The 72,089-nt window shown below is 42.7% G+C and overlaps 2 protein-coding genes and 1 long non-coding RNA gene across 14 annotated transcripts in view; 1 reads left to right on the forward strand and 2 right to left on the reverse strand.

The window, feature by feature from the left end:
• Positions 1–520, reverse strand: part of lmx1bb (LIM homeobox transcription factor 1, beta b) — a 51,992-nt gene extending 51,472 nt beyond the window's left edge. For 2 of the 5 annotated variants that reach the window (XM_061818072.1, XM_061818076.1), the window contains exon 1: positions 1–519. This exon is cut by the window's left edge and continues 1,288 nt beyond it. The gene's annotated coding sequence lies outside the window, so the exon portion shown is untranslated. The other 3 variants (XM_061818073.1, XM_061818074.1, XM_061818075.1) reach the window with 3 other exon arrangements.
• Positions 521–11,837: 11,317 nt separating this feature from the next.
• On the reverse strand, positions 11,838–51,454 carry mvb12bb (multivesicular body subunit 12Bb). 6 transcript variants are annotated; one of them, XM_061818078.1, is made up of 11 exons: positions 51,388–51,454; positions 49,339–49,438; positions 43,342–43,437; positions 39,396–39,486; positions 38,315–38,444; positions 36,332–36,442; positions 31,859–31,920; positions 26,463–26,498; positions 19,919–19,974; positions 17,263–17,322; positions 11,838–12,050 (listed from the first exon to the last, which is right to left on the reverse strand). In XM_061818078.1, the coding sequence occupies exons 2-11, from the start codon at positions 49,429–49,431 to the stop codon at positions 12,009–12,011; spliced, it is 777 nt and encodes a 258-aa protein (XP_061674062.1). In that variant the 5' UTR covers positions 49,432–49,438; positions 51,388–51,454; the 3' UTR covers positions 11,838–12,008. The 6 variants fall into 6 exon arrangements, with proteins under 6 accessions (XP_061674062.1, XP_061674064.1, XP_061674066.1 ...); XM_061818080.1 differs by lacking the exon at positions 26,463–26,498; XM_061818082.1 differs by lacking the exon at positions 17,263–17,322.
• Positions 51,455–55,450: 3,996 nt separating this feature from the next.
• The window catches only part of LOC133499460 (uncharacterized), a 16,803-nt gene continuing 164 nt past the window's right edge, over positions 55,451–72,089 (forward strand). Inside the window, exons 1-3 of one of the 3 annotated variants that reach the window (XR_009794663.1) lie at positions 55,451–55,576; positions 67,556–67,807; positions 71,516–72,089. The exon at positions 71,516–72,089 is cut by the window's right edge and continues 164 nt beyond it. This is a non-coding gene — a long non-coding RNA (uncharacterized LOC133499460). Of the gene's footprint in view, positions 55,577–67,555; positions 67,858–68,203; positions 68,386–71,515 lie in introns of those variants that run through there. The other 2 variants (XR_009794662.1, XR_009794661.1) reach the window with 2 other exon arrangements.

Consider the following 72,089-nt stretch of genomic DNA (forward strand, 5'->3'; position numbering starts at 1 on the left):
GCCCGCAAGCAGAATTGCATCTGAAACGACTATTTTGCAATCACCTCACCCGAACGTGCGCGCGTCCATGATTTCATTGAAGGGCACAGATGGTTTCTCGAAATTGGGCACACCCGACAGTCCAGTGCAAGACCAGTTTCGTATTTCCGACACTGTTGTCACGAGGGGCTGCATTCCAATCTTCTATTAGAAGATGGATCAGCTAACAGAATCATGAGCTGAGCATTACCGATTCATTTCGATCGATACGCTTTAAAAAAAAGCACGTAGAACAAAACATCACAGCATCAGTGCAGCTTACTTGTGTGAATGACATCATCGGATCAATAAGTCAATCGGGCGACTGAAGCCGGGCGGCGGTGTTTTAATGAGGCCTGCCTGCTTGACCAGGCCACTCTCACTTCCGCAAGGCGGAAAAGGGAAGACGAAGAAGAGGAAAACAAAGCAACAACAAGTTGCAGCAGCAGGTGTGCAAGGGAACCCAACAACAACAACAACAACCAAAAAGTCCTGCCAGCAGTTTGTTGCAGCAGCCGGAAGGTAAGACAAAAAACACCAAAGCGAGCGTGTCGCCATCACTGCCGGTCAGGGAGAATTTCACTTCCGCATACGCGGCTCATTACTAAACCATGTTTATTATTGTGCATTGTTTAAAAAAAATATGATGATGAGAAACAAACAAATCCACGTTTAAACACATGTAATAGTTTAACACAAGACATCGGTTTGAAGAGTAACATCTGCTCAATGGGAATTGAAAATGTCTCACCGGAACATTTTCATTTCAACGTGTGAAGTGACGTATTTTACGCATGCATTTACCCAATTTTCGACGAGGCCGTTTAAGTCAAACGAACCAGTTGATGAAAATATATGTATTAAAAAATAAGTAAAAGTCAACAATGTAAGGGACCTCATTTATATTGTATTTATATCATCTTTCGGAAAACGCCTCGCTTGGAATCCCAAAGCCCAAGCCTAAAATGAAATGGCGGAAAGTGAACAACAAAGGAGCAAAGCAGACATTGTGCAACTTCTCGAGCAAGCTTCATTTCAATTTTTTAGAAACGCTTGCTTGTTTCAACTTGACGTTTTGAAAAGACTTAAAATCTTAAAACTCGAAGACATCCTTCAATTCTTTGACAAATTGCCCGTCAGCATTTTCGAAGCACATTTTATTCTCGTCCGAGATGTGGACATTACAATGGAAGCAGTGGACAATATTTTTAAATGTACACTGGGGATTAGGTATTTTTTAAATTTATAATGAAATGACTCCCGCCCAGTGTGCGCTGTTGGAGCTCAGCAATTTGTGACGAATCCGCTGATTTTGGAATCAAGATTCGACGCGCAACTCACATGACGTCCAATTTTAGCCATTTCAACTCCAGAAGGGGGAAAAAAAATGAGCACAAAAGGGGTTCTGGCAAACTGGGCCCAGTAGGGCACTCGGAACCTGTCTTCACTTCCCCTCGAGTCACATTGCAGGAGGATAGAATAATCATAAACTGTGAAGTCACGCTAAGGCAAAAAAAAAAAAAAAACAAACAATGCAGGTCGCTGTCCCCTCTCGCAGGTTTTTGTCTTCCCTCTCACAGGATATCACAAAAAACTGCGCCCCCCCCCCCATTCTTATATTTTGCATCCATTGATAAACCGCCAGACGAGAAGGCGGCTGGACGCGTGCAGTCATTCGGAGTCCAACACGATTCAGTGACATTCTGGAAGACGAGCTGCCAAATCTATTTCCAAGCCCATTTTCACAAACACGGACTTTAAAATCTTGTTCTTTTTCCCTCTCATACACATGAAACCAGACGGCCAATTATGGATTTGAAAAAAAAATAAAATGTCATCGTTAGGCTAAAAAAATAAAAACGTTTCTAAGATATGACGAAATCCATGTATTTTTGATTTGGTAATAATCGCACAACCAAATTATAGCAGATGGAAGTCTTGTCTATGGTCAAAAGATTGCAGTAAAATATGAATAATAAAATAAAAATATTGCTTGCAGTCATTATTTTATCGGAGAAGACATTCTGCTACATATTAGTGAAAATAATTGTTCTTATAAACGAAAAAAAAAAACGAGATACGGAGGTCAGGGTGTTTTTTTTTATTCTTATAAAATTACATACAATTTTTTTCACGGTTTAAAAAGACATTTTGGTAAAGTATTTCGACTGTGTGAGCTTGTGAGCAGATGACGGCGATTGCCTTCAATACTTTTTGTATTTCACAAGCTTATTTAAAGCCAACGACGTCTGGCGTCCGAATTGCAACACCGCCGCCTGCTGGCTCAAAGCCCCCAATACAACACATTCATCAAATATCACAAACTGGATCACTCGTTATTGTTAGAACTTCACATAAAATAAAAGCAAGACCAAAACTAAGTCACACCCGCATTATGGATTATTAATTTTCATATGTAGTTGGTTTCTTTTTTCCCCACAATGCACATGCATTTTTTTCTTTTTAGGACAAAACATTACAAGGACAAACAAAAAGTAAATAAAATTAATTTAATGTGAACTCCAAAGAGAAAAGTTTGAAAAATTAAAAAAAATGAACCAGTCCAATAATAACATTTCAAGGATTTAAATAGTTTAATTGTGATACCAACACACATTGAGACATGATAGAGTGAAAAAAAATATATATATTATATTACGTACTCAAGGTCCCAAATTAGGTCTCAAGACTTGTGAAATATAAATCAAATATGAAAATAAAGATACAAAGAAATTAAAAAAAAAACTTATTTGGAAGCATGAATGAGCGCAAAGGTACATAACGCCTGAAGGGTTTGGTTGCACCAAAAAGCTCAATTACTTAAGTTGTAGCATATACTGTGAATTGAAACAAGCAGAAAATATAGATAACCTTTGATTAATTTGAAATTAATAAATGAACACAGTTATTTAACAATATTTGTTGTTTAAACATCACAGCACAGATACAATTGGCACCAAATGGATGAATGAAACTTCCACAATACCACACGCACACACACACACACACCACACACACACACACACACGAGTCCGAGCGATAGCCAAGCAAGCTTCCGCGTGGACATTTAAGGAAAGATGTGAGGCCGGATCATTTGGGAGAAAATGGACCCACGGGCTCCAAATGTCTCCCGGTGACCCCCAGCCACGCGTACGTCGACTTTGACGAGTGGCCTTAGAATTTGAAATCATTTCACGGCACGAGAGGTGTTAAGTGGAAGGGCCACGTTGGAGCAAAGCGAGGGGCAACTACTTTGGAAAAACAATGGAAAAAAAAAAAAAAACCATCACCAGCACGAGCAAATTGCGCTCTCGGCGGTTCGTGTTTGTTTGGCTTTTCGGCCGCCCCGCACAGACCCAAAGGTTAACTTTGGAGGGAGTTTCAACTTCAGCGTCTCTCGGTTGCTCTCGTCACTTGAGCCGAGTGCAGTTCTAGAACTGCTCAGCGTGGAAAGTGCCTTGTGACAAATTCTATTGGGATACTTTTGATAAAGATTGTTTATTGATATCAGTAATGTTGTACCGCGACTTGCGAAATTAATTCGTTCCGAAAGTTGTTTCTTAACGTGAATTTTTTTTCACAAGTAGAAGCGCATTTTACATGTAAATAGCCTAATCTGTTCCAAGGCCCTGACCCCCTCCCGCTCCTCGGCAAAAATAAACATTCAAAGTACATCATGTAAAAAATAATAAAAGTTATGTTCATTTACCTTTGGCATTCGGGAGACTTTGCGAAGACAAGAGTGACAAGCAAAAGACATCATGGGGGATGGGCGAGGAGGCAAACGTTTGACAGCCGAATGGCCGCACGCTCACAACTTAATTCCACTAGAGTTTCTTTGGGCCCATGGTGAAAAAAGATGGATAAAATTGCAAAAAACACAAATGAAGAACTCACAAAAAAGTTGTACTTTACCCATGTGTGCTACCGTGTGATCGTGCTAGTGATTTGGTGACAGTCAAGTGTCCAAGGGAAACGAAAAGCATCATGGGTAAAGATTGACGTCCCTCCTAGCCAATGGGATGCCAGGAAGATGCTACAGTGATAGCCAATGGGAGAGCAGCTCTTTTGGGCCACACAAACCAAGATGCAGGATGTTTACGTTGGGTGGAATTTGGGGGCTGCAAATCCAGTGCCTATTTTTACCTTTCGTATCCTGAATTGCCTGCGAAACTAGAGGCAATATTTTCCCATGTAAGCATTTTGTAACCTGAATTTTTTTTTTTTTTTTTTGTTACTAGAGACATTCATAAGTTGAGGTATCAATGTAATATCAAAGCTGTCTCTCATAATAAACCAGCCACGCTTAAAGTCCCACTTTCAAAATGATATTGATGATTTTTTTAAATTGTTGGCATTCATAGAAAATGGAATCTCGATTGAGAGAACAAATTGTGGTCGCTTAATGAATTCAACTCCTTGCGTCACGTGAAAGACAAAAATGCATAACAGTAAGGACATAAAATGCTTCATAGAAATCGTGTCAGTCGCACAATTCTCATGTTTCCCATCAAACTCTCTGCATAAATACACACAAGCCCACAGTAAAATCATTTCATTCTCGTCTTAAAAGAAGACTTCTGCTATTGTGTCAATGCAAAATGGCCACCTCATCCTAGCACTTCAGCTCACAGATCCCTCTGGTGTATTGCAACAGCATAAGGCTATTTCCAACAATGAAATTTGCATCTTCAGAAAACATGTTGCAAAATTCATCTGAAACGCATAGCAATAAATTAAATTCTCAATTTAATGTTTGAAAAACACGACTTTAGAGTACTTTTTGTAACCATTTGAATGCTGAAAATTCCCAAAGGCTCAAATGAGCTGCATACGAGTGTGTCTTAAGAAAGTCGAAATGGTCCAGATGTTTGGCAGCTGCTTGTATCTGGTGCTGAAGATCTCGACAGCGTCTGTCACAGGCTCGGGCTATTTCTAATCTGTCCACAACATTAGACAGAGAGCACTAAAACCATCACGAGCCCAGAGAGCTCAGCTCACAAAGCGATCGGCGCTGCCACGCTCGGCTCGGCCCGGCTGCTTCGAGTAGAACAACCGGCGACTTGTGTGGAGATGAGCCTTCCACGTCGGGCTATTTGAAATGTAACATATCGATTTGAAACACACTCTAGTGGAGTGACTTTAGAAAGTGTGTGTGTGTGTGTGTGTCGGGGGGGGGGGGCACAGAAACAAAAAGAAAAAACACCAAAGACGAAGTGAAGTTATGAGGGCAGAGCGCCTCGGGCTGGAGACTGGAGCTTTGAACTCCAGCTTATTGAGGTCAAGATCTGGCAAACACCAAGCAGAACTCACATCGCTAGAATCTGGACAAAGACAAGATTTACAGGCACAGGTATGTTTATGAAATTACTCCTACTCGGTAAAAAGGAGTTATATACCGTATGTATCTGAACGTGGTCTCACGAGACATTGGAAGAATAAACTGTGTGCACAGGATTGGTGAATATTTGAACTGGGTCAGTGTGTAGCACGTTCTTGCTAACCCTAACGCCGAATCATAACAAAACACAACAAACACATATCGCTATATTACGGATAAAATCCAACAATTTTGCCACAAAATCAAACAATTACAAACAAGGCATTCATTTCCATCGTGCAGAAATGTTATTTTTTTTTCCCCAAATACTTTTTCCCCACAAAATGCTACTTATCGTGTTGAGATTGTTATCATTCACGAAAGCGATGAGAAGAAAACAGCATGCAGGAAGAAGCAAATCTCGGATTCCTATCTCGCCGTGGCCGCTGCCAAATTTCACGCGACACAGCGGTGACGCGACCGCACCTCTGAGATGTGTTTGGTTAACGTTCGAAGTTTAGGAATGTCTCTGGAGTCTTCCCTTCCTGGGTTCGTGCACCCAGTTACCAGCCGGTCAGCCCCGCGGCCCCGTGAACTGACCCTGTCCTCCCTCCGCGTTTTTGAAAGGAAAAGAAACCCAACTCTCGAGGAGAGCTCCGACTAACAAGAAAACTGCTGGCCCGAATCTCTCAGAAGTGCCGTGTTTTCCCACTGGACCACTTTCAGCTTCATAAACATCTTAACTAGCCAGAGGTCCCGCGGGAGCCGCTGGGAAGTCCTGTGGGCAGCCAGAGCTCGGGAGCTGGGCCTTTATTGCATCCAGGTGGCTGTTAAAAAAAAATGCTGGCCCGCCATTAATGTCAAATAAAATGCAAGTGGCACCTTCGAGGGTGGACAGGGTCAGTGCACCTGTCTATGGAGGAAAACTACACTTGCAACCCCCCCAGACCCACGTCCAAACAGTTCAATATCACAAGTCTTGCTCTGCTTTTGGGGTACCGAGTCTGAGTACTCTGTGCAGGCCTCATCGCCACATTTTCTTTTTGTGTCCGGCAATCAAGGGATGCTTGTTGAAATGGTTCCCCATTAGGGCGCTTCCGGTTTGGTTCTGGCCACTCTCGTCCGACCGCATGCGCACGGTGGCAGATCCCAGACCGGAGCGAAGAGGGCTAATTGTCCTGCAGGTTGTGGAAAGATCTGCGTGGTGATCAGGCGCTTTGATCAGACTTGAAAGGAGTTAATTGATTTCTGTGTTACAGGCGGCAGAGGCGGGGGCAAAAGAAGCTTGCCGGTCATTTGGCGAATATCTTCGAGGGGGACGCGGGGCGGGTCGGAGAGAGAGATCACCTCACACCCGACTGCATCTCAGCTCAATTATGATAATTTGACTCACATGTGCTGGCCGCAGCGTGGCAGGGCAAGCGCGGAGGCTGCGTTGAGCGGGGGGGGGGATCCCTGCTCTGGGAGATCACTCACGTAACCTCACATTTGAAGTCCCGCTGGAGTGCAGCCAGGACGCTTGTCGAGGTGGCGGTGGAGCCACGAGCACGCGGCTAACCTCTCGGTCCGAGTCTCTGTGGGACCCGCTGACGTTCCATGATGTCAGAATACAAATGGTGAAGCAAGAATCTGCTGGCAATAACTCGGGGACACAAAAGGGCTCGCAGGCTATTGTCTGAGTGCATCGTGACCATGTTTACAGTTGAAAGTAGATATTAACATACGCTACTTAAGCCCCCCCCAACCCCCCAATTGTCTTACACGAATCAGACTAAATATTTCCTGTAGTTGGTCAGTTAGGGTAACCGAAATTTGTTCTAGTTGCTATTTTCTATGAGCGACAGATTTATTTTAGACCACTTTTCATGACTTTCTTCAAAACCATCCAGCAAGATTATGACTCCTTCAAACGTCAGAGGATGATGTCATGACTTTGGACGCTTCCCATAGATTTATTGAGAACAGAGTTCATTAGAGACACAACTGTGAAGGTACTTGAATAAGGCACATCTCAAACACTGCTTCTTTGTGTAAAATCATGAGAATTTCAAAAGAAACGGGCCAAGATATATATAAGTATGGAGTTTCATGTCTGCTTCATCCTTGGGTACAATTTCCAGATGCCTTACAGAGCCACGTTCATTTGTTCAAATAATGATAAGCAAGTATAAACATCATGGAAATGTCCAGTCATCATACAACTGAGAAAGGAGATATGTTTTCTGTCCTAGAAATGGACATGCACTGGTCGCAAATGTGCATATTCACACAAGTAAAGAGGCAAAAGATCTGTGAAGATGCTGCCATCCATTTTCTTAGCTGGTTATCCTCACAAGGGTCGCGAGAATGGTGGAGCCTATCCTAGTTGCCAACGGGCAGGAGGCAGGGTACCCCCTGAACTGGTTGCCAGGCAGTCGCAAGGCAAATAGAGACCGACAACAATCTCCATCACGTTCTCACCAAGGGGCAATTTAAAGTGTCCTATGTTGCCCATTTTTGAGATGTGGGAGGAAACCGGGGTGCCCATAGAAAACCCACACAGGCACGGGAAGAACATGCAAACTCCACAATGGCGGTGCCAGGATATGAATCCCGGACCTCAGAACTGGGAGGCAGATGCTTTAACCCAGGGGTGTCAAACTCATTTTTGTCGCAAGCCACATTTTACTTACAGTTCTCCTCGGAGGGCCGATATGACTGTGAAACCATATTAATCTTTAACCGCCTCATCAAATTTATGAACTCGTTTTGGAATCAGAAATCGAGAGTAATGGGTTTTTCAACTATTGTTGTTCGGTAACACAAAAACGCTTGTAATATCGCAACGTTATCATTTATGATATAACAATTTAAAATTTTGGTACAGATTTGAACAAAAATCATGAAAGTTGATGCGTATGATTTACCTTCGCGGGCCACATGAAATCACGCGGTGGGCCGGATCTGGCCTCCGGGCCTTGAGTTTGTCATCCACAGTGCCACCCATTTTGTATTTAAGTTTTCCAAAATGTTTCTGGATTTGGATTACACAACGGTGACTCACATTTTAGCTAATTATATTTTGTAGTTGATCCTGTCGTCGATCAGCAAACACCAAGCTCAGACAAAAACAAGCTCATTAGTTGTGATCTTCAGTGGCATCCGTGTGATTTTTTTTTTTTTTTTTTTTTTTTTGTGCCGCATCACCTGCTGGTGAGTTTGTTGTCTGTGGGTTGAGGTCTGGTCTGGACAAGTTTTGACAGGCGTTCCGCTTTTGACTCCTTCACCTCGATCCGTCTCTGGTCACCCAAGCGCAGGGGAAACAGGGCTGTCAGAGGGAGAGTGGCAAGCTAAGCCCGTCTTAACACAGCCCCCTCAAAGCACCTCATAAATACGGGCTTCCTTTTCCAATTTCCAAGCAGCCCGTCCGCTCCTGTCTACATGCTTACACGCCGCTGGGTGTCATGCGCTCGGGTGTGAGTGTAAAAATGACCGCGGGCCATCTGGCTAAGTCCCAGAGGGCGGAGCTGTGATGTGCCGCTCACCAGTTCAGCTCGGCCTCAGTGGGGCAGAACCGCTGCGACACAACGAGTCCTGGTTAGGACAGAGATAGCCAAGAACTTGAAAGGACGCCCGAGAACACATCTGTCGCATGTGAAATACACAACAGCCTTAAATTAATATTTGGGGCCTTTCAATTTCTGCTCACAATGATCACTCACATCACACAAACACGTCTATTTTAATGGGTGGTCTAAAAGTAATCATTTGCCTTATCACAAAGGCGTGACTAGAAAATGGAAACCATCTGTGGCAGCTTTTTTTTTTTTTTTTTTTTTTTTTTAAAGGGGTGATTCTGGGCATGCATTACTATAAAAACCAAAAAACTGTGGGCCCATCTGTATATTCTACAGCCTTGCTTCCACCAGGCAGAATGCTTCCTTGTCCAACCTGTACTGCCACAATTTTCCAGCGGCAGGCCTTGCCTTTGATATTTCGGGACTTACCAGACTTAATCCATTATTTGTGGTGGCGCGCTTATTAGTGCCACCATCTTAAAATACAAGAAATTGATGAGACAACGAGGCACATCTGAATATGACACGAGTGGCTAGGTGGATCTGATTGGTGGATTCCTGCAACACGGCCAACGAAAACAGGTAAAGAAAGAAACCCAATGCGCACGCAAGGAAACGAGACGATAATGCCGAGCAAAACAAAGTCAACCGAAACACTGCTCACGACACACTTCCTGGCGTTGAAATGACATATTTGTGGTGCCTTGAACTGACATGAACCAAGATAATTTATCGACGGTCTGTTTGTGCTTACGGAAAATGTGCATCCTTGTCACTTGTTAGTTCTAAAGCGGACTTAGTTAATGTCAACATTGAGTGTCGTTTTATGTTCATTTTTTTGTTTTGAAGGTACTTTTAGTAGTAGTCAGGTATTCTCTGTGATAGAGATGTGTCAGTACCGTAATTCCCGGCCTACAGAGCGCACCTGGTTACAAGCCTCACCGAGTACATTTGTAAAGAAAATACCATTTGGTACAGACATATACCGCAGCTGTGTAAAAGCCGCAAGTTGCCACATTGAAACACAGAGATATTTACAAAGACAGTACACAGAAAGAGTTTAACACTAGCGCCGTGCTAACGCTAATGCAAACGCTAGTGCTAACACTTACAGGGCCTATTAAAATAAAACTTACCGGTAAATATCACTGAGACGCACCAGTAACACAGAAGGAACATGCTAGCACAGCGTTAACGCTAGCGCAGGGCTAACAGGGCCGGTAAAAGTCACTTCCTTGGCACGTACATTTCACCGGTCTCATTTTTACCTTTTCCACTCGAGTGCTCCCTTGCGGCCGTTAGAAAAAATGTAGAAATTAGCCGCATCACCGCATAAACCGCGAGGTTGAAAGTGTGTGAAAAATGTCATAGCTTGTAGGCCGGAAATTACGATAGATTTTGTGCTATAGTGATTGACGCAACGTCAGTTTGAAATAATGTTCAAAGCATTTTCACTGAGTGCTGAATGAATCTTTTTTTTTTTTTTAATTTAATTTTATTTTTTTTTAGCTTTTACTGCAACACTTGTACAATGATGTTTACCCCATGCGGGATGCGGCCATGTACTTATTGCATTTTAATACCACAGTGTCCCAGGGTCCCAGTCTGTTCTGAATTACTGTATTTCCAGTTTGCACAAGAGAGGGAAGGAAGGGCTAAGTAAATATTTATATTATAAATCTGTTTAGAGCTCTTCAGTTTTTCTGTACACTACTGGCGGAATGTACTACAACGCTCAGCGTCTGCAAACGGATGAGCATGCATTTATCATGCGGCATAAGCACCGTATGGAGATCAGGAAGGAAAAGCCTCAGGCCTGCCCGTGCGCTCTCGGCCATCGCTGAAACCAACTTCACTTCAATACGAAAGACTGAAAATGGTTCCTTCTGCAGAAGAAGAATCCCCAGATTGTTACTCCCCCTCCAGCAGAACTTTGGCGGTAAACCTTGTCAAAAAGTTGAACCGAGGCATCTGCGCTCTTCTTGTTTGGCCGGGTTGCGTTGATTCAACTGGTTTGAATCATCGTGACTTGGATGACTGAAACTCGGTACAGACACTCATCATCTAACGTGCGCTTCACTAAAGTCATTGTGGATTCTGGTTAGGAAAAAAAAAAAAAAAAAGGAAACTTAGTCCTTTAGACTACATGTCTGGAAAAAGAGCCTACCGTAATTCCCGGCCAACAGAACGCACCTGGTTATTAGTATTAGCACTAGCGTTAGCGCGGCGCGAGCGTTAAACTCTTTCTGTGTACCGAGGCTTATGACCAGGTGCGCTCACGCTAGTGCTGCATCACCGCATAAACCGCAGGGTTGAAAGCATGTGAAAATAGTCGCGGATTATAGGCCGGAAATTACGGTACTCATTTGGACTTCTCTTAATCACTGCCAGTCCTCCATGTTGACATGGATATTTGAATTCAACAGCCGTCGACGGCTGTGGATGAATTAACACATTCCTTCCGCCAATAAAGTAAAAGTAATCAGGAAAAACATCCATCCATTTTCTGAGCCGCTTATCCTCACAAGGGGTGTGGGAGTGCCGGAGCCTATCCCACCTAACAACTGGCAGGAGGCAGGGTACACCCTGAACTGTTTGCCAGCCAATCGCAGGTCAAGTAAAAACACTTAAAATGAATAAGTTTAATATTCGCCTGATCAGTTTATCTTTTTTGGGGATGAAGAATTCATCTTATGTTGATTTATTAATGTTTTTGTACTGCTGAAAGTACAGCCTCAGGGGATACATTTCAGCTAGAAGATACACATCAGTCTTTGAGTTTGTTGTGACTTTTGTGCTCCCTCAGTGGCAATCAAGTGATCCTTGACAAACTTTAAAGTACACACCTCAATTAGACAATAATTGAATTTATTTTTCAGCATTTCACAATATTCTGAACTAAAAAAAAAAAAATTCTTTTTTTTTTAACAAAGTCCCATTTAGCAAATGGAATTGATTCCGAACTGTTTTTTTCCCCACAGTGTACAAAGCCATGCTTTTGCCACCCCTCCAAAAAAAATCATTAATCTTCTATGTTTTCTGTCTTCATCTGATTACAAATGTCTGCATTTGTCCACCCGTGGTTCATCACGTTGAAGGAATTCAGAGGAATGTTATGCAACGATGCTTCGCTCTGTGCTGAAGTTGTAGTGAAACTGCAGGAGGAGGAAAAACACTGAGTGAACACACATTGCACAAAGTGAACACTTGAATACGCGTTTGCCCCAAAACATCACAAAATACTTTTTACAGCTGAAAATTGTCTTGACTGAATATCATGAACCTTTCTTCCAGATATGTTTTAGCTAAATTGAGGTAACAAGTAAAAATGCGAGCGGCACGGTGGGTCAGCTGGTAAAGCGTTGGCCTCACAGTTCTGAGGTCCCAGGTTCAATGCCGGACCCGCCTGTGTAGAGTTTGTATGTTCTTCCCGTGCTTGCGTGGGTTTTCTCCGGGTACTCCGGTTTCCTCCCACATCCCAAAAACATGCAACATTAATTGGACACTCTAAATTGCCCCTTGGTGTGATTGTGAGTACAGCTGTTTGTCTCTCCAAAGGCTAACAAATTGTCACTTTAAAAAAAAAAACCCAAAAACTCGTTGTACTGCCCTCTCCTGGTGATTACATCACTGAGTGTAGAGTCCCTACAGGAGTCTTCATAATTTCTTCTGATGAATAATTGGCAACAGACGGATGGATACATATGTTTGTTGTACATTCTGCCATTTAATGGAAGCACATTTCATAGTTCTGTATGTCAAAAAAATATATATATTTGTAATATCCATCCAACCATTTTCTAAGCTGCTTATCTTCACAAGGGTCGCGGGACTGAATCCCAGCTGTCAACGGGCAGTAGGCGGGGTACACCCCGAATTGGTTTTCCAGCCAATCGTAGAACACACAGAAACAAAGAGGTGCAGTGACTCACAATCACACCGAGGGGCAATTTAGAGACTCCATTTAATGCATGTTTTGGAGATGTGGGAGGAAACCGGAGTGCCCAGAGAAAAGCCATGCAGGCACGGGGAGAACATGCAAAATCCACACAGGTGGGGCCGGGATTTGAACCCAGAACCTCAGAACTGTGAGGCCGACACTCTAACCAGTTGTACCACCCTTTAAAAATCAACAATTTATATACTACAAATAAACTATTATTAATTCATCCATCCATCCATCCATCTTCTCAGCCGTTTATCCTCACAAGGGTCGCGGGGAGTGCCGGAGCCTATCCCAGTTGTCAACGGGCAGCCTGAACTTGTTGCCAGCCAATCGCAGGGCACATGGAGAGAGACAACATTCGCACTCACAATCACACCTAGGGGCAATTTAGTGTCCATTTAATGTTGCATGTTTTTTGGGATGTGGGAGGAAACCGGCGTGCCTGGAGAAAACCCACGCGGGCACGGAGAGGACATGCAAAAATCACCACAGGCGGGTCTGGGATTGAACCCTGGACCTCAGAGCTGTGAGGCCAAAGCTTTCCACCTGATCCACCGTACCCCCCTATTATTAATTTATTTATTTTTAATAATATCTTGTATACACTTAAATATGGAAAGACGAAAAAGCACACGAAATGGTAACACGTGACATGGTGGAACGTTGTGCCAATTTTCCAAACAATTGTATTACAGTAACAAAACACCAGAGGGAGCTGAAACATCGCTGAAGTAAATGTCGCCTCCGTCCACCAAAAGCCAACGTGCAAGCAATCACCCTGTGGCAATTTCCTCGCCATCAAAACACCTCCAGCTGCCATTTGCATCAGCTTGATGCCGCACGGCTGATCGCAACCCTGTCGCGGGGACAACCCAGGGCCCCACCGCACACCATCAATTCACTTTCAACAGCTGCCCATGCAGCAAATAATACTTCCAGTACGTGCAGCATACTGTATGTGGGCCTATGCATGTACTGTATGTAGCCCCGTGTATTCCAAAGTGGGTGAGTGTGCGAGTGCGGATGATGGATGGCGGAACGGGGCGTTATCGGGGCGAGCATGTATCAATGTCTGCCAGTTTTACACACAGGCTGACAGGACAGTGACACACTCGAGCACGGGGCGGCAGTCGCCCAGACGAGCCCGGGCTTCATTTCCTGTTCCTGCTCCACTGCCAAAAATATGTGACATGTTGTCTTCATTAATTCCACCTCTATTTGGAGCTCTCGCTCTCACACCACGCGCACACTGTGTACCTCGGCGCCTCTTTGCAACCCGGCACACAAACGCCGCACGGAACGCAGGCGAGCTCCCAAAGCAACGTTGAAGTGCCATCATGCATAGGTGCTAATGAAAATGCTGTCATGTGTGCACACACACACACACAATTCATCCTCACATACTCCCAAAACTAAAATCACGAAGCCGACGTCTCTCAGCACAGCAAAGCACATAAAGACGTCACTTTAAATCGTGTACTAATTAACGCTTAAAAAGACACAAATTAGATATGCGTGGCTAAAAGCAATTATAATATCCGCAAGTTTTGCGAGTCATTTGGGAAATGAAAAGAATGCCTAATTGCTGGAACCAACATCATTGCAGGCAACGCTTAAATGATGCCTGTTAGGAAGCGGTCGCGTCTCCGATTGCGTTTTTCTACGTCGAGTCGAGCACAGAACTTTCCAGCATCCAAATTTTCAATGGCGGTAAAAATCAGCCAATTAGCTAAAACGACGTGACATTTGTTTTGAGAGCCGTAACACGCACTCTCGGCGACTTCTGGACCACCATTTAAAACTAAACCTGCCTGTATTTGCTACACTTGGGTCAAATTCTTCAAAACTTTAATTTTGACTACCATTGCTACGTAGATGGCACGCAGTTATATTTAGCGGTCTCCAGATGACTACAGTTCAATCGAGGTATTGTGCCACTGTCTAAATCAGATAAATAACTGGATGAGCCAAAATTTTCTTCAACTAAATCACAACAAAACTGTTTTTGGCACTAAAGAAAAGAGAATTGCTGTTAGTCAACACCTAGACTCTCTATCTTTAGAAACCAAAGACCAAGCCCGAAACAATGGTGTTCTGATTGATTCCGACCTTTCAACCTATCATATCAAATCAATCACAAAAACTGCCTTCTACCATCTGAAGAACATATCTCGAGTGAAGTCTTGTATTTGTCAAGCAGACCAGGAAAAAGCTCATCCATGCTTTTATCTCAAGTAGACTTGACTACTGTAATGGTCTTCTGATTGGACTCCCCCCAAAAAGAGTATCAAACAAATGCAGCTCATTCAGAACCCTGCAGCTCGCGTTCTGACCAAAACAAAGCGGTCAGAGCACATAAGGCCAATCCTAAAGTCTTTGCACTGGCTTCCAGTCAGCTTTAGAATAGATTTTAAAGTTCTGCTACTGATTTAGGGCCTGAATCCATGAAAGAAATGCTTACGGAATACAAACCCAGTAGAGCTCTGAGATCGACTGACTCAGATCAAATAGTGGAGTGCAGAGTCCAAAGCAAATGTGGTGTAGCAGAATTTAGCTATTATGCTGCACAAAAAATGGAAGAAGTTGCCAACACAGGTGAGGTCAGCCCCAAGTGTGAATGTTTTTAAATCCAGCTTGAAAACTCTTCTTTTTTTCTCATGCTTTTTAGAATATATCCACTTTTTAATCATATTACTTGCACTGTATGTGGTTTAAATTTTTTTAATATTGTGTTTGTCATTTTTATTGTTTTTATCCCGTTTTAAATGTTTTATCTCTTTGTTTTCAAATGCCTTTAATCGTGTAAAGCACATTGAGTTACCACGTGTATGTAATGCGCTATGCAAATAAATTTGCTTTGCTTTGCTAAACATTCTGAAAGCAGGAGTAGCAGTTATTCAATCAAATATTGGATGTTTTTTTTTTCATAAATTCCCAAAAACAGGCCTAACAGATCATGAGCTAACAGCTTTCTGGACACAAAAGAAACAAGTGAAAATTAAGCAAATATGCATTAGCATTGGATAATTAACACAATTACCTCCACCAAGAGCTTTCTTTGATGCTATTTGTCCGAATGCAGATTTATCCAAAATAATATTTAGTCCACTTTTGTAAAACTTGTTGGACAGCTTGAGGGAAATGGGTCAAGGGATACAACTGCTGAATGTTGATCTGATTGTTTCCAATTAGAGCATTTTTTTCAATATTTTACTTCCCTCTGAGTAATGGATGCACATTATTGAAAAAAAGGCAAATAAAAGAGATTTGCGGGATTGTTTGGCCTTGGCGGAGGTCCGCGCCCTCCTGATGCGATTCCAGTTTCCTATGAAACGGCAGCTCTCGTGTTACGTTTGTAAAAAAGACTCACTAATTATATTTCTCCGCTGCTTGCGTAGATATCATCCCGGGATAATAAGAAGAGGAGCGAGAAGTAAAAATAACACAATTGTGAGGGATGCTTCCACTTGGAAACTAATTATCAAGCTAAGCTGCGACTTCATCCTCATCAGCCCCGGCCGCGCCATTAATCTTGTGCTGTCGTCCACTTCACTAAATCCAGCGTGTTACACTATCTCACGTTTACTTCATCAGCTCCGGCGCGGCTGTAATTAATGATTTCTCGTGGCCTTCCCTTCCCCGGCTCAGCTCGCCATGTGGCCCCCTGCTAATCACGCCGGCTGAGAAAGAGAAAGGACGGGGCGAGGGAGCGGAGATGCGAGAGCAGCCCGGATGAGCGTCCAGGTTGGGCTCATTCACACACACGCACGGCTTTGACAGTGAGCTTCAATCAGATAAGCATATGACAGCGCGGCGATGGCGTGATTGGGATGCTTTGTGACAGAAGACAGAGGCAGAGTGCAGAACAGACACCTGGTTTGATGAGGGAGTGTTTGCTCCGCAACACATCTCAAATCCAACGGCACCTGTTCTTTTACAGTGCTCTGTCACTTTCTGGCACTTCAGATCGCACGGAACCGTGCTAATGAGAGCGAGGTGGTGGTGGTGGTGGTTGGGGGGGGGGGGGGATTGTCCCTCCGTTTAAAGCACACCCATATAGCGTTCGGCACACACGCGGGTTTTAATTCCAGCAGGCTACAGTGTAGCGAGGAAATTGAGCGCGTTTCCCCGGCTGCTGATTAGAAGATGAAAACCTCGGGAACCTCCAACGTTCTGAGTGCTCCTTGATTGAACTGTTTTGGAGAAGAATTGGGGAATAAAAGTCAAGGGCTTTGGAACAGGAGACAAAGCTTTTAAGAGGCGATGGCTGCCTAGCCAGGGCATGCTTTTATTCAATTGGGGCTTAGTGGAGCCAACAGGGTCTCGCTGTCTCAGACACTTAATTACAAGCCCGAGACTGTTTGCTTTGCATTCCGGGCCAGCGGCGGCAGCTGCAGCCGAGCGTTGCGGCCTCTACTCACTTCCTCCTCGATCTCTGCCAGGGATTTGATCGTAATGCCCATTAAATTGACTTGCTGCATCTGAAATCAAAAGCATGGAGAGGAGGGAGAAGGGAAGAGGGAAGGAAAAAAAACACACACACACAAGGAACATGGCGGTTAGGCTCACGGCTAAGTAAGCATGCTTAAAATCTTTAATCCTCTCGCTCTGTGTCAATATGAACCGGCGATGGTGACAACCGCCGCCAGCCAGCCAAATGGACTGCATTGAGCCAGCCCTGCCTGAGTGCATGCATTCATCACTCAAGCGGAGGGAAAGGAAAGGAAAGAAATGCAGAACAAAGGGATGCGGATGAGAAGAATTGAAAGGACAGCTGAGGAATAGGGGAGTGAAGAAGGAAGTCAAGAAGAGAGAAAAATAGAAGGGGGGGGGGGAAATAAAAGCTTTGGTGAGCGGGAAAAGGCAGGAATTGAAAGCCTGAGAAGTGGAGTGGTGTGATAAAGAAGTTCAGTCAAAAAGACGAAAAGTAAAGAAAAAGAGTTTCGCAGTGAGTGGACGAAAAGGAATCAGACGCATCATTTCAGGAAAAGTCACAGTCCAGCATCACTCCCGTCAGGGGTCCACAGAAGGACCCCAACATGATTATCTCCCTCAGTGACAGACCTTTACTATTGCGTGGATGGACTCTATTTTTGTAGATTGCGCAAGATGCGCCAAAGCGCAAATGGTGGCAGAATGTATTTATTTCTTTATTTCTTTATTTATTTTAAGATAATGCAGCTCAATTAACAAAAAAGCATTCATGGAAATATTAACGCAGTGGATAAATGTCATCCATTGTCCGAAAGTAGCTATCATAAAAGACAAAGGTGGCAGAAAAAGACAATACACCAGACGACAAATGGACCGAATGTACAAATAGTACACAAAAATTGGTCACTGTTCACATAAAAGTTCAAACTTTATCCATCCCTTTTTTGAGCTGCTTCTCTTCACACAGGTCGCGGGAACGCTGGAGCCTATCCCAGTTATATTTGGGCGAAAGGCGGGCGGGTCACACCCTGAACTGGTTGCCTGCCAATCCCAGGGCACATAGAATCAAACAACCCCTCACACCTATGGGCAATTGTGAGTCTTCAATTAATACATGCTTTTGTGATGAGGGCGGAAACCGGAGCGCTCGGAGAAAAGCCACACAGGCACTGGGAGAACATGCCGATGCAACTGGGGTGTGATTTGAACCCCAGTCCTGAGAGCTGCGAGGCAGATGCACTAACCAGTTGACCACCTAAACTTCACTGATAAAACAGAAAGGAAGAATTATTTAGTTTACCCGTTAGCGCATGCCAGGTTTGTTTTGATTGATTGGTGGCATTATTAGACTTTGGCGAAGGTGCAAGGCTCGCTGACGTGTTTGTCACCTTGGCAGACGGGCCTCCGCCGAGGTGCGACGCAGTCGGGGTGTCTCTTTTGGCATCTGCCTGGTGCATGTGACAAACCGGTGACTGAAAGCGGTTCTAAGCGTTCGCCTGCTCACACCACGTCCAAATTATTGCGCAAGATAGACAGGTGGTGTAACACGATTTTGCAACACATATTAAATGGAGGTGCAGGCAGAGGAATATGCGAGCTCTGCAGTCGTGCCTCAGACATCTTTCGTTCATCAATACTGGAGGAGCGTGGCCACAGCGGATAGCTGGTGGGGGACGATGTCCAAGTGCCCACTTCGCGACGCGGATATTTGTGATCTCTGCCCAAGCCAACATTACATCAACCACCCGTGAAGGTCCGCTTGAGGCTCCTTATAATCATACTTTGGACATGTACGTATCAACGTAAGTTTCCTCCCTAGGAAAGTTTGTTTGTCTTTGCTCTGCCGTATCAAGTTTGTTGGTGCGCAACGAATGAGCCACACTTAACAACATCCAAAGAGGACGACTTGATTGCAGTCAGCTGTGTTCACGCCCACGTGACACAAACCTGGTTTTAATCTTGTAACCTTGGCGCCCGTCTAGGAAATCACCAACATTCGGTCCTAGCGGCCTTCTCACAATGTTACGCTAAGCACAAGGCTGGATTTGCGCTACTGATGAAAATAGAGCCTTATATGCTAGACAAGTGATGTGTTTGAATGAACAGACACACAGTTGCACGATTAGCATAATTTCTTGAGTATAGTGCGTCCTGAAGTATAATGCACACCCCCAAAGTTGACCTAAAAACTCGGGAAAAACCCTTCTACCAATGTACAATGCGCACCACCAATTTGCCGCTACCCATGTGCAATGCAAGTTCCCCGAGGAGGTCATAGAGTTCAGGTGGGGCGTACCTTACCGTAATAAATATAAATGTGTAACATAAGTCATTAAATATCATATCGAAATGTATATGTCTACATTTTTACCACGTTATGTACCTTTACACGACTATACAATGTGGTTGTATTTTTTATTTTTCATTCATACATAAATATAATGCGCTCTATTAATGTTTTGAAAATATTTTTGGAAAAAATTGTGCATTATTTTTGAGAAATTACGGTACTTAATATCAGCTGCAAATTATCGAAATTCCCAAATCAGATATCACGGCATAGGCGTCGCATTGGCAACAACTGTGGTTATGATATCCGTGATGTGCACTAGAATGATTTTGAAGTATTTGGTGTGATTTTACCTCTTTTGGTGTATCATAAAAACGTTGAGCGATGCCAAAGGGTACATCATCCATGGCTGTAGAAAAAGACAAAAAAAACAGAAAAGATTTTTGAAATGCGCCTTTTTATAAAATCACATTTTAGTCTTGATTTTGAGAGTTTGAACAAAAGTGCATGCGGCATAAAGAAGCAACAAAGCTATCAAGATCCCCACGCTCCCCGACAGCTCCCCTCCCAGCCATCTACGGAGACAAGATGAAAGCCTTTTCTTATTCTTTGCTTCTCTCCTCCAACCCTCTTCCTCTTTAATTACTCTTGATTATTCCTGATTTTGTCTTGTCAGAAGTATGTTCGGCTCGCAAACAAAGCCACACTTACACCCGGCGCAGAAAAATTGAAAGATGAAAGACAAAACGTTCGCCGGATATCAAATTTGCATGAAAATAAGCCACATCGTTCAGCCCACAAAAAAGGTAGATTGAAATGAGGACTTGCCAAAAGCACGGCGGTATAATTATCATTTGACCAAACAAACGAGCTTCAACAGAGCTATAATTAAGCAGGCCTGTAATTAAGTGTATGCCCTTTATCATAATGATCGTGGTTAAAATGGTGCGATGGCTGCCAGTCGATTATTAATGGTGTAACCCGGGTGCTGCCTGCATCCTGCACTGGAATCAAGGTGTCACCAGTGTCAGGCTAGAGTGCAGCTCTTTATTTAAAAAAAAAAAATAGGGCTCAAATTAACATGAGGTGACAAGAGATAAAAAGCCTCTTGTTTCCCGGCTGTAGGGAAAACTGCAGCTGCTTGGCTTCGTTTAAGAAAAGAAAAAACTGAAAAATGTGGAACTCCGACACTTGGCTCAATGCGCTTCGACACAGGCCCAAGTATCACCAAGACGAGCTCCTAACTGGTGTTCTTCAGGCGGCTGCCGCTGGAAAAGGGACGTACTAAACTCAAGCCATAACTGAACTGTTTTGAGTGTTTACTTCAAGGACTAGGTCCCGATATAACGCCACGGTGGCGTCATCTTAGCTAAAAGAGCAGATTTTTCTACAGTTAAGCTACACTAACCCTGAGCAAAATAACAAATCGGGAAAATTCCTAGCCCACCAACTTCAGCGTGATAAAGAAAAGTCATTAACATAATTACAGCTATTCAAGACTCAAACAGCAACTGTACACAGTCCCTTTGAGCAATAAATGAATTATTTTACAAATTTAATAGAGGCTTATACAGACACACTCCCTGAGAAGGGTTGCGTCAGGAAGGGCATCCGTCGTAAAAATTGTGCCAAACATATGTGTGCGTTCATCTGAGATGACACACTGTGGCGACCCCGAAAGGGACAAGCCGAAAGAAACTTACTAATAGAGGCTTATACACATCATCGAACAACCCAGATCAAAAAAGTAATTGAGACTTTTATTCGTGAATTAAATATAGAAGTTAGAGACAGCCTTGATGCTACTTCATCCATCGCAGGATTATATAACACACTTAAAAAAATATGCAATCAGGACAGGCCACTAGCCCAAACGGAGTTCCTGTTGAATTCATACAATATCTTTGACCAAAACTTGCCCCTTGTTTTTTTTTTTTTTTTTTTTTAAACACCCAAGGAGATAAATGACAAAGGTCAAATTAGCAGCCACAGGAATACAGCTTCAATTAATTTATTACTAAACAAGGTAAAGACTCCATTCTTCTGGCTAATTATCTTCTCTTATCATTGATTAATGTGGGTATCAAGATTATCTTGAAAGCGAGACTTGAAAAGGTCCTCCCATCGATAATTCACTAAGACCAGACGGGCTTCATTAAAGGTAGAAATTCCACAAATAATGTCAGACGTTTGCTAAATTTGATGCGCATTTCACAGCATAAAAAAACTAGATGCAGTTGTTGTGTCACTTGACGCAGAGAATGCTTTCGAGAGTCAACTGGGGTTTTCTGTTTGGAGTTCTTCACAAATTTGGCATTGGAGATGAATTCAGTCATCGGATGGCAACATTATACAGTTTGCCGAAAGCAACAATCACCACAAACGAGCTTCACATTACAAAAAGGAACCAGACAAGGACGTCCACACTCACCAATGCAGTTGGCAATATTCATCGAACCTCTTATCATCAGAATGTTAACAGTAAAGGTATCGTAACTCGTGGCAGAATACAAAATCAATCTATATACTGATAATATTTTTCTTAACCTACAAGAACCCAAGCAATGTCTTCATTTCTACAACTATCCGACTATATAAATTGGACACATTCAGCAATACTCCCAATAACACCAAACTCCCCCCGAAAAGGAGTACCACCACTCCAGACCACCCTCGAAGTACCGAAGTTTGTTGAGAAAATAGCAAAGCTTCTCCCGCAAAGTAAAAGAAATCTCCCAATAGGTTGTAAATTAATTTCATGTACTAAATCAATGCACCTACCCATCACCAAATGGGAAGACATTTCAATGTCTCCTGAACTGGATACAGATGTGTAAAAATTCATTTAGAATGACAAAAAATACAAATATACAGCTCATACAATATCAAGTGTTCCATAGTACAATGCACTAAAAATACCCCACACAACTATTTTCATGTTTTTGTTGAATGTATGCAAATTCAATGCTTTTGGTCTTCGGTTATACAAAAACCTTCTCATATTTTTAATTTTAGGATTCCACTTTCCCTGAGCCTGTGCATACCTGGCGACTTAAGCACAATCAACTTTCCTAATAAATATATACGATCTTTATTCGTCGCATTAACTACTGCTAAGAAAACAATAAAAAAAAAGCCATTCAAATAAAATAGTGCATAAATCTCATCATACTATATTTTGCTTTAGAAAAATTATCAGAAGAATGGAAAAAAATCAATTAAATGTATTCATAGGTAACTGATTACCTTTCCTCCACGTGCTAAATCTAGACTCTTGATTTATCTGCCTGGGGGCTGGGGGGTGGGGAGGTTGCCTTCTGACAATACCAACAATACTTTGCTAAGTGGGAAAATAAACTTTGACTTCTGCATTCCTTGTTGTTGTCAGATTACTTAGTTATTTAACGTAATCTAGATTTCAACGCCACGAAAATGGATTTATGTAAATGGGAAATTTCTGCCTCAGAAGGTTAAAGAAGAAAATGAGATATATTTTTGATCTTCACAAGTTTCATTTGTATTAATTTCTTTTTCTTTTTTTAGAATTCATTACAACATATACCACATTTGCTACAAATGGCCACTATTTATCACATGACTTGTGTGTAATAATATTTTCACTGAAACCGTTTTCACTTAGAAATAATCCGCACTGCTTCAAAAACCAGTGTCGATGGAATTGCCTTCAATTGCACAGAAAAAGTATTGGTATCACATCCGATCCACAAAGTGTGGTTTTGCCCATTGCTAGTAGGTACAATGCCTTGTTTAAGTTATTAAAAAACAAAACCAAAGCATGCAATACTTCTACCACTGTGAGGAACGAGTGAAAGGAAATACATTTGAATCCATCGGCAGCCGCGGAGTGGCGAGATTGCGGCGGCTGATGGATCTGTGCGGCGTGGACCGACGGGTGCACGGTACCGAAGGCCAGCGACTTTCCTGACTGCATTCAAACCAGGTCTCACTTTGTATTCCACCAACCTCCATTTTGCGAGGCTATCTTACATCCAGATGAATGGAAAGGTGCTGAAGATGACTTGGTGTTAAGAAATGGGTACCGGCCCCACGATCAAATTGAACGCTAAGGGCAAAAGGAATGTAAATAAAATCTGCTGGACAGGAAGTCCATTATCAAGCATGTTGGAAGCTGCTCAAATGGCCAGGCTACGGTTCATTACCTCATGTGTATCGCACTATGGAGCGCTCGGGTAGCTACTTGGCACGTGCCGTATGGGCGAGCAGTCAACAGGAAAACGTCACCTCGGATTTTTGGCGAGGTGACCGCAATCATGATCATTGGGGTGGCGTCGGGTAAGGAGGAACCCGCGGCTTGAGGGATTGTAGTGTAAAGAACGGAGTCAGCGCAGGCCCCGTGCGGATCATGGCCTTATTAATGGCTGCGTCAGGTACCGTGAGCAATGGCTGCATTGTCATCTCCAGTCCCTGGGCACAGATGAATGGCTGTTTCAGGGCGGGAAGGGCTGCCTCGCGCGCCAGCCAGAGCGCTAATCCCTCACCCTTCCCTTGCTGGATGCACTGTCACCCAGGACTTTTAGCGACGCCATACATTGCCTTTCCGCGGCTGCAGTAGACACAGCCACGCACGCATGCAAGCGTGCACGTACTTCATAGTGTTGCGGCCAGGCGCTGACTGATGGGAAAATATTTTGTGCTTGATGGAGCGTCACCCAAATTACCTGAACCGCATCTTACGGGGGAAAGCTTTCGGAATGTTGATGAACTTTTATTTTACACTCCACTAATCCAGCGCGAGTACATTGATCTCCGTCTAGTCGCATTTCCAGAGTGATGCCGAGTTGCTCCTGAATTAGATGAAAAAAAAAAAAAAAATCAAAGCTCTAGTCTAAACAAAATGTGCCTGTGGGTATTGTTAGGTAAAAATAAAATATATACAGGATTTTACAAAGCTTTCAAAAATGGTTTACAAGAACAGAGTAAAACCACAACAAAATAAATCATGAAAAAAGGAGGTAAACCACACGTAAAGATGATTTACAAAAAAAAAAAAAAAACAGAGGGATCCAGAAATAGTGCAAGCAAATTGAGTGAAACATGGCTGGGTAATGAAAACAGATTGGAACAAATGCATTTTGAGGAGTGATTTAAATGATGAGAATTGGGCCAGCGACGGAGAAAGTTTGGTCTCCCGGGTTTTGTGTTTACTTTGGGGTGTGGACAGTTGGTTTATGTGCCAGGCCACCATTTCTAGGTAACGACACTGCCACAAAGATGCTAATTGTGTCCCCTGTGGTGTTTCCCATTATAAATGAGCACTAAGCTAGCAGAGGCTACATAGTTGTAGTTTTCTTTGCTTTTCTGTTTAGTTTGACAGCAACATAAAAGTTTTGGGGAAAGTCCCACAAGTTGAGAAAAAAAAAAAAGTTTCAAAAATAACAGTGACTGTCCTCTAAAGTGTTGACATCACATGCATGTTACATGAGATGCATATACAAATAAAGCTGCTCAGAAAAACACATTATATTTTTTATTCAAACAACGTGACGCGGGCTTCTCTCCATGTGTAGCACGGCCAGACAATGCTCTCGCGCTCATGTCAGTGCGACTCTCAAATTGAGGGAGAGCCCATGGAAATGCTATTCTCGTTGCAGAAGCGTCTCTCTTGTCACCTGTGCGGGTAATGGTGAGTAGACGCAAAGAACCCCGGAAGAGGACCCCGCTATGCCCACTCACAGCCCTTAGCCGCAAACTCTGACATGAGAAATCGTGTCCAGGCATGACAGCATCTCAGAGACATATTGTCGTTTATTTTGTCGCCCGGACGTGCCATCTGTGCCATTCCGATGGAGGGTGTGCGCTCAGGCTGCCGAAAGAGGGAGCGGGTGCCAGGCTGCGGGTCCCTCGGTGGCGCCGCAGCCACGGCAGCTCATTAGTCAAATTGCCTAATGAGCGAGAATACAAATGGCCCCCTATCCTGACAGGAGGAATTTTGGAGATGTCAGAGCTCCTGACCCATGCTACCAGAACAGATGATAGCTATATGCTATTTTCAGATTCTTTTAATGACCGTGGCTCGATGAAATCCATTATTTTTTATTTCAGCGTTCCACTGTTTTACAGTCTAGACCAGAATAGAGGAGCATTCAAAAGTGGAAGCATAGTTTACTATACTATACTATTTCTTTTAGTTAATATTGGTTGTTTATTGGCACATCAGATGGCACTGGAAAATGCATATTGCCACTCTCCAATTCATGGCCTTTTTTTTCTAAAAAAAAACCAAAATTAAAATACGTATTTTTTTTCTGTGCGGACAATCTGATTTTGCCTTTATGCGATGGCTGCATACGTGTCTATGCTTGGCTTTCAACTGGAGAAAATGTGTTGGGTAGAAACGATATATATATATATAATATATATATATATATATATATATATATTTTTTTTTTTACATAACTACATATTATTCTATGGAATTCATTGGACTTATCATGATGGCAAAGTGTTATGTGCAAAAAGCTAGCAACATATATCTTTTACAATTTTATTAACACGCAGCACTTTATGTAAAAATCAAACTCCCTAAATTAAACTGCAACTTGCTACCAGAGGGACCCAACGAAGACTCTTATGTAGAATGACCCACTTACCTCACCATCTGAGACACACGGTTCCAAAAATCAGAATGCAGGAAGGGAGCCAAGAGGCAGTCCCAGTTGGACTCTGGTCCATCAATCTTCCAGAAAGTGGGCAGAGCCAGCAACACCATTGCTGAGTTTAATGCTCAATGCTCAGAGGATATGGTAAGTTGGGAAGCTCAAAAAGTGCAGTACTAATCATGTTGGAATGGAAAAAAAAACGGAGAGAAAGTACGTTCATTTTAAAAGACCAAAAAAAGAACAAAGTCCTTCTCACCATTCCTCTGCTGGGTGATCCCTTGTCCCTGGCCCACTGTTGAGAAATTAAACGGACGATCAGACTTTAATCGGCAATCAGCAACGCTGCATCTTTTTCCGACACTGCTGTGGCACTGCACCGATCCCCAGCTGGTGGCTGCCGGTAAATGTGCAGCCGAATGTCTGTCGAAACGGCCGGCGCCACTCTGGACAAGTGTAAAAGCTGGCAGAGGGCTGACAGTAAATTGCACGTGCCGGATGGGACGCAGCAGAAGGCACAATTACAAAAAAAAAAAAAAAATCCCCTCTTAATTAGCAGTTCGCTAACCCATAATGATGCGAGGACGGTGGCGAGCCGCAGAACGGCTAATGAGAAAGGCCGATGCGGAACACTTGGCCATGTGCTTGTGGTTCCCCTGAATGAGTGACCGACGGGCGAGTCGTTTGGCTCTGCGGCGATACCCGGGTTGGCCTGGTCTCCGCAACCCAGAGCCCCCAGTCAGCATCTTGTCCTCCGTATCGCGTTATTAAGTTGTCCGTGCTCACGGTCCCAGGCAATGTAAAGTGGCACCTCATGCAGTGAGTAATGAACGGCGCCAGAGCGGAAGCAGGAGGGATGACAGCCAATGAGGCCTCCTTGGCAGCCGCTAACCTGGGCATGCATCAGTTTAGCATCCCTTAGAACGCGTCCACCAATGCGCTCCTACCGTTTGTCGTTAATTATGCAAATGAGAACATGATTTTTCTCCACAATAAACGGGCGACACTTATTAGTATCATGATATACAATGAGTTTTTCTGAGCGCATTGTTCATTGAAAATTCTCAAATCTAAAGCCAAATATTATACTGTGCACTATTGCGCTCATTGCTATGCCTGAAGATATAAAGTTGTGCTTGCACTTCTTCACAGCAGAGTTTTATGCCACGGCAAGAACATTTCAGCGTCCAGTCACGTCTGAGAAGCTCCATTGCACTTTTTCCACAGCGGCTTCGTCCTAGCGCTCTGCGTGCTCCCAAAATCGCACCAGAATATGTATTAGAAAATCACTCATGACCAATTTAATAAGTTAGCAAAGCCATTTATGGCAAGTTTGATCATAAATCTCCGTAAACTATATTTAATTACTGGAATTTGTGAAATATTTTGATCAGGTTCTAATTTGATGTGTGATAACAAGGCCTGCTGTCCGAGAGGCAAAGGAAGGCGTCGTGACAGGCCCATCCATCCGGGCTGCCCAATTCTGGACATTGGAACTGATGGAGCTCTGCTTCTATCTCGGGGACAGATGGAAAGCGATGAGCGATGACGCTCCGCTGTCCAGTCAGGCCCGCAAAGCTTACATGCCTGTAAAAGTCTCTGATCGGACTGTTTAAGTGGGTCCAAATGCTTGAGGCTCTGGTCCATTACTCAACAACAAAAAAAAAAAAAACAAAAACATTAAAGCAAAGTTGAGTTAAAACTTATGGAGACTGTTGCAAAATATTTTTCAATATTGAGGTCTCAACTGAGGTGTCGGGTTATGGTGCATTTGGGTGAATGAATGCATGAATGAATGAATGAATGAAGCAGCACGGTGGCTCAACTGGTAAAGCTTTGGCCTCACAGTTCTGCCACAGCGTTCGAACTATGTCATGTGTTGTTCTTTCCATATTTGAGTTAAGTGTATACAAGATATACATTAAATTAAATTAATTAATCAATTAATAATAGGTGGGCACGGTGGATCAGATGGAAAGCTTTGGCCTCACAGCTCTGAGGTCCCAGGTTCAATCCCAGACCCGCCTGTGTAAAGTTTGCATTACTTGGACACTCTAAATTGCCCCTAAGTGTGCTTGCGAATGTGGCTGTATGTCTCGATGTGCCCTGCGATTGGCTGGCGTCTAGTTCAGGGTGTTCCCTGCCTCCTGCCCGTTGACAGTTGAGATAGGCTCCAGCACTCCCTGCGACCCTCGTGAGGATAAGCGGCGAAGAAAATGGATGGATGGATGAATGAATAAATGTGGTCGGATGCTTGGCGGTGGCCGAAGAGACCGCAGGCGCAGAATGGCAGAATGGAATGATTGAATAATGTATGACACTCTAAAGCGTCTTTGACTATCGTGAAAAGTGGCAGTTCTGAGATTCTAAATAAAGGAGACGCTATTGTTCTTATGACAAAGTTTGGAAATGACATTTTAATAACGTTTGACCTTTGTAATATATGAAGATTCAAGCAATATTCATGAACGCTGTTGTCCTCCCGACTGACTCTCTGCTTTGCCGTTTGCTGTGCAGCGAGATTAAGAGGCAAAGTTTGAATTTTTTCAGACTGTTCTGTTCATGTCTTGATGTAAACTCTGGCATTACTTCAGACAACAAGATTGGTTTGATAGAAACCGCATTCCATCTAAAGGAAAAGCGCGGCAGTAAATCTGCCCCGTACCTCCCCCATAACACTTCCATAAATGATTCATTCGGTTCGCTTTAACTGATGCAAAACAGAATCTCGGTGAGCTGCGCCGGCTCGAGTCCAGTCGCGAGTGGGGGGGAAGAGATGAGAACAGACACACAAGAGAATCACTTTAACTAATAATACGCTTTGTGTCACTAGCCAGAGGTTGTGTTTTTAATCCCTTAGACTAAGTAGGTGTGCTATTTGAAAATATTGGCCCGGCAGTGCAGAAACTGTTGAAATCCATCACAGAGTGAGATAAGGACTCAAATGACAGCCCCCTCCCGGGACCCCACCACCCCCACCAACCCCTGCCTCAGAACTACACGGCAAAAAATAAGATGGAACTTTTGTTTGAAACCTATTGAGAAACCTCTTAGCGAAAGTGCTACGCCAAAATAATCTTTTTTTTTCTCCGAGTTAGTCAATCAGGCAATTCTGTAGTTTGGGGGGGAACGAAGAGAAAGGAAGTCATTTTGCTTAATCAGTGAGCACCATCTGGAACAATTAACCAAATTCCACAGAACTCCAAGGATCAGTCATATGGACTTATTAAAGATCCAGAATTATACAAGTTATAAATCCTTGGAAAAACCAAGCGCACGCCTGCCTGTCACGACTATTTTAACTTCAAATACAGCGGAATACTTGATAAGGCTGGAAAGAGGAGATTAATATATGCAAATTATGTTGAGCATTTAAAAGCACCCCCAACAACTGTCTGGCGTTTTTTCCCGTCTCTTATTGCGCGCGTTATGTTTTATTCATGCACCAACTTACCTGTCATTTCATAAGCTATATTATTACGAGGGTATTATTAAATGGCGTAAAGTGGAGCTTTAATTGGAAAGCACCGTTGCATCTTCCAATTATTTGCTGCAAATTAAACGAAGATGCACACAATTTAATAAGATTTGGAAAATTGTTTCCTGAGAGTCAAAAATCACTGTCATCCTGTCAAGATATTTTGCAAACCCAAGTTAATTTTCAGCTTTCTATTTTTTTTCCACCTCCTCTTCCTTTCGAAAGATGAATTGTCTTACATCTTTTAATTGAACTTCCTCTAATGGATCGGGAAATAATTGCACTCCATATTACTCTAGATGAGTGCCAATGTCAGGATTTTTTTTTTTGATTAATGGGACAGATATGCAAATTGTATGACTTTTTATTGGATGAACAGGTGGATGTTTGCTGAACGCCGCGTGCGGGGGGACTTGCTTTCTTTGCTATCCCAGTTTTATATGTTTGATTTCCACTGAATGCATTATTCTTTGACATATTTCAAGAATGCAGCTTGGGTTCTTTCATTATATATAATTTTCCATCACAACAGACCTAATTGGGAAGGCACGGATCAAAGTGATGGTAGCGAGCGTGAGATAACTATGAAAACTTGATAACTGCTCAAATGAACTTGAACTGTCAAGTGAAAGCGGGATAGGGGAAAAAAAACTGAATGTGAATAGGTTTTAATATTCGGGTAATAAATGTCAGAGCGCCTGCACATCACATCTGTACATAATGTGACTGCTGATGACACGTTTCCCAGACATGTTACCTCTCCTCCCCTCGCCGCACTCGAGCTTTTTGTTTCGTCGGGAAGTGACGGAGGGTTTAATCACGGAAGCAGGCAATTCATCAATCCTAAAGAAGGCGCCGGTACGAGGCTGACAGAGCGCACATGGTTTTAGAGCAACTCCAACCTGGCCAGCTGTCAGCCCGCACACACAGACTCCCACGCACACACGCGCGCACACTAACCATTCGCAATTAAATTGCTTGTTGTCTCCAAGGTCACGCCAGGTCGCATTGTTAATGAACCGGAGTCGGGGTTTTTTTTTCTTTCGAACCTGAGAAACAAACAAAAGATGGGCTTCCTGTTTTTGTCCAAAGATGAATGAGGACTGTGGCAAGCGTATGCGCACTTTGTGCTAGTTCTTCACAGTCGCTCACATACATCCCGTTTACAACTGGCAATATTTCTTCTCATTCTAGGGCCACATATTATAGTCCCAAACAGGCATGTTTTATGACAATAGTTCATCTTTTTTTTTTTAACGATCAGTTAAAGCAGATTTTGTCTTTGTGTCCAGAATGTTTGTCAGCTGGGATGGGCCGTAAACATAATGATATGTGTCCAAAAAAAAAAAAAAAAAAAAAAAAAAGATGAATGTGCGGCTTTTATTTCCTGAAACAAATTCTTCTGTTGCTTGATTTCTTGTTTCTGACCATATTTGGATGAGCTTTAGTAAAGGGACCCCAAGCTCGTGTGTGCTGAGCAGCGGGAGGATGATGCTCACCACATGGTGTCTCTCTCCAGCTAGATAAAAAATTCGCCTGCTCCATGTCGTCACACAAACAGATTCCGTTTGGAGCTTCCCGGGTAGCTCAAATTCTGCCTCGAAAATTGAATTGCCTTTCACCTCCGCCTACGTCAAAATGTCTCTTTGGCCATAATATGGAATGCAGGCTAAATAATAAGGAAGTTTCTCAGCTGCAGATGGAGCAGAGAAGAAGTCAGCGTTATTGTGTAAATGCAGGGCTGTTTGTTGCCGTTGAGGTTCCTGACTTAGAATCCGGAAAGAGTTTCTGATGTGGGCTATCTTAATAAATTCTTGAAAAAAAAACAAAGTTTCATTCTTTGGTGGTAACCTTAATTAGCTCACAGTGGCCATGATCATTATTAGTAGTTAAAATTATGTTTTTGCTCAGTCAGATGACCAAAAATGCTCAAAACTGTGCACATTGTTTTGTGACATTTTCATCAGGTTACATCCTGCGTAAAATGTGAGACAGTGTCACATTCCCTTCTCTTTTCAAATGCACTGGGAAATACTCTTATTCCCACAACCCCCCCCCAAAAAAAAAAAAAAAACCCTACATTTTCAATTTTCTTGTTTAACGCCAATCAGAGTTTTCATCAAAATGCCATTGGTGACTTCGCTGACAGTCAAATATTTACATATTTCAGGTTCTACCTGCCACTGTGGAGCCGCCGCTGCTGCTCTGGCGCTCACACTCCGGCCTGCTGCTGGTCCTCCTATGGCAGACGGAAAGAAATAATAGTGTCAGTCAACCAATACTGTACTTCATGTGTTGAAAACCCAACCTCCCCCCCACCCTCCACTCGCGAACATTATTCCCTAGAAATCAACAAAAACATGAACAACAACAGCTGGTTGAACTTAATAATGAAAAGTTTTCATGACAGTTAATGGTTGCCCCCCCCCTCCCCATCCCCCAGTTTGATAACCACTGCCATATTGTATTCTCATAGCTTTTATTGGCACACGTTTACATGTAGCAGAGGCTCGGAAAGTCTCCGGAAATATTTAAGCGCCTCAGTCCAAAAGACAGACCGGAGCTGCGAAATCAAAGTTTGAGTCTAAACGGGGAAAATAAGGCAAAAGTTAAACCCGTCTCAATCGCCTGTGGGCTCGCGCAGACCTTCAACGGGGCTTTAGAGCAGGATCTTGTTAAGTCTGGAGGAGCCACGGGGTTCCATTATTCAAGGGAAGTCTGCTTTCGCCGTTTCATGGCCTTGTATTACAGAAAACAGCACTGAATGCACTTTGTGGGCAGCCGAAGTTAACAAACCATATAAGATTGAAATCCTCATCAATCAAGCTATCACAAATTACACCCCCTGCTTCACCCCTGCGGATCGATAAATCCACGGCTAGTGAGGGGGGGGGGGTTGTGGGGGTGCTTCAAGAGAGCTGCAAAACGTGACGTGCCTTGGAGGTAGCGAAAGAATACGGCGGCTATAAAACAAACGATCTCATAACAATGACGCAAAGTAGTCAGTAATATCATTAAATGGGAATTGCTATGATTAGAACACACACATTCAATGTTATACAAGACCGTGCAGGTTAGTCGGATTCTGGAGAAGTCACTGCTGTGCTATAAAAGCAAAAACAAGCAAACAAACAAACAAACAAGCAGCTTGTGGAGGCAAGAAAGCGCCCAATGATGAGTGCTTTGTTTTTTTTTTTTTCATTTTATTTTATTTTTATTGGTCTTCTATATATGTTCCAGGCGTATACTACATGCTGTAAGCTCGACGTGTGGATAGCAGTAGTTGGGAGGGATATAAAACGGAAACGCTCCAGCTAAAAGGAAGAGGCCGTACGCAAATTGCCCCTTTGGAAGACTTAGCTCATCGAAGGAGAAAAATAAATACCATCATTTCTATCAAGTGCAATAAAACAAGACTGCTGACTGGCTGGCTGCGTTTATTCATGAGCTGAAGCCCGCAACTCACATTTCCTTGCAATGAAAGGCTTGACTTCTTTTTTTTTTGCGCTCATTTACATTAGCATTTGGCCGTGCTGAATGCAGACCAATGGTGAATTTTTAAAAGGTTGGCATCAATCTTGCAGGGACGATTGCCATATTGGTTGCAGACTTCTTTTACCTCGCAAAGGTTGATTCCGCAGCTGAAAGGGAAAGCTGCGCATCTGTCAAATCACGCAGACATCCAGCACAACTGGCCAAAGGGTTTAAATGTCTTTTTCTTTTTTTTTTAGGAGCCGGGATTTGTTTTTGTCAATCAATACCACAGAAACACCATCAGAAACTCAAAGAGATGTGGGAAAAGTATGTCGTCGTCTTGATATTTCTACAGGAAGCTCCCGAAACGCTCACCATGGAAACGTTCCTGCGCGTCGCGTACGACGCTTTGCTAAAGTAAACCTCGAGGGCCGCTTTTGCCATCTGCTCTCATCCCAAGGCCGTCTCTCTCCAAATTGGCCTTTCCAAATACAATTTCAGGTGCTTTGCGGAGGCCGACATATGGCAAATCAATTAGACAACTAATGCCCAAAACAAAAACATGGCAAGTACATTTGCTAATCAACGGCGGTGTCGGGACTTGCATTACCGGAGCCGTCGGAGTTTTGGTGACAATTAATCCTCATTTCAGTCAAGGAGAGCCATATTGACATTTTCTTGAGTCATTTGAATATTCAATTACAGTGTGTAGTTGTTCATCACATGAAAGTAAAACAGCCTGGAAGATTTACACAATTATTGCACAGATGAAGATATTTTTGTTCCCATGAAATATGTCTATTTTCAGATTCATATTGGTCCCACAAAGCAAATCACAGCTGTTCACTTCACGTCACAGTGTTTTTGAAAACAACGTTCAAATCTGACACCGGCGTTCTTCATTTTGGGACGTTGTCTATGTCAGATAGAAGAGAGTGAGAGTGAGTGAGAATTGATTGTGCCCACAGAAGTGACGATGACGAAGAAAGTGAAAATCCCGAAAATTCATCTGTTGACATACACGTCTAGCCTCCCCCGCGACAAGACTTCCACACCTTCCTCCGTTGCTGACGCTGCTGCTTCTTGGGTGCCATCATTCTCCTCCTCCTCCTCCAAGCTCAGTGTCAGAATTTGGTGGCAAAACGCCGAAAGGATTTTCAGCCCGTCAAATCCTGGCCAATCATTCAATCATCTCTGGCATTGTTCAGGAGCCACTGAGCCAATTCTTGCTACTTTTCAGAATGAAAGAATAAGTAAGAAGGGATTTGTACACCTTTGATGGATGATCGTCTGTCAGGAATCAGACGCACAGTCAGGGTGTCTTTTTCTCTCGACAGAAAAGTGTCGGAGGAAGTCTTGTCCAACCAGCCTGCGACGCAGGCTGCTCGGATCTCCCGCAGAGGTGCTTTTGCCACGAGTGTCACAGCCAGTAGGTGGCCTGATCCACAATGTATTGAGATGCCAATTCTCACACGGACAACTCTTAAGGTGTCACGTACACCAAAGTCAGCTTTGCAACGGAAACAAAGGGACAAGTAATTTTAAGACACTTGCGCACACTCACACGAAACTAATTGCTTGTCCATTTGTTTAGCAGTCAGCAACAGATTTGCATCTAAACGTTTTAGTGACTCAATATGCTGCGACAGCCTGAGCTATTAAGAACTAACTATTGCGATTTATTCTTCATTTTACTTGATCTACCTCTACTAATTGGCGAAATATAAAATATCACTTCAAAACAGAACTACCCTGCATTTGTCTGTCTGGCAAAGCTAGGCATTGTTAAAACTTAACTGATATCGTCAATCAATTCCAAAAATTTGACCACGGGCAGCGGGAAAATAATACCATCGATTTTCTTTTGCCGCTAATCCTCACGAGGGTCGCGGGGAGTGCTGGAGCCTATCCCAGCTGTCTACGGGCAGGAGGCGGGGTACACCCGGAACTGGTTGCCAGACAATCGCAGGGCACATTGCGACAAACAGCCACACCCACGATCACACCTAGGGGCAATTTAGAGTGTCCAATTAATGTTGCATGTTTTTGGGGTGTGGGAGGAAACCGGAGTGGACGGAGAAAACCCACGCAGGCACGGGGAGAACATGTAAACTCCACACAGGTGGGGGTAGGATCGATCCCGGGTCCTCAGAAATGTGAGGCCAACGCTTTACCAGCTGCTCCCACCGTGCCACTGGAAAATAATATTCAAAAGTAATAATCACAGCTTTTAGAGTTACCCTGAAAATTAAAAAAACGGATGATTGGTGACTGCATTTAAAACATTTTGTGCTGATTGTTGAGAGCACTCAATGAAGACTAAATACCAATGCAGTATTGTACATGGGACAAGGTTACGAAGAGTTACCTTGTACTTCAGCAATCACTGAGTCATAAATCATTTTGGGTATTTTTACTCTGTGAAAAATACAAAAGCGGCATCGGCAGCGAGCCGCTCGGAGGTGCAATCCATCCCAAAGTCGGATCCTCATCAAACTTGAAAGCGGGATTCAAAAGAGAAGAGAATGACAAGTAAGTGCTGCGAAGGCACACACAGGCCTGCTCACCGCCTCTGAATTTTTGATTTAGTGCCGTTTTAACGTATGACCGTGTGATGGCTCTCTGACACTGCGCAGCTTTTATGTGGCTTTCGCTCAGGTCAGCAAATGACAGCCAAGCCAAACCGAAAGCCACATGCTCTGGCGAAGGAGCCAGGGTCCCGTGCCAAACTCACCGTGACAGCGTTTCAGCTGTTTATTTGCGATTTGCAGGGGAAATCCCAGGCTCTTCATTGGCATAAATAATTGATCTTATCTGCGAGGATACAGCAGAAGGCTGAGCGGAGAGCGGACACGCACGCACACTTCAGCAGGCCAAAGATCTTGGAGCTCTCCTCCCTTCCTGTGCAGCTGTTGCTCCACCCCCTGGGCTACTTGGCCTCTCCGTTTGCATGCGCCGCATTGCTGTGGTTGAAGTCCCAACATACACTAACTGGCCCGTCTTTGCCTTCTGGGAACGCTGCACACGTTTAGCCCACATTGATCCGTGGACTAGCTCAGGTCAGAATACTTGATTGCGTATTGTGCCGTAAAATATATGGTAAAGTGACAAAAACAAACATGATCGTGAAATAAGAAACAAAGACGAAGGCAAATACTGCTGTGAAAAAATATTACCTTTCAATATCGGAGGGGACATCACTTGGAACTCTGCTGAATCTCTCCTGAGATGACGGCAGATGAGGAACCTCCCCCTTCCGATACCATATCCCCATGTTATTGATCTCTCTGCGGGACATTTTTTTTAAAAATTATACGCTGAGAAAGTGATCAGAGCCCAAACATTGCTGTCTTATGAAATTAACACAAGCCACACAAACACACATGCAATTCTCCTGCTGTAACAGCAGTATTGTTGCATTATCACTTCCTTCCCACGTCAGGTTGTTGTCATGGTGACGGGTGAGCCAAAATTTTGAATTTGGGGGAAAAAAGACAATGTGAACAAGTGACTGGGTTGAATGGTGTAATTTTTTTTCTTTTTTTTTTAATGAGCCAGGTTCTTAAACATTTGGCTGTTCGCACGAGCACAGCACAACTCCACTGAAGTCCCACAAAGAGATTTTTTACCTGAAGATAAGGTGAGGGGGTGAGTTTTAGGGTCTGACACTGCTTGATAACTGTCGCAGTTTCTTCTTTCCTCATCGCTCCTGGCCACCGTTCAAACACTACGATGGATGATTTATTTCTCCACGATATATACATTGAAGATGAGCAAACTTGTAGAATTGTAGGATCTCTTGATTAGACGAGCTAATTTTATTTTCTCTACACAAGGCAATATGGGTAACCACAGAGGTCACCAAGACTAACAAGTGGCTAACAACTCTAGAGACTGTAAAGATGATTGTGGACTTCAGGAGCCACAACCCTGGCCCTGACGCTGTCCAACTGCCTTGTATCAACCGTCGAGACCTACAAGTTCTTGGGAATTACAGTCTCAAAGGACCTGAAGTGGGAGATGAACATCAACTCCATCCTCAAAAAAGCCCAGCAAAGAATGTACTTCTTGCAGCTTTGGAGGAAGCGCGGCCTATCACGTGAGCTGCTGAGTCGGTTCTACGCAGCGGCCATCCAATCAGTACTGTGTACCTCCGTCACAATCTGGTTTGGAGCCGCCACAAAAAAGGACAAACTCCGACTCCAACGGGCAATCAAGACAGCTAAATTGATTATCGGAACGACTCTACCCACTATTGAGCACTTACATGCAACACAAACTCGATCCAGAGCAGGCAGGATCCTTTCGGACCCTCCACATCCTGGCCACCAGCTCTTCCAGCCCTTCCATCGGGTAAGCACTACAGATCAACGCAAGCCAAAGCTAGCAGGTACTCAAACAGTTTTTTCCCCTCTGGCAATTCAGTCATTAAATTCTTAATCAGCAAATTTGCTATTTTCTGCCTTGTGCTATTGTTGGGATACTCACTCACATCCTGCTGGTCCAATCAATATTAGTAATTAGTAATATATTTTGTAGACTATCACACGATTCGTCACTATAAACTGCTCCCTTTACACAACTGTCATTTCACTATAACGGGAATCTCGAATGGGTAAAGGGACTCTGCACAAGCTTTACACAATGTGGGACGTTGACACGCTTCTCTCTTACCTGTTCTAAATGAAAAAGATTTTACATCTTGCGTGACTCTCATAAGGAATAGTTCCTATAAATAGAAATGTCTCTTGTTATTTGTTGTTGTTGCTTTGTTGTTCTTGTTCTGTTTGTCGTACCAGGGCAGCACCGACTGCCAGAGAAAAAAATCCCCGTGTGTTTTCACACACTTGGCCAAAAAATCTGATTCTGATTCTGAAGTGAAGGTACGTTCATTTCAAGATGGTTGCACCCCAAAAAGCAGACATAGCTCTATAAACATGTCAACTGTGCAGGGCATTTCAGCAACTGTATAACAAAAGTAACAATTGAAACGTTTTCACCCCTTGTGGAAAAGTTAAGCTGTATTCATTCGAAACGGTGCTTTCAGCTATATGCTATTTATTATTATATATATATTTTTTTATTTTTATATTGGGTCTTATTATTAAGATTTATGTATATTTTTATACTCCTGTTACTCGCGGCGGTTAGCAACTTACCCCATGCAGGTGTAGTTGAGAAGATGAAACTTGGATTTGCCAAGCACCCGGATGTCAAAGACGGCCGTGTGCGCAACTGCACGCGGGCTGATTTTCACACAAAGCCTCCTCTTCCTCATGGCGGCCTCGTCTGATCAGGCAGATGGCAAATGGCACCATGTATTCCTTTTTTTTTTTTTTTTTTTTTTTTTTCCCCAAGCCCAAAACAACTCAAGATATTTCCTCTTGTGGTAAAAAGCTGACTCGCTTTTGGCCAACAGTTGTTGGCAGACAAAGGCTTGATAAAACCTAAGTCAGAATTTCACATTGATACCCCCGTAAATACATTCCAGTATTAGCTTGCGTGCAAAAACAAAACACAACTAAACAAATATGCTGTCATAATTTTTAGAAATATTTCTGATGAAAGAAGCAACAGAATCCTATTTCGACATTAGTGCAGGATAGCGGATTAAACTGGTTCCGGAACAGAAACCCGCGCATTACACCACACGTAGAGTACATTAAACACAGACCCACATAATGTAATTAAATATTTAATTTCTTTTGTGAAACAAAAGAGAATGTCTTTTCTTCTTTCTCACAAAAAAAACATGCAATCCTTTTGTATATTGCTTCCGTGCTTTTCTCATTTATTTTTCCAGAAACATTGTGAGTGCAGCATAAATGGAATGATAATAAAAATAATAAATAAGCTGTCCTTGCTCCACACACCAAAATATTATTACATTTCCGAGGCATGGAGAGTGAAGGGGAAATACATAGCACTCAAAAAGCACTAAAGCATTGGGGAATGCATTTCATTAATATTAGATAACCCCTATCCACTCTGCCTCTTCCCAAATAAATACATAAATAAATAAGACCCTCATAAAGAAAAGCACAGCTCCAGCTTAGATAAACAATGACTCATGATTCGCTTCTTTTATACCTCTGGGGCAAAATGTTTATTTTATTCCCGCAGTTGACCATAAACTAAGCTAACCTGGACCCATAAAACAGTGAGCGTCTTAAGCAAACCTGCCGGTTAAGAGTGCGCGAATGTGAGCCGGGCAACGGCGGCCATCGTCCGTTTGCTTACTTGTGTCCAACGTTTCTTGCACTGCGACGAAGCCCTCGGGCAGTGCATCCTTAATGTCCGTCAGCTTCACATCCTCGACAACGTCAGGGCCCTAACGGACAGAATCAGAGCCCATTGACGCAAATAAAAATGTCGTTTTACTTTGGAGAGAGTATGGCAAGTAGTCAATTGATAACCAATATAAGTCTTTTAACATGGGTGGAAAAAGTAGCTGAAATAATTACCAGAGATGTCAAAAAATACATTTTTACAATTCAGCTAGTCTACGTTTCCATTGTATTGGTCAGATTCAAGAATGATATTTGGCCCATTTAGAATGATACAATTCACTTTGAGGGTAACGAATCAATGCCGTATGCTTTTCCTTCGTATTTTTCTTGTTGTCGCTACAAACTGAGTTAATACTCCAACTGAGGCTCAAGGGAGTATAAAAGTTACGTTCACGATGTGCCGTTAGCATTCGTAGGTCAATCCTATCGGGGTTTTTTTCAGTCGCTAACGTGACAAAAAAGAAAAGCGACTTCTATTAAGAAAGGGAATGCATCTGCAAAGTCGCAGGAATGCGCTTGCGCACCACTCGTGGGGCCAAGTGTTTTTATCGAAGTGAATAGAACCCTTACAAATGACGCATTTGTCAACTTTTTTCTTCTATCTAGCAGTTGTAAAGCATCTTCTTTTCACCACTGATTCTTTACTGGTCCTTCGTCCATCGTTGCTTTCGTCGTGTGTCTCCTCTGTCCAACAATTGAGATCTTTGCTTTCTTTGGATAGCGTTTCAGTCACTGTGATTTGACGAGCCCGTACGCGACAGCAAGCCATCGTACTCAGAAATCGGCACAGTCAAGCCCGAAAAATCACGCGCGTAAAATTTGTTAAGAGTACAAATACATAGATATGGAAAGACGTCGCTTATTTTGTTGTAGTCTTGACGAATGTTCCCTCTAAGCTGCACCACTGCGCAATTGTGCACTTGTCGTACACTCTCAGCGCACATGAAAACCGATCCAGCGCAGTGCACCACAGCCTCACGTTTTTTTTGGGGGGGGTTTGTTTTAACACGGAAGCACATGGTCACAATGAGCTGCTGCTCAGCCTATTTCTACTTTCTAGTTTACCTGACACCGCCCCCCCCACCCTCTCCGCTCTTAAAGGGGTACAGTCATAATTACAAACAGAACACACACCGTAACTTTATATCTGCGGGCATGACTGAGCACACCTGTACTTTTTTCAAATGCGAGTGACTGGCGTTTAAGTCTTATGAGCCCAACCTGAAGGACTGGATTTCACTTGCGTCCGATATATATCCGATTTAACCTAACCTCATATATGATAGAGGCCTGTTTAGAATATGAAAACAATGGAACTGTAATATTTAAAAAAAAATCATGCATCAATTAGTAGGTAAATTTTTGCACTCTTAGTAATGAGACTTTTCTAAAAAGATAAATCTACCTTGGTCATTGTGTCGCCAAGGAAAGGATGCAGTTTTTTGTTTGTTTGTGTTTTTTTCATTCGGTGACTGCGTCGTCCGACATTTTCAAGCGTGACTCTTCCATGACTTCTTTACATTTTCATTTTCGGCCATAATAAATTGCAATAATACACAGCCGGAGAAGAAAGTGGGCTGAACCAGGCGTGACTTGATGGGCGGATTCTTCTACTGTAGTTGCCTGACAGTCGTTGCCATTAGAGAGATTTCTTATTCATAGTTTTTACACGGATTTAAGGAGCAATATGGATGTATGTTATTACTATGCATGGGAGCTTTTTCGTTTTGTATTTGCCTCTTTTACTGGGGATTTCCCCTCCTCCCCCATTAGAAAGTGACAAGGGGGGTTCATCTAGTTCAACCGGAGTATGATAAATCGCAAACTATTTACTTCCCACCCATATAATTCAAGGGATAATTTTACAGAATGTGTTTTTGTCATAGACAATTACAGTGCGAGCTCCTTTGACTGGCAGACAAAATAGCCTTTCTTGATAGCTCTGTCGTGTTTTATTTGTGTCAAAGTCTTTCAAACAATGCGGACAGACGTTTTAAGAGAATAAAGAGGAACAAGGGCAGGGCTATTTGTGTGCCCTCCACTAGCCAGCAGTCCAGATTGAACTCGGGCACGAGGCAGCTGCTCCCGCGTTGTCTGGACGTTAGAGGACATTTTGTAAATGTAATCTTGTAATCTTGTCAAAACAGTAAATATGCAGATTTTCTTGAACGTGCTTCGGACTTTGCATGTTCGGTGGACACTTCTTTAGCTAAACCTGTATCATAGAACCCAATCCCAGTCTCCTCTCAAATTTACCAATTATAGATACTTACAAAAATACCAACATGAGTCAGACAGGTTTGTGAGCTTCGTCATAAAAGATGGCTTTCTATTGTTTTTGAACCAAATACAGAACACAAACTGACATAACAGAATTGAATAACTTGAAATCCGTATATGATTACACAATGGACCTTTCCGACCTGTCAATCACTCGTACAATCTTAACCCCTGCCTTGACCTCTAACCTCTTGTCGTCATGTCCCACAAGCAATGCTGGTTATCGGTCGCGTGCGCTTTGAAAAGTTAATGCTACGAAGAAAATGGTCCTCGGATGCGCTTGGGGAACGTGCAATCCTGATGAAAGATATCCTGCTCGGTTACAAGGGTTCTGCTTGATTCATTTTCCAAAGCCTAAAACACAGTTGAGGAAGTGTCTACGATGGAGTAAGGCTCGCGGAAGAGCGCACGTACAACTCAATGTGGACAATATCAACAAACACAAAGCTGTATGACCGAAAATAAGGGAGAAGTAACTTCTCTGAGTTTGATTGAATTCTTATCAGTGCTTTATACATTGCAGGAGAACAACTTTCACTTTGTTAGTGTATCACTGACCTGCTGAATGAAGTGTGTCATGTCGGGTTAGTGATACGTAAATGCGCGAAGTCATGCAAGAGAAATGTCTGTTGGCCCATTTGTATCACATCTAACTTTTATGACAGAGCACTGGGTTCCATTACGAGCCAAGTCAAATGAATACGCCCACTCACTTCGAAAGACTACAATGATATTGCTCGTGATCTTGCCAAGTGAAAAGTACTCACCCTGCTTTACATGCACTGTACGATTCCACTATTTTATCCTGTTGGATTTCAATATGAAGTTTGTGAGGCGTCAAACTTTTTTGCATCGATCGCCAAAGTTTTGCTCTAACTCTGACACTGCGTCCTGCTCTGTCCAAAATCTTAATTCCGTGTACATATCCTTGCGTGAAATATTTGAGACCTCTATGTGGAACTCTCTTGGACAAGTCTGACGCATTTGGCAAAAAACATACCACAATATTATCTGTAATACGCGATAGAGAATCCAGTTCACACCTGTTATGTTCAGTCGCCATTTTGGAAGATTTTGGGGCATGGCAACTGTAGCGAAGGGGGGCGGAGCTGAAGATCGCCAGTCGGAAAGCTCCATTGTAAGCATTTCAATGATAGAAAAACTGCTGATGAAATTAAACATCAACCTTGTCTAACGTCTAACATCTCGCTTAATAAAATGAATGCTTTCATGTACAGTCATCATAATCTTCCTTTTCTCAACCGATACACTTTGATTAAATGATGATAACTAGTTAAAATACAGCTCATTGTTGTGTCGGAAATAAACAAATAATCTCAGGGGGACCAATGGCGAGAAAAAATATTGCAATGAGGTAATACACATTTTCATTATGCATGGAATCCATTATATGTAAAAAACAACAAACAAACAAATAAAACATCAAAACTGCACTGCCAGTGCTGCCCTTTTTAAAATCGGATTAATCAGAGCACGAAGCACGTGAAAACATTCTGGGTGTATAATTCTCCAAAACAGGCAGACGGGCAAAAAACATGCCACAGATTGATTGCAGAACGCTCAAGGAAAGTGATACTTTGCTTTCCGCCACTTACAGGTTTTCTGCTGAAACAGAGGTAGCGGGTGACCTTGGATTTGAATAAGCCGTCCTTCCACAGGTCAGCGTCGGAGCCATCTGTTGTTTGTGCTACCTACATCAGAAAAGAAACATAAAAAAAAAAAAAAAACAAGTGGGATAAAGTTAATGTATGTATGCCATGGGCGTGTTGCCATTGTCTCTTCTTCCTTGCATACTCGCTTTAATTAATGCTTGCCTACACGAGGGCTCCATCTCATTAGAGCTCTGCTTGGGTAAAGGAGTCTTAGCCTCTAAAAAGCTGGCTAAAAATATCTTCCCTCGGGAGAAGGCTGATTAAAGCTGCCCCGACAACAGTCCGCTCTAATAAGGAAACCATACGTACCGTGGCAAAATAATATATATATACTTAAAAAAAAAAAAAAAAAAAAAAAAAGCACTACCCCCCCCCCCCCCCCCGCCCACATAGCCAAGTACAGGTAGGACAAGAATACAGCAGCTTGAAGTTTGACTGCTGTGCACCCTTTGTGGACCCATCCTAGTATTTAATGAGACAAATGTTCTCACGGTAAACTGCTGAGCACAGAATGCAATTTAACCAGTGCGCAAAAATGAGGCTACGCCCCAATAAAGGAGCGCCTCGTCCTTGTATAATAAGCTCATTCATAGTTATAAAAGATTGACGCGCACGGTAAGAATAATAGATTGCGTCATATTGACAACGCCGGGGCGCCGCGAGTCGAGCTCAAGGTCCTAAACAACATTGCGGCGTGCGGTGCGGAATAAAATATAACCTGCAGACTCGTCTGTCGCTGGAGCAAATGCGCTCGGTTGTGGCGTCATGTTCCATTGGCCCCAATGGGAGAATCACCTAAATAACTGCCAGGGTTATTTTCTAAAGGGATCCTTTACAAAGAAGAGTCAATCTAATGAGGTTCATTCAAATGAAGAAGTCATAGATCTCTGCACCCACCCACGCGCATTCCCCCCCCTTGACAATAATGATGAATGACCCCAGTGACTGGGTAAGGGGGGGGGTGGACTTGGCACAGGGAGATTCATGCAAAACCACAACAGACAAGATGGAATTAGGGTGGGGGCCAACTTGACGCAGGGAGCAGAGATTGCGAGGCCAAAAAGACGGAGTGAGCGTTAGATGAGCGGCGTCGCCAACAGCACTTCAACTCAAAGTCCCGCAAGGAGATCGTACATCACAGAGCGTGCGGCTCCTTTACAAGACAAGCCGTCTCTGATGCTTTTTCCAGGTCAGTAGTCGCAGCATTCTGTCAGCATAAGCAAAGGTCCGGTATTGTGAAACCCAAAGTCAAGTTGAAGAGTAATGAGGACACGGTCTTCTTAGGAGGGACCGCAGGCACGGACAGTCCTGCCGCGGGCGGGGGGCGGCTCCACAACGACGCAGTTTGAATGTCAAAGGCCGACGACTTCGCCGTGGCGCCGACAATCTGTAGCGCTGCTCTGCGTACTTCACAAAGAGGTCCTGCGCCGGATGCGCGAGCGCCAACAGATGTCAAAGCTCTGAATGCCACGGGAGTGTCTCGATTTAGAAAAGACACAAATGACCGACTCAACAGCTACATCCCAAAAATCTTGACAACACGAATGAGAGTATTGGAAGAAAGTGCTCAGAAGATGGATAAAGAGGAGCAAAGCTGGACAGAAAACGGCAAAGAGGCAAAATCCGAAAACCGATTCATGTCCCGATTGTTTACATAGGGCGCAGAAGACTGAAAATTGCCATTTCAATCCCTGGCATATTGCATATTGCACAGTACTCCATGTGTCTGGATTCTGATCTGAAAATTGAGCCGTACTTTGGGTACTTTACAAGTAATTTGTGATTTCCAAACACTGTTCACACATTAACGGGCACTTCCCCTTAGTTCGAGTGAAAAGTAATTTTTTTTTCATTTCAAATAATAGGGCCAAAGCCACTTGTTTTGAAATTTGGTCAAATTGATCTATTTTCACAAATCAATACTATCAGTAAGTTCTCGTTCTCTCTGACTGTGCAATGTCAAAGTCTCAAAAAACACCGTTTTGGGGGGTTGGTAAAAAGTGAGTGTTTTGAAGATCTTTATTCTATTTATTGTATTCAAACATTTCAAGCGAAACTAAACTGACTTTTACACCAAGTAAATTGAGACAAGATCATCATCATTTTAGTCTCCATTTTCGGAACACATTTGTTTGGTGGTGTGCGGTGACATTTCTCTAAAATGTGTTCCATGATCTGATCTGGTTTTATCTGGCTTTGTTTTGATGAGATTTGATTTGTTGCCTGTTTTCCACATTCACGTCTTGTCTGCTCGTTTGGGTTTCCGTGGCCGCCTGTTCTTGTTGGCCCGGTGGCTTGCGTCAACCAATCAATTTTCTCTAGCCGCTTGCGCCTTGTCAATTTGTTTGTATTTAGTTCACTGGCTTTGCGTGTTTTTTTTTTCATGTTGTGTTGAGTATTTTATTTCTTAATTCTTAGTTTGAATCATCATCATTGTTTGTGACTTTATTAATGTAGTATTTAAATCAATCATTTTTGAAAAAACACGTTGGACATGAGAAAAGTTGAAGCACATATGATTGCCATTATTCAATTCTTCCACAAGAAGTTTGAGAAAGATTTTGCTGCACCTTTTTTCAAAAAGCTGCAATTAGAGGCGCAATTGTTTTGTTTTTGTTTTTTTGGGCGGTAGTAAAACTCCTGAATCTGACTGAAATACATTTTTCCATCCAAGTACAATTAACCCATTCATTCAATTTTTTGCCTTATTGAGATAAAAGTCTCCTAACAGTCAAGGAAATAACAATCAAGGAAATAACACGTCTTTTTCGTTTACCGCATAAAACAAAGGGCAAAAAAGATGCCCTCTCGCGGGCATTTCTTCTCTTGGAAAACGCTCCATGTGTACTTGAGGCGGCCATGTTGGGTCAGGAAGGAAAGGGGAATAACTCCGTGCTAACTTTGACCGATGATTTAACCAAATTATGGCTTCAGATTAAAACACTTCAATATTTTGATATACTGAAGGATATAATACATGAAAATCATGACGTCCCAAAAATGGCACGCTGCCCACAAATTTAATAAATATCAGCAAGAAATTTGTGTTTTTGATGATACTGTACTTTAACTACGAAGGAGGACAACACATTTTGCAGAAGATTTACCAGGTGCAAACAGCATGCTGTTGTCAAGCTCTAGAGAAGAGATGAAATACCAAAACAATTTCTTTTAAGTGCACATTCTTCCTTCAAAACTGACAAGCAGTTTGGGATTCTTATCCCTGATGCCCCAGCAAACGCAAAAGCAATCTTATTCCTCTGAACTAAATGCAAATTTTCCTAATGAGTTTATGAGAGTAACAAGTCAAATGCTTGTGAATTTGAAAGGCACCCCCGATCCCCTTTGCGACCCGTGCACACATTCAAAGTACGCGCGAGCGTGCGCGCGGCGTTTGAAGTCGGGTGGCTGCTCACGCTCGAGCAAGGCTGCGGATCCCAGTGGAACCGTGTTTGATCTGGGCTCGTGTTGGAACGTTCTGCTCGAGTTCAGAGATGAGAACACGGAGCAAAAGAGTTAATCAGCCCTTTGATTGGCTGTATAAAGAAAAAGGTAACCGGTAAGCACTCAAAGGAGCCTCACACCGGAGGCTGAAAATCAATACAATGTAATATTGCCAGATTTCCCCCATCTCAGCACATCCGCTACCAATTTGTTTGCGTTCCAAATTTAAAGATGAAAAACAAAAATCCTTCAAATGATGTTCCTGAAGATGCGAATAGTCTCAAGCACACCCTGAAAGTTATTTCTCATGCACCCAAATGAATTCATTTTAATGAGTGATGAATAAAACATAAATAATATCTCCAAATAAAGTGCCATGATGCATTCATTACTTTTGGAGACCTCCAGGGTTGCGTGTGATGACATTTGTGATATCCAAATGCAGACAAACTTCCAAGCTCCAACACAAAGGAGCAGAGGTGCGACCAAAAAAAACAATTAAGTCTCAAGTCCCAAATCCAGTCCCAAATCAAGATAAACAAGTCCCAAGTCAATTTGCAAGTCCCACACTTCGGATTTCGAGTCCTTTTGACTTATCTTTCCAAAAACTAAATAAAAAAACACTCTAATTAAAATACTTATTGATAATTAATTTGTATGTATTGTAAATGGCATTATTTTTTTAAATATAGTTTAAAATCCATATTTTTTTATCAAAACAAATTTGATAAACACGTGCATTGAATCCATCAGTAAATTAAGGGAGTAATCACAATTTTTACACCCTCAGAGCCAAGCGTCAAGGGATCTTCATCTATTAATTTATAATTTTTAAAAAACACGCTCATTCACAAAAATAATATTTCCTTTAACTTACTTTGTTGCACAACCCTTGGGAGCAAAAACTGCTACCAAACAATTTCTTCAACATTTATTGATGAGCAGCAAAAAAAAAAAAAAACATACAGTAAGTCACCGCAACGCTCTCACAAAAGAGGAAACTAATTATTTTGAGTGACTGACAACAATATAGATGCATCTTATATTGTGCACAAATAAAAACCATCATGTGCCAATAAAAATGGTGATATACAACTAGTGATTGAAAGTATTGGGACGAAACGAGATTTTTATTCTTCATTAATTGATTCAGGCCTTGTAAGCTTAATGAAAATCACTTAGGTTAGGTACGTTTGTATTTACCAGTTCATAAAGTAAGAAAAGTACAAAGGAGTGAAAAAAGAAATTGATCACAGATAATTTGGAGGACGGAAGCCATGTTACGTTTGATTAAATTTGTCCTGAATGCGTGTGACAGCACAGCTGTAAAAATGCTCAGTGAGTGGCCACCATCAACTGTCACAGTGCGCTAAAATGACCCACATGCTAGGAAATGCTAGCAAAAGTTAAACGAAGGTTTGTCGTGCGCGGAATGGCAAAACTCCTTCTTGAGGATCGATTGGCATCTGGATAAGTCACATGTTGCAATCCTTTTGGTTTAAGGAATTACAAGAAAGTACAGTAAAGCCTCGGTTCTCGAACGTCCCCGTTTTCGAACAAATCGGTTTTCGCACAAAAATTTCGAGATTTTTTTGCTTCTCTTTTCAAACAAAAATCGGTACTTGAACGCCCACGACGAAACCCGTAAATAACATATTGCGCGCTTTGTTGTGCATTCCCACGGCGCCAAAAAAACCCGGAAATCGCATAATGCGCGCAGCGCAACCAGCGCACTTTTGTTATTCTGTATAACGCAGCCTCTGTATGCAGACGTGTCCCAGGAGTGACTGTTGTTTTTCTTCTTATCGAGGAGGACTACCGTATTAAACCCCAATCATGGCAAAGAAGGCAAGTAGCTTGTTTAAAGTTATTTTGCACTTTTGTTAATAAAAAAAGTTTACAAGGCTGGGGGCCAAGTCGCTAAAGATACGGCAATGCACTCCCAGCCTAGCGTACTCTATTACTAAAGCATACATTTTAAGCAAAAAATAAATACATTTCTTAAATTATTTTATTACATAAAGTATTTAAACTATACACGTATCTCTACTATGCAGTTTTCTATCAGGAAAAGCTAAAAAAAAATGCTTTAAAAAGCCCAATTTTTAGGCTTGGAATGCATTATTTCTTTTTCCATTCATTGTAATGGGAAACATTGATTCGGTTTTGGAACAAATCACCTCTCGAATCGTTTTCCGGAACGCATTGTGGTCGAGAACTGCGGCATCACTGTATACACAAGCAGAACATTCCTCACTGCTTCTTAGAATGCGTGAGACAAACTGCACGGCAATATTGTCCATTTGGAACAGAACACGTTAGTAGATAAGCTTATGCATCGGAATGCACGACCTTTCCATTTTGCACCCGTTTTTACATCCCAAACCTCTTGTAAATCAGCCCTTTTGTGTCTCAACTCCCATCAATCCATTTTCTGTACTGCCAGATACATGTTTATGGATTATGTCACCCGAGAGAGAAAAAAAACCTACTTACAACAAAGTAGTCATCCGGAGCCTTGCTGGGTGAAGAAAGAACTCCGACTGCAGAGATCGGCTCTGTCGGAATCTGCTCGCTCACCACCGACATGTTCTGACTAAGATGGGAATTTGCAATTGGAATTTCGTAAATATTTGCTTGATATATGGTACAAAAAATATATATATACTTGAGCACAAAAAGACCTGTGGAGGTTTGCATCATTAAGCTTCATTACGCAACGATTGGACAACGTAGTTCTCGGCTGAAAGGTCCACAACGGCACCGTATTGACTTCTCAATGAGACTTATTGGGATGTAAAAGAAAAAGCGTCCTTCTAACTGAGGATCAAATGACAACGGAGACCAAACCAGCTTTGGAGACCACCCAATTACTTCGCCGAGTCACAAATTAGACAGAGCAATCGCATATTTTCAAGGAAGTCCCCATCAATTGCTATCCATCCCCATCCAAGGGAATTTTGGCCTAATGGGGACGCAAGCCTTTTACGGGCTAAGTGGCTTCGCAAAGGTTTCTGATGCAACTTTATTCAATTAGCTTTAAAGCATTGTTGTACTAACTGACAAAGTTAGTGCATTCAATCTTGATGTTTACGGAATCTATCCCGATTACGTTGATCAAATTAAGAGATTCACTCCAGAAAGACAAATGACAAATGACAAATGTTAGATGGCCGCCGTTATTCAAATGAAGCCGGATGGCCACGTGACGACCGGTAATTGAAACCCAGATCTCTTTAGAACGTGAATTTGAAAACCTTGAATCTTTCGAAGAAGTTTCAGAAGCGCCAGCAGAGCATCCTTGAGTGTGAAATGTTTTCAAAAAGAACTTGGAAGTTATGATTACTTATGTGAAGAAGCTGAGGCAAAATGTAATGGATGAAACGCCTTTCCAAAGCGATGTTGAAATTAACCTTTCCAATGGCAATATAATGATGTCGCACTTTCCGAGAAGATTTAAGCCGTTAATTATTATTACTGCAAATATTTTTTTCCATAGATTGTATTTTATTTTATCCATCCATCTATTTTCTTTGCCCCTTATCCTCACAAGGGACACAGGGAGTGCTGGAGCCTATCCCAGCAGTCAACGGGCAGGAGGCGGGGGACACCCTGAACTGGTTGCCAGCCAATCGCAGGGCACATGGAGACAGACAACAGTCGCACTCACAATCACACCTATGGGCAATTTAGAGTGTCCAATTCATGTTGCGTGTTTTTGGGATGTGGGAGGACACCGTAGTGCCCTGAGAAAACCCACGGGGAGAACATGCAAACTCCACATAGGCATGTCCGGGATCGAACACAGGACCTCAGAACTATGAGGCCAACGCTTTACCAGCTGATCCACCGTGCTGCCCCTTTATTTTATGTGGGAAGCTTTTATTTATTTGAGAGTGTACTGCATTTTTTTCACATCTTGTCATTTGATCTGCTCCTGTCCCATTTTTTTTAAATATTTTGTTTGTCATTTTTATTGTTTTTATCCCATTTTAAATGTTTTATCTCTTTGTTTTCAAATGCCATTAATCATGTAAAGCGCATTGAGTTGCCTCGTGTATGAAATGCCCTATACAAATAAATTTGCTTGTTGTTTACACAAAAGATAAGGAGTATTATTTATATTTTTGGGGGGCGGAGGGGATTTTTGTTCCCTCACTTATAGGCTCAAAGTAAACCAAACTGTCACCTTTCAACCAAAAGACTTTGCAAACTGTGACATTTGCGATAAACGAATGCGATGGCCGTATCCATGCAGACTTCTACTTATCCAAAGGTTTTCTGTTGTGTTCAACTGCAGTCGGAACCGATCTCAGATGGAAAAGATGGACAGCGGCCTGGACTACATGCTGGTCAATCACGAGGTGCATGCAATGACCGTCATTCCTACTCACACTCACATCGCATTGTCGGCACGTAGGAATGGAACTGAACCGGACTGCTGCACGCCTTCCACACAGACTTTTACAAATCATTGTTATGAAATATTGGATATCACAGAAAAGGAAGTTAAAATGTGTTTTGTGCAGTTTAGTATTTGTTTACCTGACTGAAAGTTCTCTGCCCCTTCAGCACGGTCTCTTCAGACTTTGCACCTCCAACCTGCACGAAGTCAGAACCGATAGGGTCCACTTAGAAATCATTAACCATTACGAGGCTGCTTATGTTTTTATACGGTTCTTCCCATAATTCTTGAGTGCTAAAAATGAATTCTGTTTCTTCAGAATCTGGTAGATATGAGAAAAAAAGTCCTGAAAAAACGAAAACAATGAAATATAACTTCTTGTGGTTGTAAAGCTGTACCAAAAATCTTGGAAAATGCCTCAAAAGTCACGCAAACTTTACATTACATTACATTACTGAATATTCTTATGTGTAATTCATTTTTCCATCCCGTCCACTCAATGGCCTCAGGTTTGGTGATATTGTTTCCCAGTGCAACTTTTTTTTTTTTTTTTGATTAACTATTGAGCAATTCTTTCTACATACACTTAAATGCACTTCATGCACTTCTTAAGCACCGTAACAGTTAAACATGTTACAAAGCTATTGACGTTTTTGTCACTGCAGCAGCCTGAAAGAGAGGAATTTTATTCCAATATGATATTTTTTGTCTAGTTTCAAGCCCGACCAGTGTCACAGAATCGATTGAGATCGACCGACCGACATTAGAGGTGCCACTCTATGTAATATCCTCTGATTATCATTTGAATATCCATGCATCCATTTTCTTAGCTGCTTATCCTCGCAAGGATTGTGGGGAGTGCTGGAGCCTATCGCACCTATCAACGGTTCATGAGGCGGGGTACAGCCTGAACTGGTTGCCAGACAATCGCAGGGTACATTAGAGACAAACAGCCCCACTCACATTCACACCTAGGGGCAATTTAGAGTGTCCAATTAATGTTGCATGTTTTTGGGATGTGGAAGGAAACTGGAGTGCCCGGAGAAAACCCACGCAGGCACGGGGAGAACATACAAAACTCCACAAAGGCGGGTCTGAGATTGAACCCGGGTCCTCAGAACTGTGAGGCCAACGCTTTACCAGCTGATCCACCGTGCCGCCCAGGCAAGACATATTATATAATATTGAGAAAAAAAGACACCAATAAGTAGAGATGTGTTATTTCTGTGTGAATCTAAATGCATGGCTGTATTTTAGATAGTGTGGGTATTTATGAGCTGAGTATGACTCCTCATAATTGTCCTGAAAATATGTTTTTTTTTTTTAATTGTACAGAAAATAGTGTGCCATTGTCACCGGCACAATTTCTTTCTTCTTCAAGTGAAATTTGTCAAATTATGTCACATGTAACTTTTGTCATATAGTTATTTTTATTCAAGCAAATTATTTTTTTTTAATTCTGTATAGCAAACAAAGGTCCCCAACCGTAAATTATGAATTGGAGCACGAGTGTAAATGTTTTTTTTCTTCTTCTGTCCGTTCAATTAAAACAAAAGAGGTTTGAAACTGCTTAGATTGACACAATGTTAGTGATTTACCAACTTCGCAGCGCAATGTTTCACCTGGAGGTGTTGCCCCCTCCTAAAATCTCTCGTGTCAACGCTCCAGGTGCTCTCGTGAAATGTCAGGTGGCGAGACACGCTGACGAAAGGCACACCTGTGAGCTTGTTTGTCTGATTATGGAAGAGGTGAGAAAACAGTCTTGAGATCCTGAAAAAAAAAAAAAAATAAAATATTATTGTTGCCATCAATTCTAACAAAGATTGTGAGATTCTGGTTCACATTTTAGCTCCAGTGGGGGTGCTATGGAATAACTTGGTTAAAAGATCTACAGGATCTTTTTGGCCAAAATACCTTAAACCAAAATAGCTAAAACATATGTTAAGCGCAGTATGTCGAGAATGTGGTCATGGGCAGGGGTCGGTAGTAACGTGTTACATTTACTTTGTTACGTTTACTCAAGTAAGATTTTTCAGAAACTATATGTTCAGATTACTTTGAATGCACTGTATTTTTACTTTTACTTGAGTATTTACGTGAAGAAGCAAAATTAGCACCATCCATATGGTGTCGCACACGCACTAACACAAATTAATGTTTCTGTAAGGCCCGATTTATTTGTTGTTTTTTGGGCGGTTAAAATTTGGACTCATGTCAACTCCCATCAGTTATTATTTATGTTTTTATTTTCTTTTATGTTCACGTTCTGATTGGAAAAAACCTCACAAGTTAGTCTTTAGTTGAGTATTTTTCTCATTGAGTGCTTTCTTAAGTAAATATTTGGATGACTGCTTTTTACTTGAGTCATATTTATCAAAAGTAAAATTAACTTATTTCTTGCACCATAAGGCGCACCTTCAATGACTGGTCTATTTTAAAACTTTTTTCATATATAAGGTGCACCACATTATAAGGCACATAGAATAGACGCTATCGTAGAGGCTGGGGTTACGTTATGCATCCATTAGATGGAGCTGCACTAAAGGCTCAATATTGATCCATATATAAGGCGCACCTGATTATAAGGCGCACTGTCAACGTTTGAGAAAATTAAAGGCTCTTAGGTGCCCCTTATAGCGCGGAAAATACGGTAATCTTACTTGAGTGCAATATATGACTCCTCCAGCCACCTTCGGTCATGGGCGACCCCCCAACATGTTCAGCGAATGACTCCGCGCCTAAATTGTTTTCAAACAGTGATGGCTTCCTTTTCATATTTAAAGGTCATCACGGCCGTGTTTTGTAATTTGCCGACACTCATTTGGGAACTGAAGCTGGAGATTTCCGCGTTGCCACCTGGAGAGTAATAAAATCCTCAGATCAGCTTGGGAAATCTTCTGCGCCGGCCGGGAACGTCCCTGTCACCCGTATGAACCCATTATGGGCCGCGTGCAGGGCTCATTTCAGATATGACCCTCACCCCCTCCTCCTCTGTTTTTTTTTTTTCGTCTACGCATATAATAAACCCTTGTGTCCTCCTGTATGGAGTTCCTCATAATAAAATGTTTTAAGAAGCTCGCTCTAGGTGCCCCCATAGGATAGAATCTTGCAAAGCTCTACAATATCATCATCATTTCACTAAGTAAAGGCCAGGTTGATCTCTTTTTTTAATTTTTTTTTTTTTTACCTTCGCTGTAGAATCAAATTTGATTTTCATGAACATCACCTGATTTTGTAACTATTGCAGTTAATTATACATACACACTCTTAAGTGTATCTGAATCAGTTTCAGGCTTCAAATACAAATTTTCATATGAGAAAATCCAAACGATCACACTGATGAGTCACATTAGACTTGAACTATATACAATTATACAGTATACAGTAGTACACTCATAATGAGAGCGAGAGAGAGGGGGGGGGGCAGATTGTCCACTAGTAGTGGCTTGAGTAAAAAATACTTTTTTTGCGGATGATAGGGTCGAGCGTGACAGGTATACTTTATGCTCCTCTTTAATTAATCACTTCTTCAACCTTTCCATAGTTATTGTAAGAGCCTAAATCTAATTTCTGTTCTTCAAATATTTTCAGTCAGAATAATTAGTGAAATAATTTCAGCCAAGTTTGAATTGTGTGATATCGTGTATTGATAATTGTTTATTTTATGTACGCTGTGGATGATGAGTATATTGCATTCTGTGATGTTTAAAAGGAGGATTTGAGGCTTGCTACATACTTGATAGACAGTGGAAATATGGATGGTTGGGCAAAATAATTTTTTGACCATCATCATTAACATCATTAACATCCATCATCATACACAATGCTCATCATTTTCTTTGTATTTTTCATTGACTTGGATTTCCTGTGCCCATGCGACGTGGAAACAATTTTATTTACTTTATTTTTACAGTTTGAATTCGAGTAAGCAGTTTTCTTTCACCAAACCAACTGCGTCAAGGATTACTTTTGTTTCCTCTTTTTTGGTCCAAGTGTGGCACATGGTGTTTGGACATTAATAACATGTACAGTTAGAAATATTATTATTTTTGGCCCACCCACTACACAACACACACAACATTTTTTCAAAATACTTTACCCCTCAAATTCAACTCTTGTGTGACTGGACATGGAGAACATTTGCTTCGTTTCAGTGTGTTCGTTCTTTTAGTAACAGCAATTCGCCAGCGGAGGGCGCTGTGTTGCAGCCGCTGGCCGATGCGACCCAGCCAATTCGCAGAAGAAGCTGCAGTAGATTAAAACGTATCGCGTGTCAGCGGACGCTATTTATGTGCTGTGAGCAAAACGTGTATTCTGTGCTGTTTACAGGTAAGATACACGGGAGTGGGTGGGGTTGTTGCTGCGTTTGAGATGCATTGCTGTCGAACTTGTATCGTATTTCTAAGTTTTGACACGTTAATTGAACGTGATAAAGCCCACGCTAAAAAAAAAAAAAAATAGGACAGGAAAAAAAGTGTGCAACTTCCTGTTGCTTCACAATAAGAGCGACCAGATCGGCAGGAGTGTTTGAGTGATTTTTTTTTTGGTCTCATCCGGCTGTATTAATTTCGATGTTTAACTTGTCATATTTGATTTCTGTATGTTCTTGAACACCGGAATTAGAATAGAGCTCACTCATTTGAAGTATTGTTTCAAAGAGTTTTGTCCAATGCATTTGTTAGCATACATGCCGTGTGATTTAAATCAGCAGAAGAAGCTGCAGTTCATTGAAACTTATCGTGTGTAAGAACTGTTAGCGGATGCTATTAATGTGCTGTGAGCTGAACGTGTATTCTGTGCTGTTTACAGAAATAAAATAACTTTAATATGCTGCACAAAGAATTGGGTGACACAAGAAAAGCAGGAATGATGTGTCAAGATTAGCCCATTTAGGAAAGTACAGTTAGGTTTTTGTGAAGGCACAATTTTTATCCAGCTACGTTATTGTGAAAAATAGCAACAGTTTGGAGCATTTTTACGCAATTAGAGATGGTCAGTGTGCTTAGAGTGGTTTTTGTTTTTTCCCCTTCAAGCTTGGAACTCCCACGTTACACCCACACGTGCATGCACAGCGCGCCACACGTCTTCTTTTTTTCCAACGCATGCACGGTTCCTCCCGTCTGCCGGGGAGTCTGGACTGCTCCGACTCACCGCGCCTGAGTGCCCTTGTGCAGCGGCGTGCCAGTTGTGCCTTCCCCCATTGCCGTGAATGCCACCATCTGGTGTGCCACGTGGACATCATAATCTCCCCTTAATTACATTAGCGGTGCAATCAGTTACTGCATTACAAGGCCGGGCAAAGAGCTTTTAAATCTTAGAGGAAATCATAAATAATTGCACTAAATACCCAGCGCCAGATGTGCGTGCCAACTTGGCTTCCGTGATATCAATAGCAACCTCACCGACGGTGCGGCAAACGGACAAAAACGCAAATATTTTGCCCGCCCTGGTCCTGACCGCTCACTGTCTCCGTCCGCCATGCCTTCTCTTCGCATGTCGAGCTTCATTCACAGAGTCGAAATCCAACATTTCTTCTCCGTGGTAGGATGAACGTATGCCAAGTATGTTCGATGTTCTGGGGCGCTACCGCTCCCGTCGTCTCGTGTTGCTTGCTACTTTTCGCTCATCCAGGAGTCATGTTCTCGGATTCCGCTGCTGCTCGCATCTCCGTCAGCCGGTTGGCAGCTCGGAGCACCTCATCGTACCCCTGTGACACTTCACGCAGCTCTTTAATATCACATTGATACAATAACATATTGTGTTGTGCAGTTCTCCTCATTGGAGTAGACTGGGATTGATTTGAGTTTCTATGACGGAGGATGTCGGCCCTTGCCTGTCCTGGGCCACTTTGATAAGTTTTGACAACGCATAGCTTTTAGTCCTTAATACACAACGGTATTCCTGTGTTGGGAATTCTTATCAAGAAAAATAATATTTGAAGCACAAAAAATACTGATGGCGCCTTGTCTCTAAACTCGTGATGAATCTTGTTTTTTTATGGTTGTCAAATGTTAGCTATACATCAGCATAGCACATCCATATCCATCATTTCATCCATTTTCTTAGCAGCTCATCCTCACAAGGGTCGGGGGGAGTGCTGGAGCCTATCCCAGCTGTCAACGGGCAGCAGGCTGGGTACACCCTGAACTGGCTGCCAGCCAATCGCAGGGCACATGGAGACAAACAGCCCCACTCACAATTGGACCTCAGGGCAATTTAGACTACTTACACAATGTATGACCTCAGCTTTGAATAAAAGTACGCCTAACATCATGCCCTCGTCTGGAAGTCCTGCATTTGGGTCCAGCCCCGGACCGTTGGTTCATGACAAGGTCATCTGCAAATGTCAGGATTTAGCATTAAACTACACTATGTCACACTTTTTTAATTTGCTTTTTATGGGGGGGGGGGACTGGGCTGGATTGGATGATGTCACCCTATTTATCCATCCATCCATTTTCTTAGCCGCTTATCCTCACGACAGTCACGGGAGTGCTGAAGCCTATCCCACCTGCCAACGGGCAGAAGGCGGGGTACACCCTGAACTAGTCGCCAGCCAATCGCAGGGGACATGGAGACAAACAGCCGCGCTCGGGGCAATTTAGAGTGTCCAATTAATGTCGCATGGTTTTGGGATGTGGGAAGAAACCAAAGTGCCCGGGGAAAACCCACGCAGGCACGGGGAGAACATACAAACTCCACACAGGCGGGTCCGGGATTGAACCCAGGACCTCAGAAATGTGAGGCCAACACTTTACCAGCTGATCCACCATGCCGACGGCACATCAATGTAAGTCTGTTATTCTCCATTTTGATCTTTAATTCCTGCTACGTACACATGACTAACATTATCTAGTCGTTTAATTCTCTGAGCATAAAAGCAATACTTTTTCTGGACAAAACTTGATATTAGATTTAAAATATGAAAATTTCTCAGCCAGCCCACGCATCTTTACGTGCTGGTTGTTTTAAGTGTACAAGTAGGTTAAGAATGAATTCGTACGAATATCTCAAATCGTGACAGGTTGCCTTTTGAAAGTCACATTCAAAGAAGCATTTCCCTGAGTGGCATCCGCTTCTTTTTCATACACTGTGTGAATAAGATATGAATTTGCAAAAGAAGACTTTGACAATTTATCTCAGAGAGGGAGATATTGATATTACCGTGCGCGATGCCCATTTCAATTTGATCCCAATCTGGCCCTCCAAGTGCCATTTAAATGAGTGGGTGTCATTCCAGCAACACTTTGTGAGGCAACAAACGGCAAAGTGATGAAAGAGAACTGCAATATTGACTAAATATGTCTTATCGTTTATCATAATTTATCCATCCAGTTTGTCACAGCTTCAATGTTTAAGGAAGATAAATGATACAACATGTTGTCCTCTCTTTCATACTTCCGTGCTCCGGGAAGTGTGTCCAATATGGACTCGCTTTATTCTCTGTAATGCTGGCGAGCATTTGTGTACAAATGTTTTTTTCAAATCTTTTTTTACTCCCCTATAATAATATGAGACATTTAACATTTGGACATTTAACCTGTGTGATAAAATTCGTATTTAATGAGAAGTAATATACCTTTTATAAATATCATTTCGCTTATACATAACAAATCTGGGGGACAGAATGTCGAAATGACAAATGCAAATTTGAACTGGGGAGATTCATATCTAAAAAGGGTTATGAAGCATTGCGAGCACCACAGACACTAAAGTTCCAAAAAGTGCTGACTTTCTGATGCGCCGTCTGCTCCCCAGCTCGCTAATGCTTAATAACAAAATGACAAATTTTCCAGAGGGATATGATCTACTCTCCAATTTTTACATCCCAGATTAATCTGCTCTCACACGTGCGTCAGAAATGTGCAAACGAAACCAAGGATCGCAAAGAACGATTAGTTTAATAAGCTCCGGCCATCGGCCCAACTCGAACAATGTCTTGTTTTCTTTTTGTTTTTCTTTCTTTCTTTCCTTGGCATCAATGACTCACGCGGGACTTTGTCACTCAAGTCTCTCACGCGTACTACGTGAATGCGCCGTTTGTCTGCCGCCGTTGATTTACTGGCAACGTTTTATCAACGCGAGCCAAGCGAGCTTCGCTCTCCCAGGGAGACGGCCATTTTATAAGGGTATAAATAATCAATGACGCTGCATCCGTAATGGCCTATAATGCAGTTTGGTAACCTCACCTACACCCCCCCCACCGACCCCCGCCCGCTGTGGTCTTTTTGGTGGTTAGGCAATGGGGAAAAAGATTTCTGTGGCTAATTGATACGACGGGCAAATATGTCAGTCGTTGAAGTTTTGTTGGAGTGCAACAGTGCGTTGTCACCTACAAGGAACATTGTCGGCCATCTTCTGCCCCCCCCCCCCCCTCTCCCCCTTCAGCTGCCTGGCTCGCCTTCCCTGTTGCACGCCTCTGCAAACAGGACATTACAGGATCGTTTCAAGTTCTACCCCTGCCTCGTTCTCAAGCATCAGTCCGTATTTCCATTATTATTAACATCTGCCCGTTTAATTTTCAGATGTGTCATAATGTGTCGGCCTAAACTACAAGAGACAATCTCTTATTGATTACTTTCCCGGCAGCCCTTGGCGGACGCCCGGCCGATCACGCCTCCCGCGCGCGGACATCTCATGCATCCCAGATAATAAGGCTTCGCTCTGGAGTTGAAACAAATTGGATGTGAAGTCAGTCACTGTCCAAGAGAATCATGTTGCAGTCTGTCAGTGGACTGGACTCGGGATTATCATTTTACCCGAGCGAAGGCCAAATAAAGTGAAGGGGAAAATGCCATGAGGACAGGCCATCATTGCCTATGCACAATATTTTCGGACCTGACGGCATCTCCTGTGAACCTCCGATGCCGAAATCCTGCGCACTTGCTACGCGATGTACAATTTGTACATTGACAAGGAAGACGCTAGAGCCGAAGCTACCGAATGTGCAACAGCCAACGTTACGGCCATTGTGGTTTGCCCACTTGGGATTGTGGAACAGGAAATAAAACAAAGCATCCCGTCTCGCCATACGGGGCTCCGTTTCGAACCGTGCCGCATTCTCGCAAATCTAAAATGGCCTTTTTTTTGTTTTTTTTTTTTTTCCGGAGTTGCACGGGAGGACGTGATTAATAATACATCGGGATTACGGAGCGCAGACTGTTCTGCAGCAACTTTAATGAGTCCACGGAGGGAAAACAAACCCAGACAGAAAAACAAATGCACACGCATCCTTTAAAAACATCTGCATTTAAACCCTAATAAATCTGTCCCCTCCTGCCCCACCAGCTTGAAGTATTAAGTTAGCGGTTCATGCACGGGCAAGGCACAGCAATATCCTATTTGATAATTTAATATGGATGCGAGTCGTGTGAGATGTGTCATTGTTCTATTTGGAAAGTACACCTGAGGAGGTTTGTGGCAAATTCTGAGAGGTACAATAATTGGCACCCTAGTGTAAGCCCCCCCCCCCATGTTTGGTGCCAGCTGTTTAAAATATGGATGATATTGTTTTCATTGTTTGGCTTTTATTAAGTTTCACTCGGCCTCGCGGTATAATCGTCAGACTCTGACCTTTTCAGCCGTGCGGAGTAAGAGCATAAACAAGGCACTGATGTATTCCCCTGTTTACTACTTCAGATGAGCAGCAGCAGGTTTGGATTCGAACTTGTTCAGGGTCTGCAGCGGGTTTTGGATCCTTCAGTAGGACGCATGGAGAGATTTTTTTTTTTTTTTTTTTTGTGGAGTTAGCGAAAGTGCCACGTCTTTCAAAGGTTGTGTAATGTGGATGTAAACATTTTTTTTCCCCTCCCCACCGGTTAACTCTTGCATAAACACACAAATAAGAAAATGATTACATTTTAGTTAAGTCTTTCTCAGTGTTGACTGTCATCTTAAATCATGCAGAAATGTGATAATTACCCACACAAGGCCAAAAGGGGCCATCACTGCCACTTTAAATCCAATAAACGCCCGACCTGATCACTATAATTGACCATCTATCAGGGTCATTGAGGAGTCCGGTGCTGCTAACCGGCGCTTATAATTCCTCTTGATCATTGCTAATTACAGAAAGTGGGAGAAAGCAATATCGCAGATACGCAGAGACAGCTGCTGCCTGCATGTTCACTGAGGTAGGAGAGCATCTTTTAATAATGATGAGCCGGGAGGTTACATTCAAGCCCCTCCAAGTGATATTCTCATATCCAGATCACCTGTGCTCGTGTTGACTGCAATGTACCGGCATCATTAAATATCAATTCTCAACATGTAAAAGTAGAAATATACAATTACAAGTGGCTACAACACTGATTGCATGAAATCCAGACGGGGGAACAGCGATAGGAGAAAATCCGCGATATGGATGGACCACGTTTAAAAAAAAAAAAAAAAAAATGAAATCCTTTAAGCACCTTTAAACATTCAAACATGAGTACAACAAGTATTTCTTTGCACCTGTTTTCATTTTGAGAAAGCGCAAAAATGCTTTCTCGCTTGCAGTTCTACAAATAAGAGGCAAAGCATGCTTGATTCAAGATATTTGTTAACCCCATTTAAAGTTTACTGTAAAACCGCCTCATAAAACAATCCATCCATCCATCCTTTTTCTACTACTTCTCCGAGTTGGGTCGCAGGGGAAGTAGCTTCAGCAGGGAAACCCAGACTTCCCTTTCCCCAGCCACTTCTTCCAGCTCTTCCGGAGGGATCCTGAGGCGTTCCTAAGACAACCGAGAGACATAGTCTCTCCAGTGTGTCCTGGGTCGTCCTTGGGGTCTTTTTCCAGTGGGACGTGCCTGAAATACCTCACCAGGGAGGCGTCCGGGAGGCATCCGGATCTGATGCCACAGCCACTTCACCTGGCTCCTCTCAATGCGGAGGAGTAGCGGCTCGACGCTAAGCCCCTCCCGGATGACCGAGCTTCTCACCCTATCTCTAAGGGAGAGGCCGGACACCTCGTGGGGGACATGGTTCCCCCTTCCCATGGGCTCACCACCTATGAGATGGGCCATAGGGGTCAGGTGCAATGTGGGCTTGGCGGTGGCCAGAGGCGGGGACCTTGGCGATCCGATTCCCAGCTACAGAAACTAGCTCCTGGGACATAAAACAATTAAAAAAGAAACATTGTATTTTTATTTAGACACGGTGGATCAGCTGGAAAGCGTTAGCCTCACAGTTCTGAGATCCCTGGCTCAATCCCAGACACGCCTGCGTGGTGTTTGCATGTTCAACCCGTGCCTGCGTGGGTTTTCTCCAGGCACTCCAGTTTCCTCCCACATCCCAAGAACACGCAACATTAATTAGCGACTCTAAATTGCCCCTAGGTGTGATTGTGAGTGCGACTGTTTGTCTCGATGTGCCCTGAGATTGGCTGGCAACCAGTTCAGGGTGTGCCCTGCCTCCTGCCCGTTGACAGCTGGAATAGGCTCCACCACTCCCGCGACCCTTGTGAGGATAAGCGGCTCCAAAAATGAATGGATGGATTTTTATTTAATCACCAAAATGTTCAAACAATATATGAAACTAGGTCTGGTACTTGCATCCGGATTTAGTTTTTAAACCACATTCTGTTTCACCACTGATCATGAATCTGGTCCTCCAGGACCAAAATTTTACCTGATCAAGCATGAGATAACAAAGGAAAAGAAAGATAACACAAACTTATTCAATCATTTTTGATGATTGTAGTGCTCCTTAAGAGCAGTGTTTTTACATAGATAAATACAATTAATTATTAATAACACATAAGTTAAGGTAATTTGAACAAATTTGTTGGTAACCCCTTGCATTAATCAGTACTTAAGTGGAAGCTCTCGGTTTCAAAAAGATTGGTGACCCCCGACTTTGAGGAAAGCTGAAAGGTGCCAAACAAGTAAAAGCAGAATTGATGATGATGATGATGATGATGACTTTTGCAATAATTGGCACTTGCTTTCATCAGGTCTGCTCATTGGGAAAGTGTGTAGTTTATTGAACTTTTATAGTCAGACGTCAACCCCTTTTCACCGCCGTGCAATTTCATAAAAGCCCGTCCAGGCCTTGAGTAACCCTTTTTTTAATAGTAATTCATTTACGACTCTGGTCGCGGAGGGGCCGCGTCGGCTGCCGCAAGCACGTCGACACGTGTGGAAGTCATGAGGACCAAATCCGCAATCCGCCGAAGAGCGACGTTTTCCGCAGGACCTCCTCTTTTCCTTCACAAACACGTCGTAAAATATTCCGCCCTACTTTTACAGTCAACTTCTTTCACATTTATATTTCCCAAATAATGAGAATGACATAACCTTGGCTCGTTGAGGGATTTCAAAATAATTCCAAAAAAAAAAAAAAAAAAAAAAACATAATTCAGGTGTCTTGTTTTAGTGAGAGGATGGACAGGAAAGGAAAATGAAGCATGCTAATGAGTCTCCAGATGCAGGAGAAATAAAAAGTCAACGAGACAAAGAGATCGAGTGACCGGTCGAGAGTTTCTCTTGAGGTGACTCGGAAATCGCAACCACATTCTAAAACTAAGCCCGTAAACCCTCGGGGGCATTTGGAATGTTCAAACTTACTTCTGCTGTCTTTCCGGTGGAAAAGTAGCGTAGCATTTTCCCCGCGCTGAGCATTGCTCACGCGGCCGGAGCAAAAACATTACTCAGCTGGCAACTCCCGCTGGGACAAGAGCTCCGAAGATGGAAATGCAAAGAGTTTTATTTTGGGGCTGCAGACAAATCTTAACGTGTATTTTTGGCACGTTTGTGTGCCAAGTGCAACCCGATGAGGGGCTGAATTAGTGTCTGTGTGACGTGTTACAAGATCCAACACTAACCAACAATATGTTCTTGACCGAAAGTCAGAAAAGAATAAAAGAAATTCAATCGCAAGTTCTCTGATGATGTAATGTGCATGGCTTTGAACGTATCCTTGCATGGTGCCCTGACTTGGGCAACCTCGTGCAAATCGACCTATCGTCAGGTTGCGGCGATGGCGGGGGGGGGCGACGCTCAGCCGGGATGAAATGGTTTAGGCTCACTGATGTGCATGAAAGAAAGTCGATGGCAGGTGTCAATACAGGGGGGGCCCGAGGTCCGAGATTGACATGCTCCGCACTGGGGGCTTGTGCGCCGTGTCAACTCTGCGCAGCCCCCTTAATGTGAATTATGGCCAACAACTCATTATAGGACCGCACGCGCACACACGCTTCTCTGTAACTGTGCGCACTTTTATCTGAAAAGATATTCTGTTGGCTGACCTGCTGTTGTTTAGACTGGATTTAAAGACTTGTGCATAATTGTTTTATTATCATTATGTTATATATTGTTACGACGTTATATTATCATGTCTGACTATTTGATGATGCTAGGCTGCCATTTTGAACCCTCAACAATTCCCACAAAGAGTTTCAGCCACATTACAAACATCACAAGACACCTAAATAATTACTACAAATGAAGCAAACAAATCATAACTACATGAGGGGAGGAAAGAAAAAGAAAAATCAAACTTCTGCTTCACCTAATCAACACCGCAATGTGTCTTTGGAGGCAAAACAAACTGCAAATAAAAAGTGGCATCTCAGGGCAAACCGCACTTTAGAGAATCCACCATATATTTTTTTCTCTTTCTGCCACATGTGACAAGTGAGCCATACATCTCAGCAGAATATAATACATCTGCGTGTCTCATTATTTCTTTCAAGTCCATACAATGAAAAGGCTTCATGCGAGGGGAGTGGCCTCCAAAATGTTCTCCCTCAAGCCTCTGACACGCATTTCTCTCTGCGCGACACATTTCGTTTTCATGAAAGCCATCCCAGCACCGCACAAGACATAACGTACTGCGATGACACGTTCCACGTTGCACGCCGCATAAATCATCTCTCAAACCTTGAATTAAATTCTACATTTATTCTCCTTAATTATTCCATCCTCAACAACTTGACGACATTAGTTAACATGTCCTTCAATACAACAAAAAATAGGTTATAACACACTGAATTAGCTATGCAAATAGTCAATCATTTATTCATGTTTTCTGTCAATTCGAGCCAAATTGCGATGAATACATTTTGTGCATTTTCTGACTTGTCTTTGGCGTCGTGAGTGCCCTTGATAATCCTTTTTGGATCGAAATTCTTCTGCTGCACTGCGGTCACAAGGGGGTAGCATTGATACAGTTGTTTTCGCTCCATTGCGGGCAGCTCAGCAGCAGGACAAAGTGCCTTTGATGTAATTGAGGTCCTGGACCTCTTGGAAATAGCACAATATTGCTTTGTATGTGGAAATGCTCAAAGAACAATGGATTTCCATAAGTGGATGTAAAATCGTATTTGGAGCATCTCTGGCACGTTAAGCGCTTTCTAAACATCAGGGAAAGCGGCTTTTTTATTTCTTTTTTCTTTTTTCGGGACAGGTAATTTGAGGCACTTGCCTTGAAATAATGGAATGCAGCAGGAGGATTAAATGTGTGACTATAACATTCAAACTTGACTAGTTTATGTCAGGGCAATTTTCGGCAGTTCCAGTTGAGTGCGAGAAAGCAAAACGCGTCCTAATACGAGTCAGCAAGCGCCGTAAAAACACATCATTGTCAACTTTTTTTTTTTTTTTTTTTTAAATCATCACTTAGAATTACAAATAGAATTAGGTGATCTATGTGCCTTGTCAGAAAAAAAAAGATAATTATGACCTGAGCCAGCATATATTGCGCTACTAATTATCAATCATGCCAGTGCCACCCAAGTATTCCCCTAACTAACATTTTTATCTATCCATCTTATGGGAAAAAAATACTTAAGAGTAAGATTCTGGCAGGGACCCATAAATAAAGGTTACCTATTTACATATTCAGTTTATCATGAATATTGCATACTCTGTACATAAAAATTCAAATGCAGCATTTATGAAATATGATCATGGTGCAAATGTGAAAAGACAGAGCGCAACCCATTCGTGCGCTGGCGGGATTTAGAGCATCCCTGGGTGATCAATAATAAGAAGGAAAAAATTAATATTAGGCTAACCGAGAGTAACTCTTTCTTGAAGACGTTTTTTGTTTTCCTGTCAGCTCCGAGATATTAACCTCAACATTTGCCTCCCTTTTGAAAAATATTTGATAACTACAAAAACAAATATGCTTCACCTACTTACCCCATTCTTTGGTTGATCTATTTTTAAGTGTCAAACTTTTTTTTATTATTTTATTTTTGTGGGCCAGATCATAGTCAAGGTTTCCTTTGAAGGGCCTTTAATGACTGAATGTTTATAAACATATGCTCACGTCCATTTATCACGTATGTAAAATAAATTGCAGAACGCTGCTTTTGAAATCAGAAAACAGTAAAAACGTGCTTCTTTTGTAATTTAAAAAAAAATGCTTTCAAAATCTGGAAGTCGTTATGGACAAATACGGTTTGGACTTTTTTTTTTTTTTTCAACCCATTCATGGGCAGGGTGGCAATTTTTTTGCCTTATTGAGATAAAAGTCTCCTAAAATAACACTTCTTTTTCGTTTAACGCATAAAACAAAGGACAAAACAAGATGTACCCTCTCGCGGGCCGTGTCCCAAAACTGGGACGAGTACGTTCTCAGTTCTGTGAAGTGGTACATACGAGAGATATGTTTATTAATGAATTATTATTCTAGAACGACACTTACGCATTAATAATACTGACGGATTAGCATTTTGAAGACAAACTTGGTTGCATACTGACCTTTCTCCCTTTCTTCTCTTGGAAAACGCTCCATGTGTAGTTGAGGCAGCCATGTTGGGTCAGGAAGGAAAGGGAAACAACGCCGCGCCAACTTTGACCGAGGAGTTATCCTCTCCTGATACCAAATTATGGCTTCAGATTAAAACACTTTAATATTTTGATATACTGAAGGATATAATGCGTGAAAATCACAGGTGTCTTGCTTTTGCGTGGCCCCCAAAATGATGCGGGGGGCCGGATCTGGGCCCCTGACCTTGAGTTGGACGCTACAAGTATGAATCGCATTCTGCTCCTTTGTTGTTTTACATTCAGGCAGTAAACGTATGGCAAGATTGCGACAACAACTCGACACAATGGCTTTTTTTTTCCCCTTTTATTTTTTTTTCTTTTGCACATTCCAAGCAGCTGAGAGCAATAACGGCGTAAAAGGAGCAAATGCTGCAGCAAGTGTCTCATCTCCTCTCGCGAACTAGTTAACCTGAAAGAATAGCGCCGACAAATGTGCTTCAGCAAAAGCAAATTACCTGGGTTTTGTGGAGGGGAACTAATCTCTCCAAGCATGACAGTGGACAGGAAAGGCCTCTTACTGTTATTATGATGTGTCGGCTCGTGTTAGATGGAGGGCCTTGATGGCCGCATCAGGAAGGCGCATCGGAGCCCTTCCACCGTGACAGCGCTCTGATGGATCTACGGGTGGCGGACGGAGCTTGGAAGACTGGAGATGAGCAGAAAAGAGGAAGATGAGCTTAAATACAAGACTAAATACGCTACGATATGCTCACAATATGCTGGCATCGGTAGCCGATGTGGTGTTAAGATGACTTCTGAAATGGACTTGCTTCCAGTTACAAGTTACCCTGGTGGAAATGTAATAGTTGCCTAACTTTTTCAATGACTTTTAAAGTAATATAACTCTTACTTTTCATATTTCTTTAAATGAATACATTGACAGGTCCGTTGGGTGAAATGTTGAAGTTAAAATGAACCCCAAATTTATTCTACGCACAAATAATAAACTGAAAATGTGATGGAATCCATCCATCCATTTTCTTCGCCCCTTATCCTCACGAGGGTCGCGGGGAGTGCTTGAGCCTATCCCAGCTGTCAACGGGCAGGAGGCGGGGGACACCCTGAAATGGTTGCCAGCCAATCACAGGGCACATAGAGACAAACAGCCGCACTCACAATCACACCTAGGGGCAAATTAGAGTGTCCAATTAATGACGTGATGAAATGTAAATACATATTGTTTGTTGCATTACAGTTTCTACACACCTGTGCAGAATGGCACATGACCAGAGAGAGCCAATCACAAGTGTCTTCTTCGGAATGGGACCAAAATTGTAACCAGGGAAACTTCAAAAAGCAACTGTAATTTAAAAACATATATGCTACCACCAATGTAATGGATTACCATTATGTGTTTTATTAAATGACATAATCTTGGCGGCATGGTGTATCAGCTGATAAAGTGTTGGCCTCAAAGTTCAGAGGACCTGGGTTCGATCCCGGCCCCGCCTATGTGGAGTTTGCCCGTCTTCCCCGTGCATGGGTTTTCTCCGGGCACCGGTTGATCCGTTGGTAAAGCGTTGGCCTCACAGTTCTGAGGTCCCAGGTTCAATCCCGGACTCGCCTGTGTGGAGTATGCATGTTCTCCCTGTGCCTATGTGGGTTTTCTCCGGGCACTCCGGTTTCCTCCCACATCGACAAAACATGCAACATTAATTGGACACTAAATTACCCCGAAGTGTGATTGTGAGTGCAGTTATTTGTCTCGTTGTGCCCTCTGATTGGCAGCAAACCAGTTGAGGGTATACCCCGCCTCCTGCCCGTTGACAGCTGGGATAGGCGCCAGCTTTCCCCGTGACCTTTGTGAGGATAAGCGGCTAAGAAAATGGATGGATGGATGACATAATCGTGACAGATGTCATTAGTTACTCTGTAACTGCGCTGGAATCGCATGGCACCGCAAATTTGTTCAATTCATTCTTAGAGGCCACAGTTTTGTGAGAAACATGTTCAAATTTTGAAAGTCTATTTTAAAAAAAAAAATTCACATCAAATTTGACTTCCCATGAAAGTGTTTCACCTCCGAGATTAACACCAAAAGTGCAGATTCTTCACCACACAAAAAAATAATAATGTTAATTTGTACTACGTAATCGCGGACAGTACTGTGGAAACGCATAGGCACTTGTTGATGTGTCATGATTCTTTCCCCCATTTGAGAGTTGACATAGCTGGGGAATTCTACTGTACACAGTCTCCATACTAAAATATTAATAAGCAGTTTTTCCTCCATGTCATCAGACTGTAATTTGGTTTTAGATGGCAGAATTCCCCGTCAACACCAAGCGAGAACGTTGCTCCTCATATTGCTGCTTAGTCCTGGGAAACAATCAGTTGGGGGGGGGGGTGTTATGGAGGGAGATGGTGGTCCTCCATGGCTAGGTAAGGATTGGGCGGGGGCAGGGGAGGGAGGGAGGCTGACGCACGTACTGTAGTAGGACAGGTGTTGTGCGCTTAACACAGGGGAATCTCACCAGGCTGCAGCGGCTGGCCTACATCCATCTCTGTACCAGGGGACATAAATAGAAAAATGTGCCCCAAACAGTGGAACATCCTGACGAGGGCAACGATGTGTTCCAGCAGTGGTGCAGTGAAGGGAGGGGGGGGGGGGGGTGGTGACTGAGGGGGGCTCCCATATCATTACGAAAAACGAGGCCCACTGCAATTAATTCCGACTCCAAATGAATGTCTTGCCGCACACAGAACATCTCTCCGTGGCCACGGGAATACATTAATAGCGCAGAATAGAGAAAATAATGGAATTCACTACGTGCTCCCGCTGAAAATGGACTTCAATGTGGGCTCATTTCCAGATCAACATTTTTGAAGTCATTCTGCGAACCTTCATTTTTCAGCTTTTATTGTATAAAATGGTGTGATCTTTCCACTGGCCTTTGTCTTGGGAGAAAAATTAATTCTCATTTGCATTACCACGTCTAAATGTCACCCACCGATATTTTGTTAGACATTAGTAAAGCTGGCAGCCAGAGTCACAGGATAATTGCACTCAGCCTAGCAGAGGGATTTACATAATTTCAGATAGCAATTAAAGAATCCTTGGGAATTTTCTTCCCAACCGCTCTCGCTCTCGTGCTCTCGCTCACTTCAACAAAAGAAGCATTCGTTTACATTAAGCTTCATGCCCCTAGCTGTTCATTTGCATGAAATTAAAGGTTTTCACGATCTTGAACAGTAGGGTAACATTTGAAATGCTGTTTTAAAGCCCCCACCTTGGAATACTGAAACACTTTTTTTTTTTCCAAGCGAGTGGGAGTGTTTTGACTGCAACTCCGCACCAAAAGTTTATTTTTTCCCTCCATTTCTGTCAAAGGACTTTAGGGAGTTGAATTGCCTGGAATAAATGAAAAATCAAACTTTTGTACCATTTATCCACAATGTCTGATTGCAGACCTCCAGTAAACATTGGTCAGACAACTGAATACGGTCCAGGAAATCCAAAATTAATCTGCGCTTGAAAAGCCTTCCAGTCTCTTTTTCCGGGATAAACCATTGAAGAGATATTTACCAGCGCTGTGAAGATAAACCTCCGATGTACAGTATCTTTAATTAGGTCCCTGTGGGTCCCGGTGTTATCTGCCATGCTGATTAGAATAAACATGAACTTGCCAGAGCCCTGACTGTGATAATATGCACCGGTGTGTGCTAAAAGACAACCTACAGTTACAAAAATAAATAAATAAATAAATAAAAGAGATAAATAAAAAAGGGGGATTCGCAGTTCTCAGAAATATTATTTTCAAAGTAGAAAGCAAATCCATCTGGGTTGAAATCTTTTGTGCCTGTGCGGTGTGGTCTGTCTGACACATTTGATATGAGTCTGGATCATCAGGATTAGTAAAAGCAGACCCTTCCCACGGGGGGGGGGGGCTGCAGAGCCCGCCAGCCCGACACGCAGAACACGTCGACTGTACTTCGGAGTTTACGGCTCGCTCTCTCACGTCACCTTATTTCCTTCTTTTGTATTCAATCAGTCATCTGTGCGCTCCCCAATCAGACAGAAACGCCGGGGCAATTATCGTAAAAAGAATTGTGATTAATAGTACAGCTTTGTGATAAGACAATTGAGCTTCGCCACAAAGCCGAGAAAACAAATATTGAGGAAAAAAAAGGCCTCAGCGGCGCTACAGCCTTCACACTTCTATCTTGATTCCCTCTCCTTTCTTAACGGCATCACAGAACATTTTCACACTAGTCGTCGCGCCGCTGTAAAATAAATTGTGACAGTAACTCAATATGAAGTGAAATAGCTGAGAAAGCCTTGAGTTCACTTGCGCTGACAGTGCTGTTTAATTCCATCTTGTGCCAGCCTGACATTTCTGCTGCCACTAAATATTAAACATGTGTACCCGTTTCATTTGCATCTGGTAATGAGATGGGAGACAGCGCCCAAACTGGTCAAGCCTACGTCTCTCTGTCTCTCTCTCTCCCTCTCTATCCCTCTCTCTCTCTTTCTCGGGCCTATTTGTTTCTCTCCTCCATCTAACAGTCCCACAGATGAGCGCCTGGAAAGCACCGCACAGGTCTAGAGAGGAAGCGTGCTTAATACAAGTCAAAAGATAGAGGGACGAGTCAGCTTCATTTCTACCAGGACTGCCTTGCCTTCCAAGAAGTCGTGAGCATGAAGACGTCTTGCATGGACAGTAAATGGTTGGAGGATTCGCAAAAGCATACTGAAAAGGTCCAAGGACTGATCTGCACGACATTTCTCTTAAGATGCACTCCTTGCTACAAAATGCATTGGTGGAAAGAGCAGAAAAAGGGAGGGCTAAATCTGATTGCTCTAAATGTCATCACATCTTCATAATGCAATCTATATTCATGATGAAGCAGGCCAGACGCCACACTTGTTTTGTCTGGAATTCAAAGGTTTCATCCCGATTTGGACTTGACGTGCACTCCAAGATAAACATTTCCAAGCCGGAGTTTGGAAATACGGTTGCTTACAAGTTAGCCGGAGGAAAACGGGATAGAAGTGTAACTACGTCAATTAAATAATACTACTAATTGCATTTCACGACATTCCTTTTCTTACTTGGACCAACTGCATGCACATGGGACCC

The sequence above is a fragment of the Syngnathoides biaculeatus genome, chromosome 4 (genome assembly GCF_019802595.1).
Source record: "Syngnathoides biaculeatus isolate LvHL_M chromosome 4, ASM1980259v1, whole genome shotgun sequence".
Classification (NCBI taxonomy): Eukaryota; Metazoa; Chordata; class Actinopteri; order Syngnathiformes; family Syngnathidae; genus Syngnathoides; species Syngnathoides biaculeatus.

Bases quoted from the DNA above. Each gene is read 5' to 3' on its own strand.
- mvb12bb (XM_061818077.1), bottom strand. From the start codon at position 49,431: ATGTCGGTGGTGAGCGAGCAGATTCCGACAGAGCCGATCTCTGCAGTC. The intron at 31,921-36,331 runs GTAATATTTTTT...CGTCTGCCATAG, and splicing joins GTCCCCTCCGATATTGAAAG to GAGGACCAGCAGCAGGCCGG. The intron at 19,975-26,462 runs GTGAGAAGGACT...CTTTTTCTACAG, and splicing joins GATCACCCAGCAGAGGAATG to CCATGGATGATGTACCCTTT.